This window comes from Eptatretus burgeri, chromosome 17 (genome assembly GCF_056783735.1).
Source record: "Eptatretus burgeri isolate ZD-2024b chromosome 17, Ebu_testis_v1, whole genome shotgun sequence".
Classification (NCBI taxonomy): Eukaryota; Metazoa; Chordata; class Myxini; order Myxiniformes; family Myxinidae; genus Eptatretus; species Eptatretus burgeri.
Genome location: NC_140977.1, coordinates 37265548 through 37325668, shown reverse-complemented (window position 1 = coordinate 37325668; position 60121 = coordinate 37265548). Strand labels below are relative to the sequence as shown.

General features: G+C 43.9%; 2 protein-coding genes across 3 annotated transcripts in view; both read right to left on the bottom strand.

Moving 5' to 3' along the window:
- Positions 1-3158: 3158 nt before the first annotated feature.
- On the bottom strand, positions 3159-33418 carry LOC147009779 (uncharacterized). Its single transcript, XM_085860892.1, is given in 13 exon segments — positions 3159-3724; positions 9156-10477; positions 10480-10828; positions 10830-13103; positions 15829-16127; positions 16327-16451; positions 16726-16748; positions 19643-19876; positions 22376-22471; positions 23018-23183; positions 23311-23459; positions 24843-25051; positions 33213-33418. Coding segments are annotated over 12 exon segments (5337 nt in total). The 5' UTR covers positions 25038-25051; positions 33213-33418; the 3' UTR covers positions 3159-3619.
- A 24162-nt stretch (positions 33419-57580) lies between these two features.
- LOC147009778 (dnaJ homolog subfamily C member 5-like) overlaps positions 57581-60121 on the bottom strand; it is a 21552-nt gene continuing 19011 nt past the window's right edge. For both annotated transcript variants that reach the window (XM_085860878.1, XM_085860879.1), the window contains one exon: positions 57581-59795. In XM_085860878.1, the coding sequence (XP_085717004.1) occupies positions 59722-59795 (74 nt within the window). In that variant the 3' untranslated portion in view covers positions 57581-59721. The remainder of the gene's footprint in view (positions 59796-60121) is intronic.

Genomic DNA, 60121 nt, shown 5'->3' with positions numbered 1-60121 from the left:
AGCGCGGGGCGAAAAAGGAGGGGAAATAAAAGCGAGCGCTGAATGCAGCGAGGTGTGTGTGTCGTAAGAGAGGAAGCTGCGTGGAGAGAACTGAGTCTCTGTCGGGGTTCGGAGTGTCTGGAGAAGCCAAGGAGCTGTGTGGAGGTCTGGGCTCGTGTCAGAGTCGGGAGCTTGGAACAGTCAGTCGGTGGAGGTCCGGGCGTCACGAAGGAGACGCGGGCTGGAGGCGCAGCCCTGCTGTGTCGCGCGAACCTGTGCGTTGGTGTGGGGAGAGCCGGAGAGAACTCACCTGCCACGTGGGAGGCCCGAGCCCAACCGCGGCTACGCTAGCTGCCGTGGGCACGGGACGTCGCGACTCGCCCCATCAAGGCACCACAAGGGTGCAGGTAACCTGCAACGGTCTCGTGGGGCCCTATCGGTCCCCAAAGCCCCATGTTATAAAGGCCCACGGGCCCAGTCTGACTCCCTTGTCTATGAGGGGGTCTTTCTTGCTTTTCTTTTGAATGAATGTTGCGGCGCCGTGTCCCGTAAGTAGAAATTAAGTGTACATTGATAATAATTAATAGACAGTGGTAACTCTCGGTCCTTGCTCGTGTTTTGTGCCCGTCCCGCGCATTGCTTGTTTGGTTGTATGACTGCATGCATGTTTTTGCATACCTGCATGGCTGTATATGTGCATGTGTGTAAATAATTGTGCTTAGTTGAATGTGAACCCATTCGTCGTGTCATTTTCCCATATTGAACCGCCGTATTGCATTTCGGAATGGTAGCTGGTTTTTGAATACCGATAAAAGAATGGGGTCCGGCGAGGTCTGGCGATAATACCCCGCTCGGTTATCGCAAAACGGAACGAACCGCTTAAGCGGTTCGTGTCCAAGCAGGCCTTCGCCGAGGTACGGTCTCTCGGTAGGTTGGCCGCGCGAATACTTCGGTATATCGATATTCGGCGATTGACCCTGTCGCGCGCGCGGGTAGAATACGGACTAGGCCGTGGTGGGGTTAAGAACCCAACCGTGACTGGTTTCTGGCGTTCCAGAAAGTCTGACTGAATTGTTCGTCCGGTGGGCGAGACCGCCGCCATTGGCGAAAGCGGCTGTTCACACGCTGGGTGGGTGGCAAATTCGTAACAATATGTTCACAACCAAAGTTGTCTGGGTCTTGTTGGAACACCCAGTATAAAATCCCATGGTGCAGTTTGGTATATTTCTATTTTGGAAATGAGTATCTGGACTTCACAATTTGATGTAGGAATGGGTTTGTTGATGTACTCGGTGGTGCAGCACCTGAGTTATTTTTTTTGTCACAGTATGATGAAAGAAATGTTCAGATGGGACCACCAAATGGGCCAAACCAGAGAATGCTCCTGCTAAAAAGATGTGAATGGCCGAGTTGCAGATTGAAGATGGTGGTATAATGTTTGGAGCATTATTAACCCGCCCCCTCCCGGAGGGAGGGAGCGGGATATTGTAATCGTCCGGTTTGTTTGTCTTTTTGTTTGTCTGTCTGTCTGTTAGCAACTTTACGGCAAAACGGCTTTAGCAAACACTATCAAATTTAATCCACAGGTCGGCAATGAACCTTGGACGACCCCATTAACTTTTGGGTCCAATTGGATCAAAGGTCAAGGTCACGAAAAGATCAAAATCGTTTTTTTGCTCATAACTTCGTCAAAAATGATCTGATTTACTTCAAACTAAGCTTATAGTGAACCTTATTCTATTTGTCACTTATAATCTTACCCATTCCTATAGTGAAAAATACATATTTGTGAAGATCGGTAGGGTCCGAAGTTTTGGGGGTCATGGCCATCGGTCAAAATTACAAATTTTCCATTAAAACTAAAACATGGTTACGAAAATACAACTTTACGGGAAAACGGCTGGCTCAAACACTCATTGCATCCACAGGTGGGTAATGAACCTTGGACGACCCCATTAACTTTTGGGTCCAATTAGGTCAAGGTCAGGTCACAAAGGTCAAAATCTTTTTCGCTCATAACTTCATCAAAAATGGTTTAATCGACTTCAAACTAAGACTAAAATATTCCTAATTCTATTCCTCATAATCAACATTAAGGTTAAGGATGTATCAAATTTAAATTTGATCTCCAAAATAACTTTGCCTTAAATGGGTGGGATTTGTTGTGCCTGGCACCACTTGTTAAGGTTAGGATTTTGGCAGCTGCCTAACATGATATGAAAACAGACTCTGTGGCATAATGGTTAAAGCATTCACTCCGAGTCTGCAAGGTTGATAGGTTTGAACCCAACCCCAGCCAAATCATACCAAAGCATAAAATATGGCATTGCTGCGACCCAGAGCGCTCTGGGAAGTGACAGCACATCCTCCAAGCTCTGATTCGTTGAAGTAAAATCCAGTGTCTCGCGTGTGAGATGTGTGTGCCTCTCTGAGCCTGAGGCTCTGTGAACAATTCTTTTTTTTGACCAGTGACCCTTCATTGCTAGTCAATTCTGTTGTTCGTCTTTCGGCTGCTCCCGTTAAGGGTCACCACAGCAGATCTGTTATGATCCGCATACTGATTTGGCATAGGTTTTACACTGGATGCCCTTCCTGACAACCCTGGTCGCCTCTTACGACACAGGGATAAGGATTGGGTTTCGCCGTGATTCCGGGATGCCCTTCACCCTTTCATAGCGTGGCCCAGTGCAGAGCTCCCGTCCTCAAGCGATCCTCCAACCGAAGCCTCCGAATAGCCGGATTACAGGCGCACGCCACTACGCCCGGTGCCAAATTCACTACTATGCCTCTCATAATACCTTGTGGCCAACTTCAGATTTCTTCACACACTCTCTGCCACGTTTCAGACGTTTGTCAACACTGAACAAGCACCACAACCAAAATGTGGGAATACTTTTCTTTTCGAAGTTGTTGTTCCTCCCAAGTTTGGCAGAAAAGTCTAAATTAATTAGGTTAAAGAATAAACTGCTTTTGATAAAGGTACCATCTATTTCTTCAGAGGATGAGTTACAAGTGCAGTACATCATGTTTCATGAGTGCAAACAGAATTTAAACATACAAACTACAGGCCTTGCCCTTGGTTATAGCATGGGCAAGGTGAACCCCATTATTTTTACATATCCAGAAGGGGTGATGCTTGACTGAGTTTTGGATTTTATCAAAATCGAAATATCCATGACTTTTATTACGCAGGGAAAGCAAAAGTTTTATTTCATTGGTAGTGGTAAACATACTTTCATCAACTTTGAGATAGTAAAATCCATCATGTACCTTGTGCCGAGGCACACGGACACCTCCGTAGACATAGTATAGTATAGTATTATGTTGTTTGCTTTGCTTGGCCTGTCTTGCATCTCTTTAAATTTATCATTATTAGTTAGTTCTTATGGACTCAGGATCGAATGAAATCTACTGGCTGGAGTGCCAAGCAATGGCAGAGAAAACGATGATGAAAATGGCAACAGAAATAAAGCAAACAGCAGGAAGCATCACATCTTCTGTTCCTGGAACGACACAGACGTTTGAAAGGGTGAAACGGTCCACGTCCTTCCCAGGCACTGTGTACACCATGCGATGTTTGTGCCACACCCTTGACCAAGTGTGATGCAGTTTGAATGTCATCTATTTTGGTGTTTCAGAATCAGAGTTTAAACAAGGGATTTCGATTGTCTATTTGTGAGATTTTTTTTTTTCTTCCTTTGTTTTTCTTCTTTTTGCTTCTTGTCCATTGGGACAAAGAGGCCATCTACATGTCATGAATATAGGTGGAGTGGGGGTTGAAGGGGGGGGGAAATCGAGTGGGGGGGGGAGGGTCAAGGAAAAAATGGAGGACAATGAAGAGATCAGCCAACAAGTCACCATTTTTTTCATTTTTTTTTTAACATGGAAAGATACACAAAGAAATGCACAACACCAAAACAAGTTTAAGGGAAAATTAAACACTTTGCACGATCTAACTCTCCAACATTTCGGTGATTTTCCTATTCCTCAAACCCGAAGAACACACAAATTTCACAAACTGCACGTGAAAAGGAAAAGTTGCTTTTTTGACCAGGTGGACAAAGTCATCATGAATTCATTCCTGATGGACAAAGAGTGAAGCAAGTTACATTGCACAAGCTTGTTTTGAAATGTTCACAGGATGCAATTCCCTGGCATGTACAGTACAAGACAAATGGCCACCAAAGCAATGGGTCCTGCAAACGCAACAATTCCCTGCTGCGCTCTGTTGTCTGTGTGGCAGTTTATAGTCACTGCATCTTTGTTTTTTTTTTACAGGATCTAAGGCTGGAGCTGACACATACAAATACACGAGACACAAATCAGGACTTAGACAAGACAAACCTTGCCATTGAGCTTGGGGGTAAGTGCTATCACTGAACAAGCACCACCATCAAAATATGGGAATACTTTTCTTTTAGATTTCTATCTAATAAGAAAGGCCACTGAGCTTGGAGGAAGTGGTATCACTTCCCAGGGAACTCTGGGTACCAACGACATCACCACAATGGCTCCTCTTTTCTCACCCTACTCAGCAGGGCATTTCCTCCTCCCCATGGATGGCAACCAATGGGGATTGTCTATGCTCATACTTTTAAATGCTGAACTTCAAGCAAGGAAGCAGCACATACCATTTTTAAGTCTGGTATGATTCTGCCATGGTTTTAACCACCGACCTCCCAGACTCGGAGCAGACGCTCGAACAATAATTAAACCACTGAGTCTGGTTTCTCATCAGCTCTGTTTCAGCATTTACCATGGACCATTGGTTTATGGTGGATTTTGGGGTGTCAAGTCTCGACTTTGGCATTTGATGTTATTGAGCAAGTCAGAGTCGGAATTTGGAAATTGAATATAGTGCAAGAGCTCTTTATCAGAAGACATCGTGAGACCTTTAACCTCCAGATATTGATACTGGGGCACGGGTACCCCGCTCAGCGTCCCATCTGACAGATGTCACTCTCATGAATGCAACACACTGCCTGCGAAGCACCGGTCCGATGATTAATAGATGGGATCTAGAATGAACACAGACGAGACGGCTCAAAGGTGCGTGCTCTTTTTCTGAGCCATCTGATCAGACATGGAATTATATCTGACTATTGCAATCGGCATGATTCAATGCAACTTTATCGTCTTTTGCAAAAATGAAGGCCTTTTGATGTGCCTACTAATTCAATGTAGAATCGTTATAAGGATTCAAAATAAAAAAGGAGCAGACCCATCAGGTTCCCTGCTTTTTGGAGGGTATGCAGAATAGATCTGTGTAATATGAAAGCTAAAAGAAATATCACGTACACAAAAGTACATAGTACATGGATGGATGGAGCTCATTTTAACATCCACCCCCCCCCCCCCCGACAAGGTCAGAGGGGGCTGAGAACAAAATGGTTTGCCGTAAATTATTCGAAGTTAATGGGAAATTTAAGTTTCATTTCATTACGAAGAACATTCTACATTAAAGTTGTGTCTCGGTGAGTTGGAGAGCTGTTCATTTTTGACATTAAATAAATGCAATAACTTTTATTCGCACCATGTCCACGTCTTTGTAAGTGCAGTACTTTTAGAGAGAAGCATTAAGGGAAATAATATACAGAAAAAAAAAAAAAAACGATCTGCATGCACCTTCCAAGGTTGATGAAATGAGTACTGTTGTACAGGTAGAGGGGCACAGCATGAGCGGCATTGTCGCACCCAAACAAAATTATAGCTACGCGGCAGCCAAGCTGCCATACGCGAGAAGAATATCGAATTAGAAAGTCCATATAAACCAAGTTCTATCAAATTAGAAAGGCGATGTAAACCAAGTTATATCCAATCAGAAAGGCAATGCAAACCAAGTTCTATCCAATTAGAAAGGCAATGCAAACCAAGTTCTATCCAATTAGAAAGGCAATGCAAACCAAGTTCTATCCAATTAGAAAGGCAATGCAAACCAAGTTCTATCCAATTAGAAAGGCAATGCAAACCAAGTTCTATTCAATTAGAAAGGCAATGCAAACCAAGTTCTATCCAATTAGAAAGGCAATGCAAACCAAGTTCTATTCAATTAGAAAGGCAATGCAAACCAAGTTCTATCCAATTAGAAAGGCAATGCAAACCAAGTTCTATTCAATTAGAAAGGGGATGAAAACAAATTTCAATTAAATTTGAAATCAATTTCTATTTAATTTGAAAGCTGAGGTAAACCATTTATATCTAATTTGAAAGGCGATTTAAACCAATTTCTATCTAATTTGAAAGGTGATGTTACCCAATCTATATCTAATTTGAAAGGCGATGGAAACCAATTTCTATCTAATTTGAAAGGTGATGTTAACCAATTTATATCGAATTAGAAAGGCGATGCAAACCAATTTATATCCACTTAGAAAGGTTTTTGTTCAGAATGAACATGTAAGGCGAGACTATGCACTCTACGAGTGCCATTGTAGTTCAAAAGGTGATGTAAACCAATTTATATTTCATTAGAAAAGTGATGTGAACCATTTTATATCTCATTAGAAAGCCGATTTGAACCAATTTCTGTACCTTCACTTTATATAAATGCAGTTTAAACCACTGAATGCAATAATCAACTTGGTAACAAATAAAATGTGGAAATAATGTCCTGAGGTCTTTTTTGCAGAACCTCCCCTCTCCCTTCCCCCCCATCCCCTCCTCAAAAATGCACAGTGGTAGGGTCCATAGATAAGCTTGGTAGGGGCTCCCCCTTCTGACTCACTATTTGTTTATCTATTTTTCCCCTCTTTGTCGTACTCTGTAGCCACTGCGAACACAATAAATTTGTTTCGGGAAGTTGTCACCAGACAATCGAGTAAAACTAAGAACGATGGCTTCCGTTGGAGTGCTTGCTGGAGCACTTTGAATCAAGCAAGCGCTTAGCAAGTGATAGCAAGCTGCTTTCTCACAGAACACTCCCTTTGCCTTAATATTGTGTGCATTGGTGTAATACTAGTCATCTGAAAACCTACATCATGATCATAACAATACTAATAATAGGTGTCCACAAACATCCTTGACCCCGTTGTGGAACGTTTGCTGAGGCCATCACTTTTCTTTTTTCCACCCTCACTTTTTCACCTTTATTCACTTTTAAATTTGTTTTCTCCACAACAGCTTGAACGATTGACACAAAACTTCCAACATAGGAGCACCTACCCATGGAGAATTTTATTATCATAAAGTTCCATAATGATTGGATGGAAAATGTGGCCGTCATTCCAAAAAGTCTGTTTTCTGTAGGCAGAGGTTGCAGGGTGTTTCACGTAGCAGGAATAAAGCCCTTTGCTTGGCCAAATTATTTTCTTCTAAAATTAAAATACCCTACAGGTCTTGTTCATGATCAGTAATATAAATTACGATGACCCATAATATTATTGAATAATTTAAGTTACAATCTGTCCTTCACATTGCATCGGCATACCTCTCCCATGTTGCATATCGCCACCATGTGGCACCACTAAATAAACTTAATTTTTTTTAACTAATGCGATTCATCAATTTTGTCTCGATTTACAGATTTAAAATTTTTTCATTGTTGATTTTCAAACTTTTACAGTACTATACTGTATGATACAGGTTGTTTATAAAGACCTTGTGCAACTTTAAACTTAAATAACTGGACGTACATCTGATAGAAGAAAACTGTAAATGGCTTATTAAAGCACAATTCATAGTTTTTTTTTTGTTTTTTTTTTCCACAGTTCAAAATCCTTGGCTTCAACATGACCGCCATATTTTGTAATACATGCATCATTCAATCAGATTTTCCAACTCTGAAAAACATTCTACAGTTGCTGCCGAGTCATTTCTTGAGTTGTATTTGTGATCTTATCCTGAAATTCATCCAAATAATGTGGTTTTGATGAGTGAACAACAGTTTTAAATCGTCCCATAAAAATTAGTCCAATGGGGACAGCTGAGGCAAACAATGTGGACAAGCAATTTTTTTTTTGGGGGGGGGGGGGTTCACATCTACCAAATCCACTTGGGTAGAAAGATGTCATTCAAGAACTGTGTCCCATTCCAAGAAGAGTGGCAAGGAGCAGCATCTTGCGTTCGGTGGCTTGGCCGCCGGGTAGCTATCATTTTGTTGGGGCACAACTGTGCCACTGATGCTGTGCCCCTATACCGGTACACTGGTACTCATTTCACCGACCTCAGAAGGATGACAGGCTGAGTCAACCACACCTGGTGTTAATTCAGCAGCCAACGGGGCTCAAACTCAGGACCCTAAGATCCCAAGCCAGCCACGCTAACCACGAAGCCAACACCAGGCTTAACCATCTTGCGTTAAGAAGGTACTATTTGAAAGATTTGATTGTCATAGTCCAGGGATAAAGAAATTCTGCCACATTGCAAAGTAACATTCACTATTGACTGCTGCTTCTTCAAAAAAGAAAAGACAAATATTGTGTGGCTTCGTGAGAGTGTACCAGACTGATTTTTGGTGAATTTTTTTTTTCATGTTGCCGGAAAAATGTCAACTCATAAAGTAACCCAAGGGAATTGTGGATATATTAACAATATAAACATGAACAAAACTTTATGAATTGTGCTTTCACATGCCATTTACAGTTTGCTTCTATCATTTGTACATCCAAGGTTATGAGAGTGTCGAGTTGCACAAGGACTTTTTAAACACCCTGTTTAATGTTTATTTTTAATGAGCCTGGTGTGGCTTAGTGATTATGGCGGTGGCTTGGGATCCTTTGGGTCCTGAGTTGAGTTCAAGCCCCGCTAGCCACCGAGTTAGCATCAGGGGGGTTGACTCAGCCTGTCATCCTTCTGAAGGTTGGTGAAATGAGCACCAGTATACTGGTAATTATCCTTGCAGGGTCGAAGGCGACTAAAGAGTTGGCGCCAGGAAGGGCATCCGGCCGTAAAAACGTTGCCACAAGAAAGGGTACCATGATTGGAGCCCGCAAAAAAGCTGCCCCCTGCTCAGGGATAAAGGCTTTCAAATGGTGTGATGATGATAATTTTTATTTTTAACATCTAAAGTGGATTGCCCAAAATTTTCATGAAAGAGTTGACAGGTCTTCAAACGGTTCTACTCGTAGATTCACAAATGTATACTTAAATGCGATATGGGAGTGTGGTTGGGGAGAGGGCATAGGCTTTGTCACATGATGAAGTTTCAAGTACAAATTTGAAATTTACCATGACCATACCTTTTGGGGAACTTGACTCTTGCTCGAGTTGGCTTCGTGCCTCATCCCACCCAAACTTTGAGCAGGCTGCTTCGGAGCCAAAGTGTTGTCCGTGGAAGGACCAGAGAGCCCAGGGGTCATTAATTGGGGAATAGGAGTTGGGTGGAAAGCAGACGATGCACCCGAGTTAACAGCCTGAGTTAGAGGGCAATTTGTGAGAGTCACTGCTTGGGGTTGAGGGGAGGTTTTTGCAGTGGGGTAGGGGGCTCTGAAACTTGGACTGAGTGCTTTTGGTTGGTACCAACCTGTCAACGATTTGTGAGAGGGTGAGGGGCCAGGGGGGCTTGTGTTTGAAGGAGAGGATACCGCCACATCTTCTCCCTTCTCTGTCACCATTTCTTCTTCCTTCTGACTATTTCTTTCTTTCTTTCCATCATATTTTCCTTTTGCTTTTCTCGTCTCTTCCAAATTTTGCACCCCATCCCCACCATCTTGCTCTGTTTCTTCATGCTCTCTTTCACCTGTTTCTGTTGCTTCGCTCTTTGTCCCATGATTTTGTTTCAGATTTTGTTCTCCTTTTTTTCCCCCTTTGTTTTTTGTTCTCTTTATCCTCATCTCCTTCCTTTTATGTTGATCTGCCATTGGCTTTTGTTTATCTCTTTGAAATGGTTGTGCTCGAGCTTTGGCAGTTATCCCTCCTTGTGGCAATATCTTGGTTTCTATATTTTCCCCAATACAATCTCCCTTTTCTTTTCGTTTTCTGTCTCTTTGTGCAACTGTGTCTTTCACACACGTTTTTGCTGCAACCCTCACCTCATCATCATCATTCACATTCAGCTTGTCCAATTTTCTACCCATCTCAGACTTTTCTGTCTCGTCCTCTTCTTTATTGATGAACTCTTTATCTTCCACTTTTTTCCTCTTCATCTCTGCCTCATTTTCTTTATGCTCCTCAATTTCACTATTTTCATCATCTACCATCTTATCATTCTCTTCATAATCATCCTTCTGAACTTCATAATGTGCCTTCTCCTCCTCCATCAAATCCTTTGAGATTTTATCCACATTTCCATTTCCTGTCATCTCCTCCACACCATCTTCTCTAATTTTTTCTCCTCCTATCTCCTTATCCTCCAATTTGTCCTCTCCCTCTCCCAACTCATTCTCTTCTGCCTCATTCTCTCCCAACTCCTCCACTCCCTCATTCGGCTCATTTTCTCTCAGGTCTTCCTCCTCATTCGGCTCATTTTCTCCCAGATCTTCCTCCTCCTCCTCTCCTTCATTTTCTCCAAACTCGTCATCTCCTAACGTCTCCACCCCCTCGTCAACTCCCAACGCCTCCACCCCTCGTCAACTCCCAACGCCTCCACCCCCTCGTCAACTCCCAACGCCTCCACCCCTCGTCAACTCCCAACGCCTCCACCCCTCGTCAACTCCCAACGCCTCCACCCCTCGTCAACTCCCAACGCCTCCACCCCTCGTCAACTCCCAACGCCTCCACCCCTCGTCAACTCCCAACGCCTCCACCCCTCGTCAACTCCCAACGCCTCCACCCCATCGTCAACTCCCAACCCCTCCGCCCCCTTGTCAACTCCCAACGCCTCTGCCCCCTCATCATCTCCCAACTCCTCCGGCCCCTCGTCATCTCCCAACGCCTCTGCCTCTTCACCTCCCAACGCCTCCGCCCCCTCACAATTTCCCAACTCCTCCGTCCCCTCGCCATCTCCCAACGACTCCGCCCTCTCGCCATCTCCCAACGCCTCCGCCCCCTCGCCATCTCCCAACGCCTCCATCCTCTCGCCATCTCCCAACGCCTCCGCCCGCTCCCCATCTCCCAATGCCTCCGCCCCTCGCCATCTCCCAATGTCTCCACCATTTCGCCATCTCCCAATATATCCGCCCCCTCATCATCTCCCAATGTCTCCGCCCCCTCGCCATCTCCCAATGTCTCCGCCCCCTCGCCATCTCCCAATGTCTCCGCCCCCTCGCCATCTCCCAATGTCTCCGCCCCTCGCCATCTCCCAATGTCTCCGCCCCCTCGCCATCTCCCAATGTCTCCGCCCCCTCGCCATCTCCCAATGTCTCCGCCCCCTCGCCATCTCCCAATGTCTCCGCCCCCTCGCCATCTCCCAACGTCTCCGCCCCTTCGCCAGCTCCCAACGTCTCTGCCCCCTCGCCATCTCCCAACGCCTCCTCCCTCTCGCCATATCCCAATGCTTCTGCATCCTTGCCCTCTCCCAACGTCTCTGCCTCCTTACCCTCTCCCAACGCCTCTGCCTCTTCGCCCTCTCCCAATGGCTCCGCCCCCTCAACATCTCCCAACGTCTCTGCCCCCTCAACATCTCCCAACGTCTCTGCCCCCTCGCAATCTCCCAACTCCTCCTCCCTTTCACCATCTCCCAATGCCTCTGCCTCCTTACCCTCTCCCAACTCCTCTTCCTCCTTACCCTCTCCCAACGCCTCAGCCTCCTCGCCATCTCCCAACGCCTCCGCCCCCTCCTCAACTCCCAACGTCTCTGTCTCGCCCTCTCCCAACGCCTCTGCCTCCTTGTCATCTCCCTCCTCGCCCTCTCCCAATGCCTCTGCCTCCTTGCCCTCTCCCAACGCCTCTGCCTCCTTGCCCTCTCCCAACGCCTCTGCCTCCTTGCCCTCGCCCTCCTTGCCCTCTCCCAACTCCTCTGCCTCCTCGCCCTCTCCCAACGCCTCTGCCTCTTTGCCTTCTCCCAACTCCTCTGCCTCCTCGCCCTCTCCCAACGCCTCTGCCTCTTTGCCTTCTCCCAACTCCTCTGCCTCCTTGCCCTCTCCCAACGCCTCTGCCTCCTCACCCTCTCCCAACCCCTCTCCCTCCTCGTCATCTTCCAATACCACCACTCCCTCGTCCTTTTGTTTCTCTCCAAAATCCTCTCCTAACACCTCCGCTGCCTCGTTCTCTGCCAACTCTTCTTTTTCCATCCTAACCTTTCCAATTTCACTCACCTCATCTTCTCCCTTCTCATCCTCTTCCTTCTTTATCATTTGATCCTCATTATACTCTAATCTGACCCCTGTCTTGTCGATAAAGTTACCATTTTCATCTCCCACTTGACCTTCTTTTGTCTTTTCTGCTTTTCCTTTTTCTTCTTTTCCTCTTTCCTGATTTGCATCAACTTTTGCAGTCTTCTCACCCTGCACCTCATTTTCATTTATCTCGATCTCACCTTTCTTCTCTGCCTCAAATACTATTCCTACTTGTTCTGACTCACAAATGATCTCCTCTGCTTCACATTCACTCTTCTTTACCTCACCTCTGTTTTGTACCATCTTACCCTCCTCGAGTTTCTTAACTCCACTCTCTCCTCTTTCTTCTGTGATACTCTCTTCCTTTTTCTCACCTCTGTTATCATCTCCTCTTTCCTCTGCCTCAACTGTGATATCCTCTTCTTTCTCAATTGCATCCTTCAGCTTTTCTGCTCCTTCATCCTTTTCATCATCCTGTCCGTTACTTTCAATTATAACTTCCTCTGTCTCTTGCTCATCTGACTGTCCTTTCTTTTTAATCCCTTCTTGTTCTTTAACCTTTTCTTTTTCATCTTCGAATAATTCCATCATGTGCGTGTTCTTCCCAATGTGTTTTACATCTTTAACTTCTTCCTGGACATTTCTCACTTTTCTGTGTTTCATTTTTGTTTCTTTTGCTTTTCCATTCACTGGCGTTCTCTCCATCACCGTGCTTTCACTTTCTTCTTCTTCTTCATCACTCTGATCCGTTTTCATCTCGACTTCAAATGTCTTTATGTTTCCAACAGCACTTGCTTCTCTTTTCATATCCACCAATTCCTTCATTACCTCTTTGTTCTCCTCATCTATCCCACTTACTCTCTCTACCCCTTTCTCTGCTTGCCCATCTCCAGTTCCCCTTTCCATTTCTGTAGCATTTTCTTCACTCTGACTTTGATCATCGAAAGTCCACACATGAGAGCTTGTTTCAACCTGAGGGATGTGGATAGTTGAGACAAGGTGATTGGCATGGGCAATAAGATGATATTACAACAAATCACAAATCAACTACTAAGAAAGATGGCTGAACTGTGTTTGTACTCTATTTCTGAACTTTGTTTCAGCAATGTACCGTATACAGTATGTATAATAGACAAAAAAGTTAACAGGGGACTAGACATTGAAAAATTCACTCCATCCAGCTGAAGCTGCAATCGAGTTCAGATATGACACAGATTTATTTATTTTAATTAAGAGCTACTTTTTGCAAACATCAAATATCTGCTTTAGTGATCAATGTCAAAAACATTGAAAGAGACATGAAAGCATGCTCTCTTGATCTCTCCATATAGCCTGGTTTCACGAATCACTTAAACTCATTCTCTTAAGTGTATATGTATATATTATATATTATATATTATATATATATATATATATATATATATATATATATATATATATATATATATATATATATATAATCTCGATGGTGAGTTCTCCAACCTTTAATTGAACAAACGATGACAGCGTTTCGATTAATAAGTGCCAAGCAACATGCATCCGTTTACCTTTCTCAAGAGTGATAAAAATTATCACAACATCCTCCGAAATACCCAAAGGTGGGGGTGGACAAAGCTGGACAACCAATCAACGCACGTATCACGTCGCTCGCGCATTCTGACCGCCAATCACAGGACTTCCTTGCCATTGAATGACTGCTGTTTGTGTTGACGTAAATGATTGACTAGTGCTTTGTATGTGGGATGCAAGTTGATGTGTTGGTTGATGGAGTCGTTTAACATTCACTTTAACTAATTAACATTCACTATAGCAGATATTGACTCAACTACTACGAGAAAACCACTACCTCAATTCATTCATCAAATCCTGTCACCGGAAACCCAACCACAACAGAAACAGTGTAACTACACCAACACACATAGTCACAATTCCTTACGTACAACACGCTTCTGAAACCACAAGTCGCACACCACGTGAGTACAATGTTAACATTACCCACAAACCACAATCATCCTTACGAGCACAGATGTCAAAGCCGAAGGACCACGTAAACAAACTTGACAAATTACATCATCTATAGCATTCCATGTGAAGTCAAATAAGTTGGCCAAACGTCCAAATGCTTATCCACACAGCTAACTGAACACCGTGTTGTAAGGCAACAAGTTATCCTTGGTTGTGACACACACACACACAACTATCTGTGGCACAGAATCATCAAGGGTGAACCGTGAGATTATCTCGGCCTGGTACTCTTGTGAAAACTCCATCACTCAATGCCTCTGAGGAAGAGAACCAGTTTGTTCTTGAAACGTCAGGCTTTAAATTTGAAATATTTTCTTGCTCAGTGTACTGCTGCAAATATCTTCTGACATACGTGTGTATATGTAAAACACACACACACACACACACACACACACACACACACACACACACACACACACACACACACACACACACACACACACACACACACACACACACACACACACACACACACACACACACACACACACACACACACACACACACACACACGTTGAAGCTGAATGATGGAGGGTAGCAGAGCAAAGGGTGATGAGCAGATGAGGGACAGAAACACATGTAGATGGACAAACAAGAGGGCGCACAAAATGGGAGCGGAAGAGATCATGGTAAGAATGTGAGAGTACTCAGTAGTGATTGATAGCAATATTGAAGGACTTGGGAAAAAAACACAGGAAAACAGGTTCCACAAACAAGAGGTGTTGGAATGGGGGGGGGGGGGGAAGGGGCAAGGAGGATCAAAGGAGTGGAGGTCAGCAGAAAGAGCTTAGACTGGGGGAGCACAATATATTAATTTTCATGCCTGGTCATTAAAAAACTTCAGGTATCAGAATAATTACCATGTCACGATGAGAGTGTCAATATAAACTCATCTGGCTCATGAATAACCTTCCGGAAGGTGCAATCTGCTTGCCTTCTTTGTTCTGGTCTGCATGTGGTAACAACCAAAGGGCAACTTGGAATAGCCAGCAAAATATTATCAATGGAGAGGCAGCATCATCCATAATGAACCTAAACTAAAAGGGCTCTAATTCTTGCAATGGTAGCCCAAATAATTGATCATCATCATATTCATGTACTATACCCTCTGCAGAGCATTTGTGCTGCCGAAGCAGGAGTTACTTACTTGGCTACAATCCTGGACGGGTCGCCACTCCAACTCTGGAAATCAGGGCAGGAATTTGGCCAGGGTGCCTGCGATAGCTCGACTACTCTTCGCGAAGGACATCGTGGAATCTTTAACGTCCACTGACTAATGCCGGCAGATGGGATGCACAGTTTAACGTCCATCCGAAGGACGGCACACGCATTGATGAATCACCCTGCCTGTGAAACACCGGGATGACAGTTTACAGCCGAGTTGGAATTCAAATCCAGGTTAGATGGCTTGGCGGTGACTGTGCATACCTCTTGACCATTCCAACAGCCCTAAATAATAGGTACAGGTCCTAAATCCACTAAAATGAATGTGATGGAACCATAACTATAAAAGCCAAGTTTTGGGTTTAAAAGAAAATAAATCCAACAACTGCCATATAGGTATCCTTCCAAGGAGTGGGCAATCTGTAGGATACAATCCCATGGTCATTGGTTTAAATCCTATTTGTTAATTTTTTTTTCAATTTGTACTATAAAAAAAATCCAAAACAACCTGCAGCTGAGTCGATCTGGAGTCGTCAAACTTAAACGCCAATTCTGATTCTGGAGTCAAGAAGGCTGATGCTGATGCAACATCTTCCATCACCCTTTCAACAGTTTCTTTGTCTTCATCCTCTTCCTTGATATCATCGCTTCCCTCTGCATTTTCTATCTCCTCCGTTCCTCTGTTCTGTAATTCACGTTCTTCCTCAATATTTTGTCTACTCTCGCAAGGAACGAGTTCTTCTTCTTCTTCTTCTTCATCTTCTTCTTCCTCCTCCTCTTCTTCAACAATCTCTTCCTCTTCCTCTTCTGAAAAACAGAAGGATAATTTCACTCATTCTCTCCCCCAAATGGAAAAATACCCATAATGACTATGACATACCTTTTCATTCCATAAGAACTATATAATCGTCGGTAAACTGAAATGTTAACCATTCTGAATTTCTGGGAAGTTCCCGACAACAGATGCACATAACCAAACAACCAGCTATCCTGGAATTTAACTCACCTTTCACAAAGTCAAGTTTCTGCAAAGCTTCCAGCTCTTTGTCGAAGTTAACAGCAAAATCATCAAGTTTTTCATAATCTTCCTCGGGAACCCGAACACAAGAGAAATCAGAAGATTCCTCAATTCTAAAAAGCAATGGATGTTAAGATTTTTTTAAATTTCAAAATGCGTGCATCGTGCTATTTCAGCAGCAATGTTATCCCATCTCTGTCACCAATTTGAACCAAAGCCTTGGATTCAATTTAAGTTGTCCTCCAGAGTAATCCCAATGAAGAGTTTGCCTGAAGGTTCTTGAACTTACTGATCCCCATTTTACTCCACTGCTTTCTGAACTCATACCCAGATATTGATCCCCACTCTCAGTCAAAACTGATTTATGTTCGTGAGGTTGCAACGTACCCTTTCAAAAGTGGCATGACGCTCTGTGTGGGAAATGGGACGAAAGGCAAGGAAAGCATTACAAAATGCTGACCAATGATAAAATGCATCACAATAATTATGACAATTATATTTAACCTCTATGATGAAAAAGCATTGATCGGATGTTTACATCCGATCTACTAATATCGTTCAAGTCTCGTTTTGTGCATTTTCGCAGACACAGCACTTTGTTCAAGTTCATAATTCATCCCCATGAAACTTGTGTGGAAGCCTCAGACTTGATAGTGATTCCAGCAATCTCAGTGGGAGATTTGGAGCTAGACGTTGCAGACTTCAGGGAGTTGGACATTTGGGTGGAAATTTTTCACACCCTTAATTCAAACTTGGAAAGTCTTGCCCGGCAACACGAATAATTAGGAAAGGTTTATTTACTAAACATAATTAGCAAATCTACAACTGGACTATTTTGAAGAAACTACCCCAGGAGGATAACCTAATTCGGCAAACTTGGAATGAACTTTTCCTTAAATACAGCACAATGCGGAATGTCACTTTTGCTCTGTTAACAATGTTTGGACCGACATCTACCGACATGTGCGAACAGGCATTCTCCTGCTTGCATCACATTGAAAACAACTTGCGCTCAATATTAACAGAAGAAAGCCTGAATGCCTGCATGAAGCTTAACTTGACCAGCTATGAACCTTAACTTGACCAGCTATGAACCGGACTTCAAATAAATCAGCAAAACTATGTCGCAGCAGAAGTCCAATTATAAAATGGCTATTTGCTTCTTCTACTTCTTCTTTAAACGCATTGTGCTTTTCAGCACATAGAGCGGCAACGACATTCCCCACAGACCAACTACTCTCCAGGTCCGATCGTGTTTACTTTACACGCCTCCGCTGTGGACACCACTCGCAGCTCTTACACAACAAACACAGACTCGACGATACCACTGATGACAGCTGCTGACCTGCAACCTCTGCCAGGCCGCCCCACATGCACCAAAACACATTATGGAAAACTGTGCAGTCCTGGCTCCACTTGGATAACAGCACAACATGTAGATGTGAAGGAACTCTGGGTGGCTCCTGGGAGATCGATCGGCTATCACCATGTCGCGGGCCTGTTCGAGCAGAATATACCGGGACAACGACGATGATGAGATTTCTCCATCGTGCTCAGTTTTGAGCAATCCTCTCTGCATACTCCAGAGCACTTCCCCTTTTTGACTGAAGTTAATTTTCAACACTTCTCTATGTCCAAAACATAGCTTCTTTAGTCAGATGGCCCTCGTGTTTTCTCATTATATGTCCTATCCATCGCCTTCTTCGTTCTTTGAAAGTCTTTAAAATCCTTCTTTAACATCTATGAGAGAAGACCATCAGTTTGCATTCCATTTCCCTGCTCATTTTTCTATGTCTCTGCACCATATACAGTAACACTGATTTGACATTGGAATTGAATAGTTTCATCTCAGTTTTTACTGAAAGTTTTCTGGAATTCCAAATCTTCAATAAGGAGTCGAACTTTGCTTGAACAGAAAATGACAATGGAAGTGCAAGATAAACTTTAAATTTTTACTTTTTCATAATTACACTTTCACAATAATTAGGCTTCGTTAATTGTGTCCTTCAATTGTACGATTGGCTCTTTGTGCATCAACTCCTCAAGGTTTTCATTTTGTTTGGATCTTCTGCACAAGAAGGCTTTACACCAATTATTCCAGCTTGCTCTCTGCCGTTGCTAAGACATATAATTGAAAAAAAATAAAATTCTGCCATTTCAAGATGAATTGCAATTAGTGTGCATTTCGTCCATCAAGAAATGTAAAGTTATTCCAATTTAGTTTCTGTAAAGAGATTAGTAGTCATGCAAAGATTCTCTCCTTGAGTAATAGCTGAGGGAGTTGTCACGCAAGCATGATAAGCGAGTGGCCTTGGTCTCAATCACCTCTTAAATTTGTTTATTAACAGGATATTTAGACATATAAAGAGGCCGTTTGGCCGGTGATTTTTAGACACCCCATTAACTTATCTACGTAAGCAGACGCCATTTCCTTTCCCCAATCATTTAATCCAATCACATCTACACCCGTTTAATATTCACAAGCAGGTAATTTAGCTATGATAGTTTATCAAACAACGACCTCTTCAAAATATAAAGTGGAATCTCCACAAATTTAATGCAGACTGTAAGGAGCTGGCTTTACATCCCTGTTAGAAGGTCGATTGTGTAGTGCGCACCAGTAGGATGTCAGCTGCAGTCAGATTTGACTCAGTGGGGGGAATCAAACCATCACGAGACAGCTCAGAGGTATGGAGACGAGCTTGTGATCAACCAGGTGATCGTGTTGACCTTTAACCTAAAACAGTCGACTTCCATGGAGGACAATTTGCGTCTGAAACTGTGTTCACAAGTTTGTCGTCCTATGCTCTTACTACCAGGACTTCAAGTGAGCTATCACAATCCATACCTTGTGGTCTATCCCATTTCTATGCTTGAGCTTTACGACAAAGACTGAGACGCCGTCTCCTTTAACTCATCTCCTCGTGTTGTGGTTCATTTGTACATTCTCAATCACCTTTTTCCCTTTTGCCCCATTGTTTTCACCTCTGTTTGTTTGTCTGTCTGTCTGTCTGTCTGTGAACATGATATTTCAAAATGTTACAGACGGATTCAGACAAAACCTGATTTACATGTTGGGTGCGTGACAAGGACGAAACGTTTCGATTTTGCTCATGTTCGGATCCACATCCAGCTATCAGTGGGATACAAAACATAAACTGTTTTCCCTGGCAGATGTTTGCACTCTACCCATTGCCGTTCTAGTTTTTAGAGGTTTTCAAATGTACCTCATTCCTCATTTCCTTGTCCCCTACAAGCTTAAAAAAGAAAATAGGATGAGAAAGTGACCAAATGATTTCCTTACCTGCAGGAAAGCAGCCATATCAGGCTCGTCGAGTGCTTGAAGGGCTCTGTCCAGTAAAGCTGAAGTGGTATGCTGCAGATCTCGAAACTCAGTCACAGTCCCAGCAAGCAAGGAGCTTCTGGATTCCTGTGCAGCAAGCACAGCGCCCAACATGGCCTGACGCCGAGCATGCAGTGCTGAAGATAGAGCATCAAAGCTCTCACACAGGATCTGCCGGCTCCTACGACCACTTTCCTTTTGAAGAATTAGGATTTAAGGGGTAGGGTGAGAAACAAAGATCACCATGCTTATAAATGCACAAAACTTGTGACAATTATAGTGCAGAAAATGCACAAGCACAACCAACTTTAGTTTTCACGCAAGGTTCAGAAAGTTGGGACATTTCAGACATAGCATGCCCTTCATCAAGGACTTCGAAAGCCAGATGTGCTCAAGTTCTTTGAAATATCTCTTTTAATTTTGTACTGTATTTTTTGTTTCACCAGACTTGTCATCTGATGTGGTGTAATGGTTGGAGCATCCGCTCTGAGTCTGGTGGGGTCAGCAGTTCAAACCTCGGCCGAGTCATACCAAAGATTTGAAAAATGGTACGTGCTGCGTCGTTGCTTGACATTCAGCATTTAAAAGGATAAGAGCACAGATGATCCCCATAGGTTGTCCTCCGTGGGGAGGAAGAAGTTCCTTCTTTGGAAATGCTCTGCTGAGCGTGGTTGGAAAGGTGGTGCAACTGTTGTGACACTGCTGGCACCCTGCGTGCCCCCAGAAGTGATGGCACTTCCCCCAAGCTAAGGGCTGTGTTTATTTTGTCTATCAATCGTATGTTGTGTCATGTGTAGCAGAACCACCACGAGCTTTAGATTCTGTAAAATAAATAAATAAATGAATAAATGAATAAAACCTTATACAGCATAATAATGTTTATTGATTGCAGCAATTTAATAATCCCATCGCGATGTGTATTTGCTATATTGTGGAGTCGTTGAATGTGTTACTTGTTAAAGATGTTCAATTCGTTGAAGCTTTTGGCAAAAAATTAATTTGATGGCATTTAATTTATAACTGTATAACTTTGTGATCAAACGGAAAACCAAATACTGCTTTGGAGTCATCAGAAGGAACCCGAACAAGTGGAGAGCGAAGGTGGAATCATCAGGAGGAACCTTGATAGGATTCGGGTTTCAGCTGCAACTTCTCAACCCTCAAACCCATCCAGGTGCCACCAAGTGAACCTTGGAGAAAATTTTCTGTAAGAATTCACTTTTCCTGAGACAGATATATAAAGAAACAGAAATAAAGAGAAAAAGAGGGACATGGGTTGTTGTGTGTTTTTTTTCTATGTGGTTTAATTCTTGTGGTGTACCTGCAACATTGCAACACACACACACACACACACACACACACACACACACACACACACACACACACACACACACACACACACACACACACACACACACACACACACACACACACACACACACACACACACACACACACACACCTGTCCTGACTTTCGATCAAGCAACCACTGATCTTGGGGGACATGGCCACTTGCAAGAACACTCTGGGTACCAGTGATGTCACATGTTTGACGTCACTTTTCTCTTCACACTCGATGGGGCAATCGAAGAGGAATTTGCTCCTACCACTGGTTGTTCGTCCGTGCTCTTTCCTCTTCAAATGCTGATTGTCGAGAAAGGAAGCGGCACTCACCATTTTTAAATGCTGATGTCTCAGACTCAGAGTGGATGCTCCAACAATTTATGACGTCATAACTGCATTTTCATCTTGTATATTATTTCCGAGTATGTGGTTTCGTGTCGCGCTATCTTCGACTTTGTTCTGCGCTCGAGTCACGTGATATTCGGCTTACATTATCTCAAAGACCATATGAGGTGCATGGTAGAAAAAAAAAAGTAAATAAAATGCTTCTGAAACAGTTAAATCGTATTCCACTTACTGCATTAAAGTAAAATTACTACTGATACTGTGCATCAGTTCCTTTCTCAAACACACCCACCCCAACATGTCGCGCAGAGCACGGGTTATGCGAGTTTAATTTAATTTTTAGAAAATAAAAGAAAGTGAATGAAACCTTTTTTTTCAAGGAATTCGATTCTTCTACAAATGGGCTGTCAGGAGAGCTTGGAGGTATGTACACTGGCCTCTGAGCTATCTAGCCTGGGGTTTGAATCTCAACCCAGGTATGAACTGTTGTCCTGGTGTTTCACATGCAGGATGAGAAATCATTGTGAGTGCTGTCCCTCCGATGGACCTCACAAGAAGGTGGAAATGGGAATAATAGGAAGGTGGGAATAATTGGAGCTGTTAAATAAGTTGGAGTACTGTACTACTATTACTGCGAATGTGAATTTGTGCCTCAACACCAGAAGCATATGAATCATTACGATAGCTACATCTGCTTTCACATCGTCACTTTGTATCTCATTGCCATCCAGATGCTCCTGCCAATGCCGTCTCACAGCACAAGACACAACATGGGGGCTGCCATCTTGAAAGTACCCAGAATGCTCTGCTCAGTTGTGAGATCACCCAGGAGTTTCCAAATGTTGCTACGAATGACTCCACAAACTTTGAGAGATCTGACATCCCTTTACAATGAGCACGGTGAGTGCAGGTTTACGTCGACCGACCCCAGCACAAGGATCCGTACGAGCCTTTTGCACACTCTCGAGTCCAGATCAAACACAAATATATCTTAACAGGTGTTACCTCAACAGAACGACTTGCTTTGTCCATCTCTCGCAGAACTTTCTGGATGTGGTCATTCCCTGTCATGAGTACAGCGATACCATCGCTCAGCTGGGCCTGCAATGGGGTGTATGTAACACGTGTGGAAACACAGTGAAAACAAACATCTAACTGTAAGATCGGGTTCATTAATCAGGAAACATGGCGGCAAAAGACAGGACACAAGACAACAGGAGTAATGAATGGCACCATTGGGACAATCCTGTTTTATGGAATTTGAACTCTCGAGGTTACTCCATCGATGGGGGCAATATATCATCCCGCACTCAGTTCCTCGAGATACCATTGGTACTGGTCATGTGTTCCGTATCATGCACTTCGACAACGAAAGGGCTCGTTGTCCGATTTCAAATGAAAAGTGTTCATATACGGAACAAAGGGTCAAAAAAAGATGCCGGATGGGCATTTTGTCCCCACTTTATAACAAGCAGTAAAATGTAAAATGTTTTATTTTAAAATTATCAAGATCAGTTGAGCTGTTGTATAGAAAGTGAAAATTTTTTGGCCAAGCAAAATAATGATGACTATGATTATTATGAAGAGGAAGAGTAAAATGGCAGAAGAAAGAAAACAAAAAAAAAGAGGAGAAAAAGCATGTTAGACCTTCTGAGCTTGGTAAACCGTGGTGAGGGGCAAGACCTTGCAGTCCTGATGGGTTCCAAAGACCTTGCAGAGTGAGCAAATCGGGATCTGGCAGGATTCACAGTAAATGTTAATCTTCTCTTCCTCATGCTCCTCACAGGATGGCCGCCGGGAACGAGACGGAGGCCTGCAGACAGACCTCCATGTCTAAACAGAAACAGAAAGATAGACAAACACATCGAAAAAACAAATGAAAGCACGAGCAGACAGGTGGAAACGCAGATGATAATGATGCAGTGATTTCAAAGTGACACCTGGCAGACTCATGCTTGTAGATATCAATAATGTTTTCCACGAGGAGGTTGCGTTGGAGTCCATAAACCCCATGCCTGTCAAGTAAGACCTCATGGCGACATGCTGGACAGCGAAATCTCCCTCCAGAGCCCACAGTCGATCCTCGAGTCTGTGGACCATGGTGTTAGGGAGAACACCAAGAGACAGAACCTTGCCCTTTCCCCCACACTCACAGATGTTTCTTATATGCATACATGGCTATGGTAGTATCATTATCAGAGGGCACAGTCGTGCTGATGTAGTGCCCTCTATAGGGTAGAGCAATAATTTAGAAGTTGTTCATGGTGCCGGCGAAAGCTCACCTACTCTTCACGAAGGACACCATATGGGATCTTTACTGTCCACCAAGTAATGCCAACATACGGGACACAGCTTAACGTCTGCCCGATGGATGGTACACCCAATAAGGATGCCCCATGGATATATATATATATATATATATATATATATATATATATATATATATATATATATATATATATATATATATATATATATATATATATATGCACACTCACCTCTAAGATGTCTAGCCTGGGTTCGATTCCCGACCCAGCTATAAACTCTCCTCCTGGTGTTTCACAGGCAGGGTGATTCATCAATATGCGTGCCGCCCCTCGGATGGCATCCCGTCTGTTGGCATTTAGAGTTGGTGGACGTTGGAGATCCTACGGTGTCGTTTGCAAAGAGTCGGCGAGCTATCAGAGTACATGCTTTTCAAATTCCAATTTCCTGTCCAAACATAGAGAGGGCACTGCATCAGCGGCTCCCTCAGCCAATGATGCTACCCCACAGCCTTGTGCTGCAAACGAAAGAAGAAGTCTAATGTACTTTAGGTTTGTAATTTATGGGACTGTAGGATATGTTTTATGCTCGAATGAACAACATAACCTCTGGCAGTGTGATGTTAAATTCTGGAAACCAAGTTCCAATATGTACTTCTTTCATGGCGTGGAAAAATGACAAAAAAAAATCACATCATTTCAACACACGAAAAAGATTATTGTCAAAGAAGAAAATATTAAAAACAACCAATCGTATTGCTCATCGACTTTCACAAGCAAAGGGCAAAGAAAAGACCTAACATGTCGTTGTTTTTTTGTGCCATCAAGAGCACTGCTGCTAACTACAGCACCATGGCTTTGCTACATTGTACAAGAAAAGCAATGCAGAAGAGACAGCCGCAATGACAAGTGTGGAATTTATACAGGAACACCGAAACCAATCGAGAATCCCCTCACCTTCGTATGTATAATCAACATTATTAAGGTGTTCGTAAATTGATGGGTCATGAAGACATCCCACATCACTGGGTACATGTATATAAAGGGGAACGGTGGTAGCGAACATCATTCGCCTCACTGCATGAGAGACTCCACAAGGGTCGTGATACATGTTGCGCTGACCCTCAAGGAAGCAACGAAGCTCAAAAAGCTATCCATCAACGTACTATTTGATATATCCGATTCATCATTCCTCCCTCAAATATTACCTGGAAGATCTCGCCAGCACACTTGCGGCACAGGTTATGCTGGCACGGCAAGATGACCACGGGTTTGGAGAACATTTCCACGCAAATGGGACATATCAGCTGTTTCTCCAGGTTCTCCAGAGCTTGGGAACTACGAATATAAGACTTGAAGTCCATTGAGCCTTGTGCCTGTGCGGCCTGTAGGCCGCGAGGCATCACCGACCTGATACCTGTTGGCCACACGCAATGTCATCAATCGAGAATAGATCTCTCAAAAGTCACGGAATGTGTGCTTCGTTTGAGAAATCAGATTGAAAGAAAGCACGGTACATTTATGACTCCGAGTGCTGAGCAACGCAGTTCATGCATACTGAATGTGTGAGTAAAAGGTCTTCAACCAAACTGCAATTCGTACAATGCAGAGTTCACATTCACATGGTGATCCTTTTTGGCAAATAGAACGAACGAGAACTTCAGCAAGTTTACAGAGTTTCAGTTTGGCTGATGGATGATCGTCTTGCAGGAGAAATATATAATTTGATTGCAAGGCTGTATGTGTGTGCAGGATGGAGTGTGAGAGGGAGGAAAATGTGCCATGACTAAGTAAACAATTTAATTTGCTGATCATGACATAGCAAACACACATGTGATAAAAAAAGCCACATAAAAAAAAAATAATCATAAAGTCAACAAAAAAAATGTTCGGAAGAGACAAACAAGCATTTTTGAGGGATCAATATCGGCTAAATAACATTCCCATCGACGTTCCTACACGAGTGTTATCATTTATAGACCGATGGCTCACAATGCTTGGAGCCCATGTTCAGATCCCATTAACTCCAGTGACTTGCCAGAATTAAATGAACACTGATATCAACACAATCACATGGATGAGACTACACATACTGGAACAGTATCTCGTAGCATGTGCTTTGGCATCATCATACGGTGCTTGAACACGTGAAAGCATTGGATTGATTAACTGTGGGACAGCTGCCTGATCCACATTTTGTCCACATGCAAGATATCCTCTTACCACTATATTGCCAGCAACTGGAAGATGGTGCCACATGCCATAACCACCTCTGCCTGGAAGAGAATGACTGGGCTACAGCTTCTTCGCTGGGTGTCACAGAGTCCTGATATGAACGCCATCGAACAGGTTTGGGAATACGTGGATCGGTACCTATGGAAAAGCCAACCTCTGCCAAGTAATACGCAAGAGCTGCAACAAAATCTACTCAACATTTGTCAAAATCCAGATCAGGCTGTCGCACAGATAATTATCGATTTGATGCCTTCATTGTTAAAATAAACCTTGGTTCCAACCATTGGCAGTCATTTTATTTTGGCAGGGCCACTGCATAATGTACAGTATATGTATCTGTTCACTGTCTACAAATGTCGTTGCAGTTCATGTAAAAGTATGCCGATGTCTACCAACGTCTTTGTCCTGCTTGTGGTTTCTATCCAATGTAAGAACAGCAAATCGTGAGTGAAAAAAAACAGGACTGTCGGACCCCGCTATTCGCGGATCATAAAATGTGACCTACTTTTACATTCGTGGTCCTGTTCTTCATGTATTCGCGGGTGTGTTCGCAGTTTTTTTAGCATTTTTCTTTTCAGGTGTATTCATGGGATTTTAAAAATGTTTTTTCACGAGATTTTTGATTTTCCCTTATGAATCATGAACTGCAAGGAACCTATCCCCCTTTTTCCCAATGAAACAATGCCCCAACATTCACAGATTCGACATTCGCGACATTTTCCAGGAACGTATCCCCCACGAATAGCAGGGTCCGACAGTACACGTAAACTTGTTAGCACCGCCACTAAAGGTGGACAGAGGTTTTTTTTCACTGCTGTCTGTTTGGCTGAGGTGGATATCTCAAAACGTTGTGGACGGATTTGGATGAAATTTGGTGGACATGTGGGTGGGTTACAAGAACGAATTGATTCGATGTTGGTGAAGATCCGGGTCCCGATCCGGATGTGAGAATTTACTAATTTTTCATGCGATTCTGCACCACTGAAAGATGGAGCCAAAAACGATATACAACATGATATTTCAAAAAGTTGTGGATGAGTGATGACAAAACTAAGTGGATGAGTTGGTTCGGTGACGAGAACAAGCTGATTATATATTTTGGTTCAGGTCTGGATCCAGATCTGGCCGATCAGTGGGATACAAAACGTAAACTGGTCAGCTTGGTGGAGGTTTGTGCTCTAGTTCCCCTTCTACTAAAAATTGTGATGATTATCGGAACAGACTTAAACGAGGTGAAATGAATAGGCAGTTATTATCAAAGTTGATCGACACAACTACAAGGACAAAACATTCACACACCTGAACACGAAAAAAAAAAATAAAACAAAAAAAATAGTCCAATGTGAGACTGACGGTTATTTCCCCAACATGTGGGGTGAAAATGTAGTTTTTGGGGGAAGGGGCCAAGGACCCCAGCCCCCCCTTCAAAAGTGCTGTGGTCATGGGGAGCACAACTTAAGTTAATGGCATGGTCCTTATTTTTCCTTTCAGCCTTTTATTGGGGGGGGGGGGTCCGGATGGGGAGCACAACCCCATGAGACCTCACTGTTTTGATGTGTTTTACCAAAATTGGCCCATATCAGCCATGTAGTTTGTGAGGAAAATATGTTTTAGTGAATATGGGAGGTTTGGGGAGGGAGGCCATGGCCTCCTTTTCAGGTGAGATACTGCCATGGGGAGCACAACTTAAGATTAGGGCACGGTCACAATGCCACATGGCCATTTTGGTCTGGATCCGATTGTCTGTTTCTGAGAAGAAGATTTTTGAATGAAATATCAATATTTGGGGCAAACCCCCCTTTTACCCCCATTAAATTGGCGGATCCAGAAGGGAAGGACAACCCCATGAGACCTCGCTGTCCAGAGGCATCGTACCAAATTTGGTTCATATCGGTCAGGTAGTTTGAGAGAAGATGTTTTCGTCAAATGTTAACGGATGGACAGCCAGACACCAGGACACCCTCTTTGAGCTTATTTTGGAGAAATAACCCCAAAGGACACAAAATCGGTCACAGGCCAAGTGAAGCACAAGCAATGCTATTTACAGGTAAATTGAGTGACAAACAAAACTATTCAACAACAAAACGAAGTTTCAAACATGAACTATTCAACAACAAAAGGAAGTTTCAAACATGAATGGCTCACCAATAAAAGGAAGTTTCAAACATGAACGATTCAACAACAAAAGTAAGTTACAAAAAAGGAAATTATTCACCAACAAAAGGAAGTTTCAAACATGAACTATTCACCAATAAAAGGAAGTCTCAAAAAAAAGAATTACTCACCAACAAAAGGAATTTTCAAACATGATCTATTCACCAACAAAAGGAAGTTTCAAACATGAACTATTCACCAATAAAAGGAAGTCTCAAAAAAAGAATTACTCACCAACAAAAGGAATTTTCAAACATGATCTATTCATGAATAAAAGGAAATTTCAAAAAAGGAATTACTCACAAACAAAAGGAAGATTCAAACATGAACCATTCACCAACAAAAGGAAGTTTCAAACTTAAGGAACAATTCACCAACAAAAGGAAGATTCAAACATGAACTATTCACCAACAAAAGGAAGTTTCAAACATGAATGATTCAACAACAAAAGGAAGTTTCAAACATGAACGATTCACCAAGAAAAGGAAGTTTCAAAAATAAGGATTTATTCACCAACAAAAGGAAGTTTCAAACATGAACTATTCACCAACAAAAGGAAGTTTCAAAAAAGGAAATTATTCACCAACAAAAGGAAGTTTCAAAAATGAACTATTCACCAACAAAAGGAAGTTTCAAAAATGAACTATTCACCAACAAAAGGAAGTTTCAAACATGAACGATTCACCAACAAAAGGAAGTTTCAAAAATGAACTATTCACCAACAAAAGGAAGTTTCAAACATGAACTATACACCAATAAAAGGAAGTTTCAAACATAAACTATTCATCAATAAAAGGAAGTTTCAAACATAAACTATTCATCAATAAAAGGAAGTTTCAAACTTACGGAACCATTCACCAACAAAACGAAGTTTCAAAAATGAACTATTCACCAACAAAAGGAAGTTTCAAACATGAACTATACATCAATAAAAGGAAGTTTCAAACATAAACTATTCATCAATAAAAGGAAGTTTCAAACTTACGGAACCATTCACCAACAAAAGGAAGTTTCAAAAAAGGAATTATTTACCAACAAAAGGAAGTTTCAAAAAGGAATTCTTTACCAACAAAAGGAAGTTTCAAAAATGAACTATTCACCAACAAGAGGAAGTTTCAAACATGAACTATTCACTAACAAAAGGAAGTTTCAAAAAGGAATTCTTTACCAACAAAAAGGAAGTTTCAAAAATGAACTATTCACCAACAAGAGGAAGTTTCAAACATGAACTATTCACCAACAAAAGGAAGTTTCAAAAAAGGAAATTATTCACCAATAAAAGGAAGTTTCAAACATGAACTAATCATCAATAAAAGGAAGTTTCAAACTTACGGAACCATTCACTAACAAAAGGAAGTTTCAAAAAAGGAAGTTTCAAAAATGAACTATTCACCAACAAGAGGAAGTTTCAAACATGAACTATTCACCAACAAAAGGAAGTTTCAAAAAAGGAAATTATTCACCAACAAAAGGAAGTTTCAAACATGAACCATACACCAATAAAAGGAAGTTTCAAACATGAACTATTCATCAATAAAAGGAAGTTTCAAACTTACGGAACCATTCACTAACAAAAGGAAGTTTCAAAAAAGGAATTATTTACCAACAAAAGGAAGTTTCAAAAAGGAATTCTTTACCAACAAAAGGAAGTTTCAAAAATGAACTATTCACAAACAAGAGGAAGTTTCAAACATGAACTATTCACTAACAAAAGGAAGTTTCAAAAAGGAATTCTTTACCAACAAAAAGGAAGTTTCAAAAATGAACTATTCACCAACAAGAGGAAGTTTCAAACATGAACTATTCACCAACAAAAGGAAGTTTCAAAAAAGGAAATTATTCACCAATAAAAGGAAGTTTCAAACATGAACTAATCATCAATAAAAGGAAGTTTCAAACTTACGGAACCATTCATTAACAAAAGGAAGTTTCAAAAAGGAATTCTTTACCAACAAAAGGAAGTTTCAAAAATGAACTATTCACCAACAAGAGGATGTTTCAAACATGAACTATTCACCAACAAAAGGAAGTTTCAAAAAAGGAAATTATTCACCAACAAAAGGAAGTTTCAAACATGAACTATACACCAATAAAAGGAAGTTTCAAACATGAACTATTCATCAATAAAAGGAAGTTTCAAACTTACGGAACCATTCATTAACAAAAGGAAGTTTCAAAAAAGGAATTATTTACCAACAAAAGGAAGTTTCAAAAAGGAATTCTTTACCAACAAAAGGAAGTTTCAAAAATGAACTATTCACTAACAAGAGGAAGTTTCAAACATGAACTATTCACTAACAAAAGAAGTTTCAAACCAGAGTTGGTGTCAAAGCCACCCAGTGCTCGCCTGTTTATACAATTATTGTTTTTAAAAGACTCGTCTAAAAATTAATATTTTTTTTATAAAGCATTGCAGTGAAGTCTGATCCAAATAATTTTTAAGCAATATATGTATTTGTATATTGTATTCAGTAACAAGAGCGCAAGTGAGCACAATATACGCCCGAACAAGAAGGTATATACAGAATTGTGCAACTACGTGGAAAACAGCATCCTGGTTACCATGGCAACCACTTTAGATGACGAACGTATGTTGTGACACACCGTCTCCAGTCTGTACCTATGTACCAAATATGAAACATGAAAGTTGAAAACTTTGGGAGTTAGAGTGCGGACAGGAACGGATGGAAAACAGCATCCTGGTTGCCATGGCAACCACTTTAGATGACGAACGTATATCATGACACATTGTTTCCACAGTCTGTACCTATGTACCAAATATGAAACGTGAAAGTTTAAAACTTTGGGAGTTTGAGTGCGGACAGGAACGGACGGACTGACAGAGACAGAGACAGACAGACAGACGGACGGACGGACGGACGGACGACGCATAATACGCCCCGATATATATATATATATATATATATATATATATATACATATATATACATATATATACATATATATACATATATATACATATATATACATATATATACATATATATATATATATATATACATATACATACATATATATATATATATATATATATATATATATATATATATATATATATATATATATATATATATATATATATATATATATATATATATACATATATATATATATACATATATATATATACATATACATATATACATATACATATACATACATATACATACATATACATACATATACATATACACACACACACATACATATCGGACGTATAAAAAAGTGTGGTAGATAAAAACATTAGAAAGGAAAAAATAACTTGCACCAAAAATTTTAATATTTTCACGCTCACGCTGACGCTTACGCTCACGCCGGGGGTATCACTATAGCTCTCTGTTCTTCGAACAGGCGAGCTAAAAAGGAATCATTCACAAAGAAAAGGAAGTTTCAAAAATGAACTATTCACCAATAAAAAAAAGTTTCAAACATGAACTATTCACCTATAAAAAGACGTTTCAAACATGAACTATTCACCAACAAAGGGAAGTTTCAAACTAGAGTAATTCGACTGCGCGCAGTCGCAGGGTACGCCTCCACTCTCCCGCACAAACACTTGAGTATTGATATATTTGACCCTTGACCTTTATCATATATGGTCCAAAATCTAATCAGTTAATTGCCCTGTCTAACTTTACATTTTTACCAAGTTTGATGAAATTCTGTCCAATATTTCTTGTTAGGGCATAAACAGTAAAATTTCAGAATTTGACCTTAACCACATCTGGCCCAAAATCGAATCACTTAATTGCCCTGTCTTACTTTACCTTTTTACCAAGTTTGATGAAATTCTACAATTTGCTTCTTGAGTTATCGCGTAAATGAAAATCCAGACAGACGAACGGACAGAAGAACGGACGGACGGACGGACGGACGGACGGACTGACAACCCCAAAACATAATGCCTCCGGCACCCTTGTTGCAGAGGCATAAAAAGGAATTATTCACCAACAAAAGGATGTTTCAAACATGAACTATTCACCAATAAAAGGAAGTTTCAAACATTAAATATTCACCAATAAAAGGAAGTTTCAAACAAGGAATTATTCTCCAACAAAAGGAAGTTACAAAAAGCGAAATTATTCACCAACAAAAGGAAGTTTCAAACACTAGTGCATGCCCGTACATGCAAAAAAATATATAAAAAAAAAAACAAAAAAAACTTTAAAACAACCACACAGGCCGTTCCTTCGCTCTCGTAAACGTCAACTGGATTGGGGCATTGTGTTGATCTATAGATGCGCATAAGAAATCGAGAAATAATTAGAATACACGAAGTAATCACTATCCGGAAGTCCGTACGTTGTAACCTGTAATGGGGAACGCGGCTGAGGTTCTCTTCCCCATCGGCCACGCCTACGCAGCAACGTGTCCTGTCATTGGTAACTAAATGGCACCCTTTCCCCATCGGCCACGCCTACGCAGCGTGTCTTGTCCTTGGTTGGTAAATAAATGGCCATAACTTGGGAAGCACTTGTCCGGTTAATATCAAACCTTGAAAAGGCACATACTCAACTCCCCAGCAATATACCTGGCAAGTTTCAATTAGATCGGACCAGTGGTTGTCGAGAAACAGCGGTCTCACACACACACACACACACACACACACACACACACACACACACACACACACACACACACACGGAATGATAGATAGATGAACTATTCACCAACAAAAGGACGTTTCAAATATCAACTATTCACCAATAAAAGGAAGTTTCAAACATGAACGATTCACCAATAAAAGGAAGTTTGAAACATGAACTATTCACCAATAAAAGGACGTTTCAAACATGAACGATTCACCAATAAAAGGAAATTTGAAACATGAACGATTCACCAATAAAAGGACGTTTGAAACATGAACTATTCACCAATAAAAGGAAGTTTGAAACATGAACGATTCACCAATAAAAGGACGTTTCAAATATCAACTATTCACCAATAAAAGGACGTTTCAAATATCAACTATTCACCAATAAAAGGACGTTTCAAATATCAACTATTCACCAATAAAAGGAAGATTCAAGCACAGCTAGCTACTTTTAAAGGCAGAATAAAGAACAACAAACAGAAAGACACGAGCGCTTGGGAGACCACGGGACAGGTCTGGGAAGTAAAAAGTTAAAACAACAATCTGTTCCCGCAGGAAAGTTTCCAGCACTTACCGCGACAATTGTTCTGCGGAGGCAAGTTATTCACAAAGATGTGTCTGCGGAATGTCTCTGTAAGACTCGTTCAAAAGTATGAGCTCGATTTCTCTTGCTGCTGGACAAGAAGGCACCGTCATTGCGTGTTTGTGATCGAGAGGGACAGAAATAATATGTGGAGTAGATAATACAGGCTCCGTTACATCCCCTGGGCAATGGCATCACGGTAAAAGCATTGCTGCTCACGCATTGGCTTCCAACTGCTTTATAGACTTCAAAACCACCGTCTCGAGGCCGAGCTGACTTTACAGATAACTGCAGAACTTGAACTCGGGGACCATTAACCAACATTGCAAAGCAACCAAAATGTCCGGGCAAAGCGCAAGCCTAAAAATATCCACAACTCGCATTACTCGTACCGTCCGGAACCAAAACAAACACCTTTTTGCAAAATCATTTACTTTATTAAAAAGAAATTAATATTATCTTTTACAATTAGGAACATTAACACAAGAGGAGGCCGATGGGCCCATCATGCATACGTTACATCAACACCACATTACATCCAATCAATAGAGACTCAACTCACCTTCAGACATGAGTAGCTCATCTATATGGACTCACACATAGCCACTCAACTCACCTTTAGATACGAGTCGTTAATCGAAATGGACTCGCACATATCCACTCAACTCACCTTCAGATACGAGTTGTTCATCTGTATGAACTCACACAGCCACTCAACTCACCTTCAGATATGAGTTGTTCATTTGTATGAACTCACACAGCCACTCAACTCACCTTCAGATATGAGTAGTTCATCTATATGGACTCACACATATCCACTCAACTCACCTTCAGATATGAGTTGTTCATCTTTATGGACTCACACATATCCACTCAACTCACCTTCAGATATGAGTTGTTCATCTTTATGGACTCACACATATCCACTCAACTCATCTTCAGATATGAGTAGTTCATCTACACAGACTCAAATTCACTCAACTCACCTTAAGATGTGAGGAGTTGATAAAGCGACAAATAACATCTCAACTCACCTTCTTGTATGAGTGGTTGATATGTCCCGACTCATCCACTCAACTCACCTTTAGATACGAGTAGTTTTTTTATTGTTTTCCCTTTGTCTGTATTTGAGTCTGTGTGAAGAGGCGCCTCGACTTGTAGGATTTATTGGTTCACGAAAAAAATATTTTCACGAAAAAAATAAGTGACCACTAGATTCGTTATTGTTGTCTGTCTGTCTGTCTGTCTGTCTGTCTGTCTGTCCCGAGCATTGCTCCGTGGATTTTGATCCGATCCTGATAAAATTTGTGGGAGGTTTATATCATGATCTAGTTGTGTTTTCCTGAAAATGGGCGTGGTGCGCCCATTATGGGCGGAGCCACGCCCAAAAAACATGTTTTAGGGGTAGCCGATTTCAATTTGCATCTTCTCCGAGGGGGTTTGTCGAATCTGGCAGGGGTTTCGGTATTTGGTTAGCCCAATGGCACCTGCATAGCCCCACGGAGCTCGGTTTTTCATTTTTGTCCCAAGGTCAAGGTCACAAGGTCACGAACTTAGAAAATTGCGATTTTGACATAAAAATCCATCTTCTCCGAGGGGTTTGTTGAATCTGGCAGGGGTTTCGGTATTTGGTTAGCCCAATGGCACCTGCATAGCCCCACAGAGATAGATTTTTCATTTTCGTTCCAAGGTCAAGGCCACAAGGTCACAAACTTAGAAAATTGCGAATTGTGTTTTTAGGGGGTAGCCAATTTCAATTTGCATCTTCTCCCAGGGGGTTTGTCGAATCTGGCAGGGGTTTTGGTATTTGGTTAGCCCAATGGCACCTGCATAGCCCCACGGAGCTCGGTTTTTCATTTTTGTCCCAAGGTCAAGGTCACAAGGTCACGAACTTAGAAAATTGCGATTTTGACATAAAAATCCATCTTCTCCGAGGGGTTTGTTGAATCTGGCAGGGGTTTCGGTATTTGGTTAGCCCAATGGCACCTGCATAGCTCCACGGAGCTCAATTTTTCATTTTCGTCCCAAGGACACAAGGTCAAGGTCACAAGGTCACGAACTTAGAAAATTTCGAATTTTGACATAAATATCATACGACCGCCCAAACTTGAGAGCAAGGTTGACAATATTTTTTATGCATAATCTTGAGGTCAGTCCCCACCTCAAGTCTTGAAACCATTTTGCTCGATCTCGAACACCTTGCCCGTGTCGCCCCCTTCAAGTTTGTTTTTACGCTGATTTCATCAAAGTATTGATAATCTGAGGAGTGTGAAATGCCATATAGCCTATATGACGTTATATTGTTCCTGGAATGTTCCAGAGGAAGTTTTGCACCAAAGGTCATAATCCTTGACCTTTGACCTTTAAAGTTCACAAAGGTCATATTTTCAAAGTTGTGGGAATTGAATTCGGTTTTCGACCTTCTTTGACGAACTAACTCCATTAAGCTATAGCATGTATCCCGTTTCCATATTTAAATGTCCACAACATTGTTTTGTGACCTTTAAACATTATGCAAAGGTCAAATTTTTAAAGTTGTTGAACGAAACCGGGTTTTCGACATTTTGCAGCTAATAACCTGTTACTCGTACCACATCATGTTGATCATTTTTATAACTTGATCAAACATTATCACATTGTCTCATCCTTGACTTCTGAGACAATCTACTTCGTCAAATACCGCTCGTCAACCATCGTCGTCTTCAGACTTGTTTACTTCATTATTATCATTACCTTTTGAATTATTGTCCTTTGTAAATATTTGTCTAATTCATTAAACGTCTACGTTTTAAGAAACTGTATCCATGTATTTGTCGTGGGGTTCGATTATAATGCCCCCCCCCCCCCCGTTGTAGTTACATGCGATGCTACATCGTAGTAATGTTACATCGGAGCTTGAATTGGGAATCGAACCAATTGCATTTAAATATTTCTATTCTTTATGCAAATTGCAGAATGGAAATTAATACACAAATGGTCTGCAGTTGACGTGGGACTAGCCTTTGCACGAACCTGCACGACCTCAAACAAAGAAATGAGGCTATTTGGCCCATAATTTCCATGTTGCACTCCCAGGATTTTTTTTTTGCTCCAGCTTTAAGCATCAATCTTATTGATAGTTTACTAAAGTCTAAATAATCCTATTTGATCGGGTTTGTATATAAATATATCAATGCAATGAATTTCAATGCATACCTGATGATCAGATATAACCACACCAAGGGTAAACAAGAGCTATATGGACTACCCTGCGAGTACACTTTGGGGTTATCCCAAGAGACTCATTTTAATACAGCAGCTGTGCTTGTGAAGTCAGAGTTCCATTGAACTTATTTGTGAAATCACAAAGGACCATTCGTGCTGCCTCGCATTCCACGGAATCTATTTCAGGTTGATTTTTCCATCACGAGTCTCCCTACGTCAGGCTCTTCCCCACCCACCAGGTAGAATCCAACCAATCAGACCAAGCCATGAGATGAAATGGAAATGTGAAGGCAGGTGTTGCTCCATTGCCAACGGAAGTTGGGTTCAAGTTCCAAGGTGTCAAATCTGATGTCTAAAAGCTGGAGAGTAAATTGTATAAGATTAGTTTCCTTTTTCGTGAGTCTCGACATCTGGATCAAACAAAACCTAATTTGATAATGTACCTTCTGAATCGGTTTGAAAAAGGAGCAGATATTTATGATGTAGACAAGTGTGGCGAAATTCACCCCCTCTCCCACCCCATGTGATTAAAGTACCCTTCCATCCCTCCTCTCCAAGCTTTTTCTCTTCCATATTCCCACATTCGTCTCTCTCTCCCTGTCTTTGTAACATTTTCAATTGATCCCAAACCAACCACACATGCAAAAAAATATATCGCTCACAAAAGGAATCCAATATGTGGTACAAAATGTTTCTCTGACATTCTATGATCTGTATCGATTGCCCACTTCAACCCTGATCTGTATAGATTGCCCACTTTAACTATGATCTGTATAGATTGCCCACTTTAACCATGATCTGTATAGATTGCCCACTTTAACCATGATCTGTATAGATTGCCCACTTTAACCATGATCTGTATAGATTGCCCACTTTAACCATGATCTGTATAGATTTCCCACTTTAACCATGATCTGTATAGATTGCCCACTTTAACCATGATCTGTATAGATTGCCCACTTTAACCCTGATCTGTATAGATTTCCCACTTTCACCCTGATCTGCATAGATTGCCCACTTTAACCCTGATCTGTATAGATTTCTCACTTTATCCCTAAACTGTATAGATAGCCCACTTTAACCCTGACCTGTATAGATTGTCCACTTTAACCCTGATCTGCATATATTGCCCACTTTAACCCTGATCTGCATAGATTGCCTACTTTAACCCTGATTGATCTGTATAGATTGCCCACTTTAACCCTGATTGATCTGTATAGATTGCCCACTTTAACCCTGATTGATCTGTATAGATTGCCCACTTTAACCCTGATTGATCTGTATAGATTTCCCACTTTAACCCTGATTGATCTGTATAGATTGCCCACTTTAACCCTGATTGATCTGTATAGATTGCCCACTTTAACCCTGATCGATCTGTATAGATTGCCCACTTTAACCCTGATCTGTATAGATTGTCCACTTTAACCCTGATCCGTATAAATTGTCCACTTTCACCCTGATATGTATAGATTGCCCACTTTAACCCTGATCTGCATAGATTGCCCACTTTAACCCTGATCTGTATAGATTGCCCACTTTAACCCTGATCTTGATGTTGGGAACCTCCTCGACATGATATGATCTTGACATGCCACCTTCAACCAGTTGCTCCTTCAGGAGTTGTGTTTGCAACAGTTGCCACCCCACATCCGCATCATACTTGCAGCTAAGGCAGAGTCGGCACATTAAAGGAATCACGAACTCTGTGGCCAATTCTCTCACGCTTCAAGGTTTTAGCGTTATCTTGAACCAGCAAACTGGCCATCAATTTTAACGCACTGGCAGCAGCACAACGGGAGGACATGGTGCTCAACCATTTTCAGTTTGCAGCCGGTTCGCTTACATTTCCCGAGGTATCAAGCCCAGGGCCAGCCACCACAAATCACAAAAATAGCTTTTAATAAGGAACACAAAAACAATCCAATGACCCTCAGGCAATTCAAATCCCTACTGGGACTCCACTTTCAGCTAGTCTTCTTTTTCTTCATCTTGCAAGCTCGTGGGACAAGGGACAACTTTCTCGCTTCTCGAGCCATGGCTTCAGGCACCACTTGCTTATGATCAACTCGAACAGACGGCACTGCAACTAACCAGAGGTGGGTCACTGCAGTGCACATCTCCCAGCATCCATGAGAGAAGGGCTTCAAGGATGTCAAACGCCTCCTCCCAATCAATAATGTGAATGGCATGACAGGGTATCCAAAGGGTCTGAATAACTTTGGGATAAATCTTTGAAGAACACGTGTCATCAGAGCAGTGTCTGTGGCATCTGAAAGTGTCGATGAGGTTGGCATGCTCGATGCCCGTTGGGTTCCGCTTCGAAGAAAGACCCACCAGAAACTGTCTTCAGGGTCCTGGTAGCCAGTTTGAGTCTGCTCTATTTCATGAGCTGACGACTGCAGGGTACTGACCGTGTACGAACCACCACTTACCATCCAGCAACGAATGGTGTGGTGGAGCGTTTACACTGCCAACTCAAGTCTTCCCTGAAAGCACATGACAACTCCACGCACTGGACGGACATTGTACCTATGGTCTTGCTTGGTATGCGAGCTGCTCCAAAACATGACCTTGGATGTTCCACTGCAACGCTAGTGTACGGTGCAATGCTTTGTCTCCCAGAATTCTTCACAGCATCTGATCACTCCTTGCTCGATACCAGCAACTATGCCAATCAACTTTGTATGGCCATGCAGGGTCTCCAAGTGATTGTAACATGTACGCATTTGGCACACCTGCTTTTCATTCCCCGGGAGTTTTCTATGTGCATCCATGTATTCGTGCGGGACTCCTCTCTGAAGACTCTTCCAGCAACCATATGACGGACCTTACAATGTTCTACAATCCTCTGAGAAAACGTTCAGATTCAATATTAATGGTGGTTGGGAAACAGTCTCCATAGATCGCTTTGCTTGATGAAGCATCAGGTGAGCCTCCCCACAACTGGTGCTTCGACGCCTACGACAATGGTACCCTTACCGTTGTATTCAACTCACCTTGAGTGCCAATGTCCACTTCCTGGTGCAATATTTATGAGTACAATTTCCTGTCAACCATTTATCGTGGCTGTGACTTTGACATGGACAAGCAACACCTTTTCTTTTGTTTGTTCCATTAATGCATTAGGAGGAGTTGTGCCGCAGCATAATTTTGCTTCTATTGTGGCAATATGTAAATACTAGCAGATACCCATCTATGACAGGAATGGGGACAAGACAGATCACAATATTCGGTTATGGTAGTTTCTTTGGATATTTTGCGCCGCATTCACCAGCTCAATTCATATTGGTGGCGTGTCTGGATGGCCATGGTAGCGTTTGAAACCGGTCGCTTTAGATCGTTGGCCTTGACACGAACGATTTGACATATTCATCGTTTCTATATTATCTCCATCAACAGATTAACAGCATGGCAGCAAAAAAAGTCATAAATGCTGAGTTGAACAAACGTCATGAACTCATGGACTTAGTTAAGTAAAGCACGTGGTCTGGAACCCAGCCATCGGTTTGCCACTGAATGCTGCTGATTGTGACGTCATAGATTCCCTCTTTGAAAATTCTATCTATATTCGATTTTTAAAATCTGCTATCACCTGCATAAATACATGGAACACATAATGTGAAGATTTCGGAAGTATGAACAGAATATGTTCGGAGAAAAGTGCATTAGAAGTTCCAGGCGATGATGATGGCGATGACGATGACGATGGATCTCTGATTTCCGGTACCCGTGACAACTGGAAGTGTGGAGTTGGGAGATAAGGAGTTCATTGTGTGGTGAAGGATAAACACCGATGCCCAAGGTTAGGACGTAGTGTATGCCAAAAAAAAAACGGTTTTTATTTCCTTTACATACCTGGTGTGGTGAATTGAGGTGAATTGAGGGACATGACGCGGGATCACATGTTGTGCGTCTCGCGTATAAGGGGAGGTCTCTGCGGCACGAGTGGTTGTCCCCGGGGCATTGCCATTTACATCGGCTGTTCACTTGATGCTCGTTAACTGAAGGTGCTCATTGACAGAAGCGGCTCCAATCAAATGGAATAAAGCCTAAACTCTGAAGGTTCATCTCTCGCTCTCATTTCAATTTATTCCATTTGATTTTCTCGGCTCTCTCAACCAAAGATGGACAAGATCTACAAACCAGAGAGGTTCGACGCAGACCCAAACGCGACTGACGCAGAAATGAAATGGTCGCATTGGTTCTGTTCCTTCTCACACTATCTGACCATCATCGAGGAGGGAGCTGACAAATTTGCCGCTCTCGTGAATCATGTCTCGCCCAGCGTGTACAGGCTCTTCTCGGAGTGCGACACTTACGAAGCAGCGATTGACGTGCTGCAGGCGCTCTACGTGAAGCCCAAGAACGAGGTATACATACGACATCTTCTCAACACACGCAAGCAAGCAGCCGGGGAGACAATCGATCAGTTCCTGCAAGCTCTGAATCAGCTGGGAAAAGACGGCAGCTTCCGGGCGGTAAGCGCCGAGGAACACCGAAAGGAAGCCACACGGGAGGCATTCATCCAAGGACTCAGATCAGCCCACATACGGCAACGCTTACTAGAGAAAGCGCAACCCACTCTTGACAAGGTAGTCGATCAGGCTCGAGCGATGGATACGGCTCAGCAGCAATCTGAATCATTTGGGACACCGATGCTGCTAATGAACGCTGCTACGGTGGGAACTCAAGGAACCCCACTGGCACAGACACAGCCAGACATAGGGGATGGAGAAACACCCGAGGAGCCGGATACCCAGGCCACGTCAAACTCCTCAGCAACTGCTCCGGTTGGTAAATGCTTCTTTTGTGCGAACAAAAGGCATCCTCGTCAAAAATGTCCCGCCAGAGATGCCACATGCATGAATTGCGACAAGAAAGGGCATTATGCCAGGGTATGTAAATCTACTCTAAGGAGAAATAAACCCACTTCTGCGGCTCTCTACTCGCAGAATAAATTAACTGCAGCCTCCCCGGGGAATCTATCCAAGGCTATCATCAACGTACGAATTAGCGGGCATATGGCTGAGGCACTGATTGATACCGGTAGCTCTGAAAGTTTCGTCAACAGCTCGCTAGTGAAGGGCAGGAAATGGGTAATCCACCCGACTGACAATACGGTATGCATGGCCGCCACCTCACTACAATCCCGCGTACGAGGGTACTGCAATGTTGAATTGGACGTAAAAGGGTACACGCATCGGGATGTAAAGGTGCTGGTGCTTCGTGATTTGTGCGCAGACGTAATTCTGGGTCATAATGTCCTCAAGCAGCACACGAGCATCGAAATACCCTTTGGAGGAAGCAAGCCTCGTCTAATTTTAAATGCGTTGACCACCGCGGAGGTGACATCCCCCCAGCTGTTCGCTAACTTGTCGCCGGTCTGCAAACCGATAGCGATCAAATCGCGGCGATATACCACTGCTGACATGAATTTCATCACTTCGGAAACCAAGCGATTACTGGAAGAGGGAATTATAGAACCGAGCGATTCGCCATGGCGCGCACAGGTGTTAGTAACCAGCAGTCAGAACCATAAGAAACGAATGGTTGTCGATTATTCCCAAACGGTCAATCGCTTCACCCAACTCGACGCCTACCCCCTGCCGCGCATAGATGAGATGGTCGAACGCGTGGCCAATTATAAGGTATTCAGTACCATCGACTTGCGAAGCGCCTATCATCAAATTCCCATCCGAGAGGAAGACAAACCTTACACTGCATTCCAGGCAGGGAGGCGCCTCCACCAATTCAGGAGAATACCTTTCGGTGTCACGAATGGGGTAGCTTGCTTCCAACGGGTTATGGACGACATCATCTCAGATGAAAACCTCAGACACTTTTGTTTACGTGGATAATGTCACAGTGTGCGGTAGGGATCAGAGGGAACATGATAGGAATCTGGACAGATTCTTGAGCATTGCTAGAAAATATAATCTGACTCTCAACTACGAGAAATGCGTATTCTCGGCAAGGTCAATTGACCTTCTCGGCTACACAATAGCCGACGGCACAATTAAGCCTGATCCTGAGCGATTGCGCCCGCTCCGTGAGCTTCCACCACCTCAGGACTTGCAGACAATGCGCCGGGTGATCGGGATGTTCGCTTACTATGCGAGATGGATTTCGCAATACTCCGAGAAAATACATCCCCTAGTGCATTGCAAAAACTTTCCACCAGATGCCGCTGTTGTAAGAGCTTTCCACAACCTCAAGGATGATATCAGTAAGTCCGTGGTTTTATCGATCGACAGCTCGGTGCCCTTTGTGGTGGAAACCGACGCTTCAAATCACGCCATAGCTGCTACACTTAATCAGTCTGGGCGGCCGGTCGCGTTCTTCTCGAGAACTCTCTCTAGAAGCGAACAGAGACACTCAGCGATAGAGAAGGAAGCGTACGCCATCGTTGAAGCGCTGCGGAAATGGAGACATTATTTACTGGGAAACCACTTCACGCTCGTTACGGACCAACGATCCGTGGCATTCATGTTTGATGGGAAAAATAACGGGAAAATTAAGAATGAAAAAAATTATGAGATGGCGGATAGACCTAGCTTGCTACAGTTACGACATTGTTTACCGGCCCGGGAAAGAAAACCCTGCTGCAGATACCTTCTCCCGGGTCTACAGTTCGGCAACAATCAGTCAGGCTTTGCAAGACCTCCATGTGTCTCTGTGCCACCCAGGGGTAACCAGGATGGCACATTTCGTACGCAGACAAAATCTTCCCTATTCTGTTGAAGATATTAAACAAATGAATGCTTCATGCCCTGTTTGTGCTGAACTAAAACCCAGATTCTTTGGCGCGGCATCTGGCAGACTGATCAAGGCCACTTCCCCCTTCGAGAGACTAAACATCGACTTCAAAGGGCCCCTGCCGACCGAGACAGACAACAGATACATATTCACCGTTGTTGATGAATATTCAAGGTTCCCTTTCGCGTTTCCGTGCTCGGATATGACCTCGGGCACTGTCGTGAAATGTCTCTCTGACCTCTTCGCTATGTTTGGGAGACCTTCGTACATACATTCAGACAGAGGGCCGTGTTTCATGTCGGCCGGGCTAAAACAATTCCTATTAGAGCACGGCATAGCAACTAGTCGAACGACGGGTTACAACCCACAGGGAAACGGGCAGGTGGAACGGTATAATGGAGTTATTTGGAAAGCCGTAACTCTGGCGCTGAAATCGAGAGGACTGGGCCCCGAGCGGTGGGAGGTTACCCTTCTCGACGCTCTGAATTCCATACGCTCTTTGCTCTGCACGTCCACCAATGCCACTCCTCACGAACGAATGTTTACTCACCAACGACGTTATGTTGACGGTCAAACAGTGCCCAACTGGCTGACCCATCCCGGTACAGTGTTCATGAAACGCCCGGTACGACAAAGCAAGTATGAACCCCTGGTGGAGGGGGTCGAACTCGTGACACTAATCCAGAGTATGCTCATGTCAGGCTCCCGGATGGCAGGGAGACCACTGTGTCGGTTCGCCATCTGGCTCCCTCAGGTACTCCTCCCGCAGGTACACCACCTTCTGGCACTTCTCCTTCTGACATTTCCCCCAGGAACTCCGCCGGGCGACGGGCTGCCGCGTTCCACCGAGAGCGATCGAGGAGTCATCCCCGGCACAAGTCGAGGCTCACCAAGAGGATCGGGAGTCTCCCTCAAGTGAAACTGCCGTTTACTCCCGGAGAGGTCGACGAATAAGGCCCCCTCGACGACTCAATCTGTAAAGGGGATTATCGGCATTCTCGCTGCTCATGCTCCTATATGCCCATTATATCATATATCGATGCTCATTTCCATGCTCCTACAACTCAAAATAATCACTGCTTGGCATGTATGCTTCTGTAGATCTATTAGTCCGCGTTGCTTGAAATGTATACTCCTATAGTGCTAAAGCAATCATGGTGTGTAAGATGGGCCCCTAGTTACATTTTAAAGGTGAGGAGAATGTGGTGAATTGAGGTGAATTGAGGGACATGACGCGGGATCACATGTTGTGCGTCTCGCGTATAAGGGGAGGTCTCTGCGGCACGAGTGGTTGTCCCCGGGGCATTGCCATTTACATCGACTGTTCACTTGATGCTCGTTAACTGAACCACGGACTGACTGATATCATCCTTGAGGTTGTGGAAAGCTCTTACAACAGCGGCATCTGGTGGAAAGTTTTTGCAATGCACTAGGGGATGTATTTTCTCGGAGTATTGCGATCTCGGAGTATCTCGGAGGTTCATCTCTCGCTCTCATTTCACCTGGTGTTGCCTTAACGGTTAAGGTGGATGGCTTAAGATCTTAGGGTCTTGAGTTTAAACCCCTGTTGTGCCATTATATACCATCAGGTGTGGTCGACTCAGCCAGCCATCGTTGAAATTGGCAAAATGAGAACCAGCTTACTGCTAACAAGGGGCACTGTATCAGCTGTTCAGTCACGCTTCCAGAAAACGATGCAACCAGCAGTCAGAGGCTGCATACAAAACAAAAGTAAACAACATTTTTCAATGACCATGACAGCATGATTGTGGAGTATTTTTAAAGAAATGGAATCCAATTTACATCTCGATAATGACTCTTTCCCTCCACTTTTATAGCAAGCATCCTTGAATATGTATTGTGATAGATAGATAGATAGATAGTCAAATCTAAACAGAATCTTTCAAAAATGGAGTCTCAATGTGTAAAAAGAAAACAACGTTTCAAATATCTCAAGAATCCATTATTTAATTTTGTGGGTCAAGCCCAGTTAAGCTTTAAATAATGGTAAATCCAGCACATTCCTTCGGCCTTTATCCTTCTAAATGAATAACCTACGAACACTTCGGTTGTAGACCCACTGTTTAGAGAATTCTGGGTGAAAAGATTTGATCGAAATCTCAATCAACAGCACCTTGATCATCTTTCCCATTTCCCTGCTTTTATATTTCTTGTTGCCTGATCAAGCGACCGCTGGCCAAAACTTTGGATGTGGACCCAATGTTTGGAGATCTTTTCAATGAAAGGGGTCTAATTGAAAAATTGGCTTTGTATCACCCTGAATGTAATCACACTGGAAAGCAGAAGGCTTTGAGAGGATCTCATTGAAGTCTTCATTTTGCTGCAGCATTAGCAAGCAATTGAGGCACGCAACAAACATTTTTCAAAGCCAACATGAATGTCACAAGATGCTAACATGAACGTCACTTGCAAATTACTTACACTCACATGCTGATCGTACGTGAGAAAGTATACATCTTCGAGTAATAGATCACTGGAATAATTTACGAGTTGAGGCTTTGAGCATCAACGTTTTTCAAAGCTAAGTAGATCAATGTGCTAGCTCATGGAGCCTCAACAGTGTGTGCGCACAGGTTGCAGTGCTATTTTTGAAAATGGTCCCCAAGGGAGAGCATCCATGTACACGTTGAGTTCCCCAGAATGAGTTATTTCTTAATTTGTATGGAGATCCTTATCCTGCATCCCAGGGTTTTAAAAGGAGAAATGTGTTGTGAGGATAGTCTGTTGGTGGATTGAGAAGGTTGAAAGTGGGTAGAGATGGGGAAGATCACACTGAGGAGACACAATCTGCTTCACCAAACCTCAATTAAACAACCCCTCTTTCATCCCATCTGCCTTTTCTTCCATGCCCCCATGATAACCAAGATGTCTGACATTGAGATTGCAAAGATTATGTCAATAATCATGAAGTGATGCAAATCTACATCATCAAAGTACAGATATGAACTTTGTACATGAAAAATAGCAATCCCTTAACAAAAAGAGTGCAATTTAACCCTGAAGCCCCAATATAAACTGTATAATTGCCAAAAATACCAGAAATTGAGTTCTCAAAGCATGGTAGCAAGCCAGAAATATTTTTTCACAAAGATAACAAGAAATCAGATGCTCAAAGAATGGTTCAAGCAGGTTGACGTATTATACAGTACAATAATGATAATCAGAAAAGAAATTGAAAGCATGAAGGAATGGAATTTTACCAGAAAGCTTGACAATTTCGAAAATCCTGAAAAGCTTACCCAGCTTATTTCATATGAAAATATCCAGGAAAGACGAAGCGTAGCAATTGATAAGTCTGCCAGAAACCTTTCTCGACCTGTAATTTATTCATACGGATCAAGATCAAGATCAATTCAGCATCAGTCAAAAGTTAGAAGGAAATAAGAGAATGACTAAAAGACACCACTTAGGACGTCAAGGCAAGGCCTAGAATATCACGCAAAAAGATCCAGATGTGATGTTGAAATGCTCCATAACCTTCCACTTGCTACGACATACAATTCAGTTGAGCAAAACACAAGAATTGCTCTTGCATCAAATTTCAACCCAGATGGCTCCATGATCATGCTCTCTTCAAAACATCAGATAATTTCTCTGATCCATAAGTTAGAGCCCTGAAAGATTCAGATACCACGAGAGAGGCATTGCCCAATCCAAACGAGGCATCACCGGTGCTTATTGTTGATGCTATGTGCATTGAACACATGGTTAAATAAAAATAAAAACATAACTAAAATAAAATCTCCTCAAATGGCGATAGCTGAAAGATTTTGCAGATCAGTTTGTTGACATAGTTGCAAAGCAGGCAAGAAATTTGAATGATTAGAGTTGTCTGACAAATATATCGAGTGATCCTTGAAAGAACAAACACGTGTAAAGGAGGACTGGCAAAACAACTGCAATCCACTTCCATATAAATGACTAAAGTAGCATATATATATATATATATATATATATATATATATATATATATATATATATATATATATATATATGTATAAGTATATGTATATATATATATATATATATATATATATGTATATGTATATGTATATATATATATATATATATATATATATATATATATATATTGTTGCGGATTTCGCGCCCGCCGGCGTGCGACGGCCACGTAACTCGAATCGCGGCACGTCGCCCACCGGATGGACAATGCAGTCGTGCCCGAGTCGGACTCACGCCGGGTAGCATACACGGGTGGATCCTTCGGTCTCACCGCGGTCGAGCCAATCAGCCCCCGCGTGGGATAGGGTTGCTCGCCAAATTCGAACTACCTAAGTACCCACGCGGAGGGTAGACCGGGCGATCGCACCTCGCCGCAGGTCGACTTCGGACACGGGCCACTTAAGCGACCCGTTCCGTACTATCAGAATAACCGAGCGGTGTTATCGTCGACCTCGACGGTTCGATTAATTATCGGGCGTATTCAGCCCACTACCAACCCTTTACGTGAAGCAAGATGGGGATTCAATGGAGGAAAAGACGGCGAAGCGGGAGAACAGTTCAACAATAAAAGCACATTTATTCGCGGCACACGGGAAGCACACAAATACAATTCCACCAAATGCACACAAAAAAAAAGAAAACAATATTCCATTTTACACAAAAGCAAATATAAAAGTGAAAACACAGTGCAGAGCTAATACCGACTACCGAGCACACGGCAACACTTATACAATTCTACTTCACAGACGGCGCCGACAACACATACCCAAAACCAAGGAAAAGAAATACCCTCAAGAATGAGGCAGGCCTGAGGCCGAGACCGGGTCGGGCCTACCCGTCTGGTGATGAGACTCGGAGCGGCGATGGCCCCGCAACCCGCGGGCCTCGTGGACGGTGTCTGGTAGGGGGTGGGAACGGGCCCCCTTGGTCGCACTATCTCAGCGCGGGGGGAAACAGGAGGGGGTTGCTGATGCTCGGGGTATAGAGGATCTTTATTATCCCTGGTGTGCGTCTCCACCTCGGCCAGGTCGCGCTGCCGGCCTCCCTCGGGCGTGCAGCTCCTGGCACCGACGCGAGCACCCCCTCGTCCGACTCTCTTCAGCTTCTCCAGCCACTGCAGGCTTCGGGCTCCAGACTTCCACACTCGTCCCCTCCGTTCCGACTCCTTCTCGTTCTCGTTCTCGTTCTCCTTTTTCGTTCTCGTTCTCCTTCGTTCCGACTCCTTCTCGTTCTCGTTCTCCTTTTTTGACTGACGAACACCGTCCTTTTATCCCCCCCGTAACTTCGCCTTTGACCCCCTCCCTTTGACCTTTCACCTCGCTCCCCATTGGCCCGAGAAAAAGTGGGCGTGAAGGCTTTTTGATCCACAAATTTGCATATATCGATCGTTCTGGAGGCGGGGCCAAATCGCCCCTCGCTCACCGATTGGACGGCAAAAAGTGGGCGTGTGTCGTTTTTGAAGCACAAAATCCGTGATTTTGTACACGCTGTTCAACGTGCGCCCTGCACGAGTCCAACACCGGTACCCACAGCGGGGCAAGAACGGTGGCGATGCTACGGTTGCGAGGTGTGACGTGAAGGTCGTGGCGGTTGTGGTGAAGCGGTGGTTGTGGTCGGTGGTTGATGTTGTGGTTGTGATGGTAATCATGGCGGTTGGTCCAAAATAAAGATAGTAAAAGAAAAACGGCTATCCTGAAGAGTCGCAGCACGTATAAATGACATGTATTCCCACTAGACAACGGGTTTGGGCCTAACTACACATGCACTTACCGAGATACCTCACCTAAGGGACCTGAATGGTGGTTTGCGAATCTGGTAACCACAACACTACCCCTTCCCTTTTTACAGACTCGTCCCGAGTCGTCAAATTTTCGTGTGCCATCATGTGTAGTTTTCCCCTAGTACATTTTACCTACGGATCCCTGAGTGCGACATTCATGGTATTCGTGTCCCCAAAATAAATAACCTGAGGGCTGCGGAACTACCTAAACAAACTCACTCACACGGACGACTTAAATAAAATTGCCGGCGCTAGACAGACATGCCGGGGGCGCACTCATATTTACAGTACATCTTAACCTTAACTTACAAATTTTACACTAAACCATGGCCCAGGATCATTGAACTCTGCAAAAAGAAAGCAGTTAGCAGGGAGCCAGGCTGCCCGCATGCAGTCTCTGGCTCAAGACAATGCAGGTGACAGGGAACGTGGCTGGCTGCTCACACGCAGTCCAAGGCCTTCCCTTTTGAACTGAACTCAGTGAACCACAACGGTGCTTGGGCTGCACAAACGCAGTCTCCGTGCCAGCTCAAGTGGCACACGCAATGAGCACAACGAATGGATGCATGGACACAAACACGGTGCACGGGCCGCCACTGCAGGCCCGTGTTGTAGCTGCCAACAGGGCAGTTCTCGCAGCTTGCAAACTGTTGCCTTGATCCTGGCGCACATGGAAATGAACAGGGGGGGGGGGGGCAAAGCAAAAATTGAACGGGGCTGGTGAACGTGGGCAGTGGGCATTGCATGGCAAAGGCAGCAGGCAAACACAGCCCGCAGAAGAAGGCTGCTGCAGGCAAACACAGCCGGCAGATGAACTGGCCGGCACAGGCCTTGACGCAAAACACGGCCAGCAGATGAACTGGCCGGCACAGGCCTTGCAGAAAAACAGCCAGCCGGCAGACGATCCAGCCGGCACAGGCCTTGCAGCACAGCAGCTGCAGACGAAGATGGCCGGCCTCCGCCTTGAAGCAAAACACGGCCAGCCGATGAAGTTGGCCAGCTCTTGCCGTTCAGTGGAGGTTGGTGGAGGGAGTGCGGTGGTGCTGGCCACTTGGAAGGCGGGCTCGGACCTACCTACCTGTCTCCCTCCCAACCTATCGCCTTTGCCTGTCACTGTTCATACCCACTCCCTTAATTTGTGAAAAACCAATTTAGCCCCAACTTATTTTTTTGTTGTTTTTATTTTTACTTCCCCACTATAAATCGTCCCCTAACCCCCTTTATCGTCCTTGTTCGGCTAACCTATCCTGTCACCTAGCCTACTCCCAACCCCTACGTTCCCTTCCCGGAGGGGAATAAGGGAGAGCTAACGTCCTGTGTCGAGGCCCAACGAAGCCTCAGAATGGCCTCCCCAGAGTTCAGCGATCTATAACCAAAGTGGGTCCAGCGGCCCACAACGACAGCGAGGGGATGGATGGTGCGGAGGGGTACATCTCCTAATCTACCCTAACCATTTAACAGTTAAACTACCCCGGGGCTTTCAACAAGCGCCTCTCGCTTAAACTATTGGTTCTAACAACCCAGATTCCCGTCGCCTGTGTTGGTGTCCTTACAATTTCGGGCCTCGCCCCCCAATTTTCTCTCCGTGCCCTCACACGGTCTCCTGGCTGGGACACGTGGCTCCCTTTGGCAGGCACGACCCTCTGCCGAATCTCCCGCTATGGCACCCCCGGGCACTACACTGCCTCCGAGCCTACCAGCTCCCTAACACCAGGGAGTGCCCCTATGGCACCTCCCTGAAACGCACACGTGGCAGGCCGGCCTCCCGGGCCCCTTTCCGAGGGTCACCCGTGCCCACAACACTGCCCACGCGGCTAATGGCGCCCCGGGCCCCGCACCAAGCAGGCGCACCCGTGCCCACTACTCTATCCCGGCCCCCCATGGGCCCATGGCCTACCGCGGCCGACTAGCCTGGTGCCCGGGTACCCACTCAGCGATACTCACCTTTCGCAGCCACGCTCCCAAGCCCGTCAACAGGGCTCCTGCACCCTCAAATGGGTCTCGAGCCTACTTTCCCACCAACAGCAAAACGACCTCCATTTTTCAATTTGACTAACCCAACTAACTCACTTTATACTGACCCCGGGGTCCCTTGGGCGGGAGTCACTCCTCCCCCCAATCACTCATCGCACCATGCATTCCCCATTCGCTCCATACACACAGACCCGCTGGCCTCACTCACTCAACATGTACACGTACTCACCTCACAACCCACCACTCTTCAACACACACACCGCTGAACTCTGCCATCCTTCTAACTACCTCCCCTAACTAACTCGTGCTCCCACGTCGTCCCTTATACTACAGCACGTTCCTTTTAACACTACGTCGCTAAACTACATCCCCTCTACACACTCACTGTCTCCAAAATAATCCCATAAATCAATTTCCCAACCTAAATCTGGCTACAATCCCTCTACCTAATCCATTCCACGGACTCCATGAGGACTTACCCCTGCCCCATGGAGTCGGTCTAACTAAGCTAACCCTTCCCCCTAACTAGTTTCCATCCTGTGCCCAGGTAAGGGGGTCTTTCACCCCTTGCCCAGGAATCCTGTACACCCGAAAGTGAGGCTTGCTTTTTCTTTTTTTTCCCATGCGCAGCACCTGCGCGGCAACTCAGAGCTCGCGCACTTTGCACCTGTCCGTGACGTCATGCAGCTGCACGTGTACCTCGTCCCTCCTTGGACGGTACCATCCGGCCGGGATACCCCTCCTGCCGGATTCCAACCACACGTGCAGCCATGACGTCACCGTGCACATAATAAAAAAATAAAAAAACAAGCCCCACGTCTCGAGGGGTTCCCCACGCGAACACATGTGCTTTGCCCGTTGGAGCTTAACACACACGATCGCGTGGAGAACCCGTCCGGTCCAAATCCGTAGTCCTGCCTAAACTTTGTCCGTCCGCGGGATCGGCAAATCCACCGCGTGCGTTTCCGGACCGGGACTTCACTCTCGCAAGCGAGCACGTGGTGGTCTCGTGCGTTGCACAGCACGAACCGCGTGCTCACTGCTGGGTGAACCCGGCACGGTCCCCGAAACAACTACAGCCGCTACTCGGCTTTCTCTCCTCTGTCGCCGTCTCCGTGTCCATTCCACACACGCATACCTGCGTGTTACGACGCACACAGTCCACTCCATCACATTCACACCGGGAGATGCGGCTGCGTGCTCCCGCATGCCAACCGACATCTCCCTCTCATACCGCTCTCTCACACACACGGTCTCCCTGGCATTCGGCCGTTCACTCACGTTTGCCATTTTCCTCACACAAACCATACCACTTACACACGCGGGGGCACTCGCCCGCGGTGCCTCACTCATACACCGTGCCTCACTCACACACGCGGGGGCACTCATCCGCGGTGCCTCACTCACACATGCGGGGGCACTCAACCGCGGTGCCTCATCCATACACCGTCCCTCACTCACACATGCGGGGGAACTCAACCGCGGTGCCTCATCCACACACGGTGCCTCACCCACACACGCGGGGGCACTAACCCGCGGTGCCTCACTCATACTGGCCGTTTCATCCACACACACAGCCTCTCTCACACACGGTGCCTCATCCACACACCGTCCCTCACTCACACACGCGGGGGCACTCACCCGCGGTGCCTCACTCATACTGGCCGTTTCACTCACACACCATGTACTCACCTCACACGGTGCCTCATCCACACACGGCGTGCTGGGAAGCACGTACTCCGGCACCATCGCCACCACACCACTCACACACGGGGTCGCTTCCACACACGGTGCCGCACTCACACCTTGCACCACACACACAGGGACAACCACACTGGGGATTCGTGTCCCCACAAGGGTCTCCGGGGCCTCTACACCCCCCAAGCTCTCCGTGCACCCGTCCACAGCACCCGTCCCCTCAACCTCGCAAAGCACGACCGAACTCACCTGGTCGTGACTCGCCTCAAGGGGGCATACTCCCTCCCCTCGTTCCTGGAGGAGGCCATCCAGGTGCTCGCACTGGGTCTCTACCCAGTCCGCCAGCTCACCCCCATTATCCTCCACTACCTCTGTGTGTGTGTGTGCGTCACTTACCCCGTCTTCCTCGTGTAGTCTCTCCTCTATGGTTCCCTTCCCGGCTACCGTCACTGCCAACTCTTCACCCTTTACCTCCCTTGTCTCCACTATTATTATTTCCTTTGTCACGGCCTTCATGCCCGCCTGCAGGCTTCGGCCCATGTTCTGCGTCTCACCCCGCAGCTTTTTCATCTCTTCCTTCATGTTTGCTTCCATTCCGTTTATTTGCTGTGTATTCGCATCCATCGTCGTTTTCACTTCATTCATTTGCTTGTTCATTTCGTTTTTCATTTCATTTGTATTTGTATCCATCTTCGTTTTCACTTCATTCATTTGTTTGTTCATTGCCGCCAGCATGGCGCATAGCTGGGCCATGTTGGATGCACTCAGCTGAGCCGTTTCGGCAAGGGTTGGGGAAGGGTCTTGGTGGAGAGGGCGGGGGGGAGGTGTCATACACCGCGGCCGCTGCCGCACCCACCTCGGGCCCTGGGTTCAGTTGGGCGAGTCCGTGTTCCTGCACGGGGATTCCATCCTGGACCATGGATTCTACATTACTATTACACATACCTAATCCACCCGGCACCCGCTCGCCTTGAGACGCCATCTTGCTTCTCGTGAAGGGTTAATTTGAATCGCTCGTAATTTGGAGGGAATCGGGGGTCGCTTCTCTCACCCCTGGACCGATTCCCGTGAATTTCGCTGGAGACAGGAGAGCCTGTTTTCCTGTTCTCCGATACCAGTGCCGTGAGGAGGGCGATGAATTTGTATCCCACTCCTGACACCAGTGTTGCGGATTTCGCGCCCGCCGGCGTGCGACGGCCACGTAACTCGAATCGCGGCACGTCGCCCACCGGACGGACAATCCAGTCGTGACCCTCTCGGACTAACGCCGGGAACCAGTCACGGGTGGACCTTTCGGTCTCACCGCGATCGAGCCAATCAGCCCCCGCGTGGGATAGGGTTGCTCGCCAAATTCGAACTACCTAAGTACCCACGCGGAGGGTAGACCGGGCGATCGGCACCTGCCGCAGGTCGACTTCGGACACGGGCCACTTAAGCGACCCGTTCCGTACTATCAGAATAACCGAGCGGTGTTATCGTCGACCTCGACGGTTCGATTAATTATCGGGCATATTCAGCCCACTACCAACCCTTTACGTGAAGCAAGATGGGGATTCAATGGAGGAAAAGACGAAGCGAAGCGGGAGAACAGTTCAACAATAAAAGCACATTTATTCGCGGCACACGGGAAGCACACAAATACAATTCCACCAAATGCACACAAAAAAAAGAAAACAATATTCCATTTACACAAAAAGCAAATATAAAAGTGAAAACACAGTGCAGAGCTAATACCGACTACCGAGCACACGGCAACACTTATACAATTCTACTTCACAGACGGCGCCGACAACACATACCCAAAACCAAGGAAAAGAAATACCCTCAAGAATGAGGCAGGCCTGAGGCCGAGACCGGGTCGGGCCTACCCGTCTGGTGATGAGACGCGGAGCGGCGATGGCCCCGCAACCCGCGGGCCTCGTGGACGGTGTCTGGTAGGGGGTGGGAACGGGGCCCCCTTGGTCGCACTATCTCAGCGCGGGGGGAAACAGGAGGGGGTTGCTGATGCTCGGGGTATAGAGGATCTTTATTATCCCTGGTGTGCGTCTCCACCTCGGCCAGGTCGCGCTGCCGGCCTCCCTCGGGCGTGCAGCTCCTGGCACCGACGCGAGCACCCCCTCGTCCGACTCTTCAGCTTCTCCAGCCACTGCAGGCTTCGGGCTCCAGACTTCCACACTCGTCCCCTCCGTTCCGACTCCTTCTCGTTCTCGTTCTCCTTTTTCGTTCTCGTTCTCCTTCGTTCCGACTCCTTCTCGTTCTCGTTCTCCTTTTTTGACTGACGAACACCGTCCTTTTATCCCCCCCCCCCCCCGTAACTTCGCCTTTGACCTTTCACCTCGCTCCCCATTGGCCCGAGAAAAAGTGGGCTGAAGGCTTTTTGATCCACAAATTTGCATATATCGATCGTTCTGGAGGCGGGGCCAAATCGCCCCTCGCTCACCGATTGGACGGCAAAAAGTGGGCGTGTGTCGTTTTTGATCCGTTTTTGAAGCACAAAATCCGTGATTTTGTACACGCTGTTCAACGTGCGCCCTGCACGAGTCCAACACCGGTACCCACAGCGGGGCAAGAACGGTGGCGATGCTACGGTTGCGAGGTGTGACGTGAAGGTCGTGGCGGTTGTGGTGAAGCGGTGGTTGTGGTCGGTGGTTGATGTTGTGGTTGTGATGGTAATCATGGCGGTTGGTCCAAAATAAAGATAGTAAAAGAAAAACGGCTATCCTGAAGAGTCACAGCACGTATAAATGACATGTATTCCCACTAGACAACGGGTTTGGGCCTAACTACACATGCACTTACTGAGATACCTCACCTAAGGGACCTGAATGGTGGTTTGCGAATCTGGTAACCACAACAATATATATATATATATATATATATATATATATATATATATATATAAAGTTTCTGTCATATATTAAAACAAAGTCAAAGTCAGAGTTAACAGTTTTCCCATCACAAAAATTACTTGCTAATTTCAGAAACAGTACAACAAAAGTGTTGGTAATGCATCATAGAGTAACAGTCAAACTGTCCAATTCCAGAAATAGTTAGTATGCCAGAAATGCCTGAAAAAAGATTTACATTAGAGGTAGGGGATCAACTGGCAGTTCTGAATGTTATTGATGTCTTGCTCAAGAATCCCAGTGCAAACCACCTTGATGGCTTCTCAGTTAATAGGACACTATTCTCAAATTCCATCATCAACCACCCTAATAAGGAAGAAAAATGAACGGTTGAGTATTCAAGAATGCTATAAGCAGCTTGGATCCGAGCGAGCTGCAGCTTTGATAGGATAGCATACCTTTAAAAGGAGTGTTAACAGTGGCACATTTTCTGGAAAGAAGGAAACAAGTCAATTCAGTGCTTTCTTGGACACAGACCTTAGAAAGTTGCAGGCATTAACAGCACTTGGTGTTGGCACTGAGATTCCTCAATGGATTTTCCATCAAATTTAAAGATTTGTTTGTTTGCTGCACAAGACCCACAGCAGAGTCTGAAGATGCATCAGAATTGAGATTGATGCTGTTTGCTCAGCTTGGTAAAGATGGCCAACAATTACCACCTACAACTGGAACTTTGATTCCACACATGGCAAGAGCCCATTACATGTCACTGGTGTGCAAGTCATCAAGACACCCATACCCAGAGCTTCCTCCAGCTACAAACTACTATTGGGAGAACATCAAGGGACAGCTGCAACCAATTCTCTGCCTAAATCTATCTGCTCCAGAAGCCCTGTTGGAGTTACGAAGTTGCAAGTGCATAACTGGATGCAAAAACAATTGTTGCAAGGGTTGCAATAATGGACTAGTTTGTTTGGATATGTGGCTGTGATGACAGCTGCCAAAATGCTGAATAAGATGAACTCCAGTTTTGACATTTATTACAAGTACCTTGAATAATTTCATTGTTAACTTTTTCATTCAAATTTGCCAAATGCTTTGCATTACCAAAAAATGAGTTCCCTATAAATGTGGGTCCCAACTGCATGGTTCCTTGGGGTTGAAGGATAAAAGTGTCACCAACATTATTATATATATATATATATATATATATATATATATATATATATATATATATATATATATATATATATATATATATATATATATATATATATAGTATCTCAGAGGAACATTTTGGACTCTGTCTGATGTGTCGAGGAGGTTAACTCATTAAATTATGGTCCAAAGGTAGATTTCACATTTGGCTGTCCTTGACTTTGAGCTATGTTTACCATATTACTTCACAATGTCAGGACTATCTCTAAGTATCAAAACTTTGAGTTTCAAGATAATCCAGCTGTTGGTTGCCAAGATTTTTACATTTCAGCAAGTGGTTAACACTAGACTGTAAATATTATGTAAGAATATGGCACCATCTTTCATGACATCATTTATCAGGCAACAAGATGAATTTACCTTTACGAGTACCATTAAGGTAGAACAACAAAAAAAAATTGCTTATAGCACAACTTTTAAAGTGCTTGAACAAATGCTACTGATGTATGTTCAGAAATGTCAAATTAATGAACGGACAACAGGCAAAATTTTATTGAAAATATCAGAGATAGAGAAAAAGTCTTGAGAGGACATTTTGAAGTCCCAAGCGGTTTTGAAAAAAGAAAACTCAGGGTGGGGGGGCGCAAGACCAGCCCCCCCCCCAAGTGCAGTTAGAGTTAAGATGAATGAAAAAAGCCAGAACCATTCAGGCCCATTGTTTATGTTTGCACAGACTCAGAATATCAGATCCCAGTGCTGTGAGTAATGACGTCATGTGATTAATGTTCTTCAAAATTTATTTCCCGCACCAAAGCACAAATTTACAGAGACAAATGTGTTGCCAACTCCAATCCAGAGAATTCTTTTAAACGAGGCTTTGGCAAACGTATGAGTTAAAACAACATTTCAATATTGCAATAAAAACCTCCAGATTTGCAAGTGAATGCAAAAGACAACAGTGGAAGCACAAATTTTATTGCATCGATGTAAAATAACAATGGATCTTGGTTTTGGCGTCAAAAATATTACTTTTAAAAACATCCATTCACAAATGTGCCTGCAGAATCAATTGGATAATCAGACGTTGTACATTCTCACATTGGAGAAAAATGAAGAACCCTTACAGGGCCGATTATGTTCTCAATTCAGCAGGATCATTTTAGAAAAATAAAATGGCATTTTGATTGCAAATAAGACGATAGTCGTCGTAGAAAAATTTACCTGTGGTTGGCACCAAATGAAACGATGAGGTATTAAGTTCGCCATTCACAACAGGTGTATACCTGCAAACAGTGCTTATAGATATCTGCCTGCAAAGAGCGAGGTCTGTCTCTGCTTAAGCATGCTAAGGAAACTGGCTTTGAGCAGTCAGTGGATGTGGACTCGCTTCATTGCCAACACAGAACATCTGCTCGTGCACACACCAAATAACATCTGTAAAAGAGGAATCCACATGCCTCGTGCTCAGCATCTTTTGCAGGTAGAAACCTTTATCGTCAGATTCGTGGAATTGTGTCTTAAAGATACAAATGCAAGCATCCTTTAAAACTACCCAAAGACCCCAAAACAAAAGCACTGTGATATTTAATGCAAGCGAGTGATCCCCAGCAAGAAACCACTCGTCAGAGCAAGTCCTAACATAACACCACGGCCGACTAATACAAAAAAAAAACAAAATAATCATATTTTACACCAACCATATTGCACCTGTTCAATGAAGCAAATTTATTTTTTTTTTTTTTTTTTTTTTTTTTTTACATCAACACCATCGTGCGTGTATGCGTGCACTTCACAAAGCCGGAATGGATCGAAGAATGTCGCAAATGTTTGGCCCTGGTCACATTCAAAAATATATTACAAAAGCATTTCCCTGCACCTGTATAAGAGCAGACAAGGAACCGCTCATCAAGTCTACTTCGTACTGCAAGAGAGTTTACGGAAATCCATGCCTCGCTACACGAAAAACGGTTACCGTATCTTTCGCAAAATATAACACGGCCTGCTAAAGTCTCGAGTTTTGTTATTTTAGTTTTTTTGAAAGGGTTTAAAAGCTATCGGCAAGCCCTTAGTGGAGAATGAAAAATAAATCTGTGATCATTAAACTGCTGCTATTCATTATCACCACCACGATCGAGGAAGAATGGTGGAATCTTGTACGTTCACAATAATTGTGGAATCAATGATCACCCACTCCCCCTCTTCCCCCAAAACCTATCATTCCGCCTTCCCCTTTCTTAATCCAACATTTTCAGAGTACATATTATACAGATAGCTCCTTTTCAAAGTGCACACGAATGTATGTTATAAAACCAAATGCAATATAGATGTGCAATACAATACCACTGTAAAGTCTCATTAATAGGAGGTCTCAGACAAATCTTTCCAAAATAACAGCAAAAAACAATTAATATATTTTGCTGAAACTTTCTCAAAAACAATCTCCAAGACTCTCCTCTTAACAAGACTCTTCTGTGTTAATCACAAAATTGGACTTGATTATTTTTTTTCCTGTACTTAGAAAACTTTCAAGGAAAATTAAATAAAACACTCACATGTGCTGCTGCCTAAAGAGTACCTTCTCACTCCCCTCGACAAAAACATAACAGTAGTTTGGCAAAGTAGAAAAGCAACATCATTTAAAGCAGATATTACAAATCCGCAAAGAGCCTATAACCTCATTTCTTTCTTTCCATTTTCCATTTTTGAAGTTTTTTCTCTATTAGTTCTGCGTTACAATCTTGCAATCAGCATTGCCTCGATCGACTTTGCTGGTGTGTTGTCACATTATCAGAAAGTGGGGAGAGAGAGAGTCTGTAAACATAATTGCAAGTATCATTTGGGCTTGTCACATGGCTGTTACAGTGGTGAAGACAACATGGTAACTATAAGTGTCAATTTCAATGTCCTCCACGACAAGTTACAGTTTTGTTCATAATACTGTGTTAATGTCATTGCTTGGTATTCAATTTCAAAGAGGAAGCAACCACCACCCCCCCACCCCCACCACTCACAACACCCAAGGAAAACGTAACAAGAAAGGTGTATGCAAGAGAGGTACACAAGGGAGTTGCCAGAAGGTCTTCCTATCCTCATCTCCAGTTTAGCTGGGAAGTGAAGTGCCGTTGATATATTTATTCTCAGAAGATGAGCGAGGCTGCTGTGTGACAGTAGCATCTGTAGGAAGCATGAAAACAAATAAATGAGTGGAACTAGCCGCAGCAACAACAGTGGGGTAGTCAAGAAGGCGTGGAGGGAGAAGCCTGAAAAAATAGAAATAAATTAAAAAACTGAGAAGTGTCACTTCAATTTGCCGACCAAACACAGAACTAACTGGAGCGAAGTCGATGGCATGCCATCAGACATCCCCATACTTTCCACCCAAGGCAAAGCTGAAAGATGGTTCACCAGGAATTACCCAGTATCAAATTTGAGTTAAAAAAGAAAAGAAAAAAATCTTCTGTTTTCCCCCATGACCCCAGGCCCCTACCCCTGAGGTATGA